The sequence below is a fragment of the Selaginella moellendorffii genome, unplaced genomic scaffold, assembly GCF_000143415.4.
Source record: "Selaginella moellendorffii unplaced genomic scaffold, v1.0 SELMOscaffold_31, whole genome shotgun sequence".
Lineage (NCBI taxonomy): Eukaryota > Viridiplantae > Streptophyta > Lycopodiopsida > Selaginellales > Selaginellaceae > Selaginella > Selaginella moellendorffii.
In genome coordinates this window covers 320,133-382,632 of record NW_003314292.1, presented here as the reverse complement: position 1 = coordinate 382,632, position 62,500 = coordinate 320,133, and the positions used below count along the sequence as shown (strand labels likewise).

Sequence of the window (62,500 nt, the reverse complement as noted above, 5' to 3'; positions counted from 1 at the left end):
TAGAAAAGTGGAACAACCATTGTGTGACATCAACTCAAAACTTTATCCAACTCAATTGCTTTAGCCCCAAAAAGTCAATAGCATTATACAAATTACATACTAAGATTTAATCCAACCAAAGTCAACTCTAACCCCTTCACTAGTTTGTACTAACTTATGAAAACAGAATGGTTTTTGTTAACATATTAACCATTGGAAAAGTTTAAGAAAATTTATGGAAATTTTTCATTCTAGAGAAAGAATGACTCCCAATTTAGGAATACAAACTTTCAAGACTCAACCAATTTCTTCCTACTAACAACTTCACATAGGTTTCACTTCAACAAATTCTTATAACCCAATAGTATGCCTAAATATTGAACATCTTGCCTATATTTTTTAATCTAACACTAACATCTGTAAAATGCAAAATGAACATTTAAGATTTGATTATGAAGACTATATCTTTACATATCTAAATTGCACTAACACTCTTCTTTAATCACCTTCAAAATATAATATAAAGCCAAAACACTAATAAAAAAATGACATGAAAAATTAAGGTTTAAGGAAAATTCTTCTTCACTTGAAACTACAATGCTACTTTCACTAACACAAATGTTAGCAATGTCAATACCTTAACTTCATACCTTCTCCATCCAACAATCTCCTTCAAGTGCTAACGGTGTAGTGCACGTGGTTTTTACCCTTTATCCTATGGTGATTTACCATAGGATAACACCACAAAGCGGAACCTAAACCCTCTTTGTGCCACGTGATAAATGCCACATATCACATGCCACGTGTCCAAAGGACAGTGGTGTGGAACCTGAGTTTCAAGGCCTTAAGCCATTGAACAATGGAATGGTACCAAACTCCCAAGTATGGAGCCAAGGAGTGACGAAACCGAACCACAGAGCAACTCCCGAGCATACGCTTTGGGCTTTCACCCCAAGCTTCCCTTAGTATCAGGAGTTAGTCTCCTGAACAAGTTCGAAACTTACTAAATATGGAATAGCGCTAGAATGCAAATTTGGACACGGGACAAACACCATTATGTTCAGGCCAATCTCTACATTCTGTAGATATCCCAAATAAGCAAATCTAGACACATTCCATAAATAGCATTTAGGATCGAAATGAGACTAACACGAAGGGCATGATAGCGAGGGTGTTTGGCAGACATGGTAAGCTATCATATAGCAATATTGAGGGACTAGTCTCAATATGCGAGGGTTCTTGTCACTAGCAAGTGTAAGATAAAACGAGACGGGAACTCTTTACCAGGCTAAGTATGCTTAGCTAATAACACGTAGGAATTCCGTCCTTATGTTCATCCGATCTAAGTACACTCGAAATGCCCAATTAACTCCACTAGCACATGAGGGACTAATAAAGGGTCTAGCAATACCGACTTCCTGCTGTCGTGGCAGTAAGGAAGGAGTGTCCGTAAGGACTAACCGATAGGTAACTTTCAATACCCGAAGTCACATTCACAACAAACAGTTTAACTAACAAGCTATAGAAAGTGAATGGTATAACCATTACTAACACCTTAATGGGAAGCCCCTTAAAAACTAAAGTATCAACATAAAATTAGCATATCATAGATCATTATTAAGAATTTAGTCAAAACTACTTCAATGCTACTACTTGCAAGTAGAATAATTTCATTATCAACCACTTTAGGGTTGATTATCATTTAACCAAGCAACTTCATAAACATATTACTCATTATCAGATGGATATAGTATAAGTATCACAATGGTTTGGTCATCAATCAAACAACACCATGAGCAAGCCCACATTATTACTTCAAAAGATTACGTGAGTATTAAATACTAACTCTATTTGACAAAATGCAATATAAATGCCACACCCCACTAATAGAGATTTACAACAGCAAACATCACCAACTATGTTCACAATATGGATAAGCTTATACCACTCTTTATTCGACCAAACTCAAAACTAATCCAACACCAGGCTACTCAAGGAGCAATAGCAAGGTTTTTTGGAAAAGAATTAAGCATTGTAACCCAAGTCTTCAATACCAAGTTTAAATAAAATAATTTAGTATTTCACTGCTATCCAAAGAGTATGGACCAAAGCATTCATGGCACCAACACCAGTATGGGGAGACACTGAAATTGAGGTATGGTTCATCATGTCCCCGAAGCTCAACACAGCCTATCCCTATCAAGTGGTGTGAGGGGACACACTTGTGGTAGTGGGGGGCTCACAAAACATGCCAACTATCATAGATGATGAGATTAAAGGACAAATCCAAGTCCTGCAACAAGAACCAAAGAAGGTTGATGTGATGGAGTTAGAACTCATGCTTGAGGGGGAAGGATGTTTGGTATGGTGGAGTAAGGACCTAGATTGGGACCGTGCCACCTGGAGACAGGGAAACATGTGCTTTTTCTCCTACAACATTAAGGAATCCTACAATACACTCATGACCACACATGAGGAGACATCCCAAAGCTATGGACAAATTGGATTGACCAAGGTGTGAATGCAAAGCAAGTGGTCAAGAACACACTAGAATCTTTGAAGCTCTCGATCTAGGAGAAGGTGAAGATCACCTCCTAGCTAGTGGCCAACAATGGCCTACCAATAGAAAGTCGATTCCAAAAGGACACTAGCCGATGGCATCAAATCCTCAAGGCAATCAAGGAGTTGGGAGTCATAGAGAACCTAAAGGTCTACAAAAGGGATGTTCTCCACTAGTTTGAAGGTGCGAGAGGTCCAATGGCAGAAGCAGCCTAGAGACGCATCTAGTGTCAAGGACTCCAAGACTGGGGTACCCGAGTGCATTGGGACCTAGAAGGGGTGGAACAAAGCACCTTAGTCTAGGAGAGTCTAGGACATGGTTGTTAGGATATGGAGGGCAATAAGTGTTCAAGCAATCTGGGAGGATTGTAATTGCCTCCACTTCGATGGACACTCAATGAGAGTATCAGCTGTAGTAGCAAACTAGTGGTGGCTCTCCTTAGTGGCAGTGCAGCTTCACTATGTCATCCTAAGAGACAAGGAGCAGCCAATGGGAGTAGCTCATTGGTGCAACACCAAACTTCCATGCTTTGGCATGGAGAGTAGTGGAGTAATTCACTGGAAGTGAGACCACTAAATTGGATCTTGAAATCTGCTTGAGCAAAGGATATTGTCCTAGATACAACATGCCGATGGAAACCATGGCCTCCATGCTACAAGGGTAGATGTGGGGCAAGTCACATGAGAGTTACATTAGATACTAAGCTCAAGCATATATGTTTAATTGAAACTCACTTGAAATTAACAATGTAGACTAAGGTCATGGAGTCTAGAGTATTTGATAGATTCTTTCAAGTATAAAGATATTAGATAAAGCTTATATAATTCAGAGTCATGTAAGTTCCTTAAAGAATGCTACGGCAAAAGCATCCATGACGCTCTCTTCACTAGCACAAATGGTGTTGAATAATTAGATAGTATTATTGTTGTGACATGTAGGTTTGTTTTTTCTTACTATAAAACCTATCTTGTTCTTGATGAGCGGCTTCTAATGATTTCATTCTATTCAGTTGGGAGCTTTTTAATCTCCTAAATAGTGTTGCCTGGTTCTTTGATCATCCAATTTTACCCAAAGTGGATAGTCTCAACAGCAGTGAAGCAAGTTTATTAAAAGCATCGCAAGGTGATCAAGAACCTGATCCATAGTGCAAATTATGCCCACTTTACAGCAACATATATCTTAACTATAAAAAGTTTCTTTTAACTCGAGTCTAGAAAATTTGTGTGAGATATTTACTTTGTTTGAATGGCACTAAGCCTTATTGCAACATGTTATATCAAATGCACTTGTAAGATTCTCCTAATGAATTATTAGGTAAGTTAAATTTTTTTCCTCAACATTTTCTTGTTGCAAAAAATTTAGATAGAAAAAGCTTTTTGATGCCTTTTTAAATTAATTGTCAAAGTCTATTTTTTGTTTTTCTTAAGAAAACCTATAGGAATAGTGAATAGACCTAGAATATGCTTAGATATTCTATGATATTCTACCATCTAGCGGTTGTTATTCATTTATATTAATCTTGTATTTATAATTTATCAACATCTCCATAATTTATAAACTTTCCTAAACAGTTCCTAGTATATTCTAGTTTATTCTACCATATAATGATTGATATTCAAAAATATTATTCTTGTGCTTCTAAATTATAAACATGTTTATAATTTAAACTTTCAATTGATCAATTGGATTAATAAATAGGAATAATACTACCATTAAGCAAATCAAGTGTTGGTACATACAATGCCCAGTAAATTATTATTAAAACAACTCATTAGAATTTTTTTTAAGATAGAGTAACTATATTATCATCTTGTGGCTTTATTCTCCATCATGGATCCTTTTAAGGTATAAATAATTTCTTCTCTTTAAAAAAAGAAAAATAAATTTTCTTTTTTTAGATTGAGAATTCAAGCTTTAAAAAGAGATGGAGATGAAGAAGGAGGTAGTCAAGTCGAGAAAGAAGAAGGAAAAAATTGTGATAATTATTTTCAATTTGAAGCTATAAGCAATATAATCATATTCATTGTCACTTTAGTGCATAAAACTTTTGAATCCCAATATAGTGCTCTATAGGGTCAGAGAAGGGTGGAGAGAGGGGAGTTACTTTCAAGACTATTGTTCAAAGAAATATATAATAAAAACATCAAGTAGAATTTGTCACATCCTAAAACTTTTATTACAAAAGCACAAATAAGAAAAACTTTCAAGCCTGCTAATTTTTATAATATTGTCGTCAAATTTATAATCACGAGCAATGCATGAAAGAAAAATGCTAAAGAACAAAATAAATTGTAATATTAAAGGTCTTCTTTACTCCTTCATTAATAAAAACTGAAAAGGTGGGAAGTATTGTATGTTTGTTTACACTTCAAACTAAAAAAATGAGTTTTAAAGATTTATGAGAAAGATTATGTATATAGAGTGTTAGTGCTCTATTGTATGAAGATTTGGGTATATTTTTTATTTGAAATAAACAATATAGAGATTTATGAGTGATCTGTAGCAAGTTGATCAGATCATGGAATCTTGATGTTGAACTACTTTGGAGACCTTAATATTTGATGGATTGTTTCAAGTGTAGAAATATTGAAAATTTTTGTGTGATTCATAGTCATGCAAATTCCTCCAAAAATGCTATAGCAAAGGCATCCATAATGCTCTCTTTGTTGGTGGATGATTCAAGAAATAGGACATAGGAAATTAAGAAGCTTTTGACTAAATAAAATGAAATTGTTATAAGTTGCTCGTTAAAACAAAATAGGCTTTCTAGTAAATAAATAAATAAAAATATACATGTCACAATAACCACTTAGTGATTCAACAATATTTACTGTTGATGAAGAGCGTTTGGTTCTGGGTCACCACCATGGAGAAGAGCAACGTGCCAAACCACATCTCACGAACAACTTTGTTTCCTCGACTTGAGCCTGAGAGCAAAGGGTCCATGGCTTTTCACCCCTGGTTTGCGACCACTTTCTCGAGCAAAAGCCGCATGGGAGGAACCTGTTCCATGACAGAAACGTAAAGTCCGCTACAGTGAGATCAAAGAACTTTGTCAGTGCTGGGAATCGCCATACTCCACTTTGAAAGCTATCACTTTCACAAGAGTGGTACCTGTAAGTCAGTGTCCTATACAGCAAAGTTAGGACGGATACAACCATGAGTACAATTCCAAATCCCCAGGACCAGCAGACGTTGTCTTGGATGTAAACCAGGACCGTGACTGCAACGAGATGAATTCCCCAGAAGCACCAGTTGAAGAACGAGGCCTTCTTCTTTATCTCAGAGGAATCGTGCTCATCTGACAGTCTCTTCCTCGATAAAGTTTACTTTGCAAACCAGCTTCTCGCAATAAAACCTGCTTTAATCAGTCCCTCTACCTAGAAGTGTGTGAAGATTGAAGAAAGGTGGCACTTTTCTCCCGGCAAAGACGAACAATAGCTTGGACGTCCCTTGATTCCTTCCTTCCCTTGATTTTCTCCAGTGTGATCCCGCTCAACTCTATCCTCTATAACAGTTAACTTTCCTGACAATGTTTGATACCATCTAGTGTACCGAAGGCAGCAGTGGCCGCTGTAAGCTTTCCTCTAGAGTCCACTTTTAAACGTATTGGGAATACCGAGAACCTATGCGTTTCTTGTACGCTTTGAAATCGAGGGCCTCTTCATGAACTGAAGCAGATTGCAACTCCATCCCTGCAAACAGCAAGCTTCATGATCAAATAAAGCATTTGATATTTTTTTCTCGCACCTTCCAAAGTTCGTTGTCAGCAAGCCGTCTTGAGAATTCGGGCTTTTGTAGTCAGCACTTTTCCAGTAAAGCTTTCTTCTAATTACCATCATTTCCCAAGTTGAACATGAGCTAGGAGGAAGTGAAGGCAATTTAGCATCTTAGTCGTTGACATCCTGCTTCCCTGTTCAACTTTAGCACTACCTCCGGGCTTTCATCTATTCCTGGTTTCGAACGTGATTTCCAGACGCTTCTGAATTTCCGCACTTATCTGCAAAACATTCCGTTACACAATCGATGCCAGTCTAGTTCGGTGGACCTGTGTAATTAGCAGTCTCGTGTAATAGCTCGAGTGTCTCCTTGTTCAACGATCTGTCAGTGCGATGAAAAACAAAGGTAAGGTTCTACTATCGAGATCAGCTATGGCATTGGTAAGAGCCGAATCAAGGGAATTGACAACTTCTGTTATCTGCGTCAGGGCCATCAAGGTACAGGGACAATCTGTAATTGAATCTATCCGATATGCATGGGAGGGCCGCCATGGGATAGACTGTCAAGCTAGTTTGCACTGTTCAGAGATCATACCAATTGTAACCTGTCCCAAAACAGAAGTTATGCTATTAACTTCTTCTGCTGCCTTTGAGTGCAAAAATGAAGATCGCGTGCAAACAAGTGCGCGAGAACTTACATGACAGCTAATGTCGGTTATTAGAAAGAGTTCAAGGGAATCGTGAGCAGCCAGCCATTGCTGTGGATGATCTTGGTTCAAAACGTACAGCAGCAATTGAGAGAGGAATTCCTTCAGTAGCGCCTCATCCGACGGCCACAACTATGATTTCTCTCAAGTTGCGTGAAAAGGTTAGGTCGCAGACATGGACGCTTGGCCGAACAATTGGGACAAGAGACAGGAATCAGATATGCTAGTTTCCTCGTATTTCCAGGCTTTGTATGCTCCTCACGCCATGACGTATGTGACAAGACAAGACTGTTCCCGTCTAGCTTTAGATTGGTGGACCATCAAATGCCGTGCTAGTAAATACAACACGAGGTTCTAATGCCGATGCTTCTCTCACGGATGCGCAAAAGGCAGCGCACCGGCAGATGAGTAGCGATGGACCGCAGTCAATGCAAGCTGATGACTACTGAATATGAATCTTTGATTTAGATTAACGAATGTTTATTCTTAAACCCTAGAGGAAGGTGGCAACAACACTTCATTGTCTTTGTACTTGAACCAGATCGCCAGTGGCACGAAAACTCCAATGTTGGCAACGTTGAGCGCTGCGAGCAGCCAGTAGAAGAAGTTTAGATGCCCCTGGTTGAGGTTGTGCTGGATCCAAGGATGCGAGGGACCTGTGACGCGGTTGACAACCGTGATGAGAATGCTGCTCAAGAAGCTCCCGCCCGCGAGGGTGGTCAGCTGGAGCGCGGCCCCCAAGCTACGCATCGCTGCCGGAGCTTGATCGTAGAAAAACTCGATCTGGCCGCTGTAAGTGAACACCTCCGCCAGTCCCAGGAGAATGTACTGCGGTAGAAGCCAGAAGATCGTCATTGGCAGCGGCTTGCTGTGTGGAAACACCCTCGCGACTTTGAGCCTCTTCGTCTCGACCAGACCCCCCGCCAGCATCGAGGCCACCGTGATGAACATCCCGATTCCCATCCGCTGGAGCATGGTGATGCCTCTCGGGTGCCCCGTGATCTTCCGGACCGAAGGGACGAAGAGGCGATCGTAGAGCGGCATGGAGAAGAGGACAGTCAGGTTTGTGAAGAGCAGCATCGAGGCTGGCGGGATCTTAAACTTGCCGTGGATGCTGTTCTCCAGGGTGCTCCCTTGCTTGACGAAGAGCGTTGGGTTCTGGGCCACCGCCGTGGAGAAGAGCAGCGTGCCAAACCACATTGGTAGAATCCTCACGAACACCTTTGTTTCCTCGACTTGAGCCTGGGAGCAAAGGTCCCATGGCTTTTTGGCATCGCCTGGCTTGCGACCACTTTCTCGAGCAAAAGCCGCCCGGTCGAGGAACCTGTTCCATGATAAACAAAGACAGAAACGTCAAGTCCGCTACAGTAAGATCGAAGAACTTTAGCTTACGATATCGGCTTTGTTGCTTTGTCAGTGGGAATCGCCATATGCCACTTCGAGATTGCCGAGGCTATCACTTTCACTATAGTTGTGAGGGGACTACCGTGCGGCTTCTGATACCTGTAATTCGGTGTCCCATACAGCAAAGTTAGGACAGATATGACCATGAGTACCGTCGGAATTCCAAATCCCCAGGACCACCCGACGTTGTCTTGGATGTAAACCAGGACCGTGACTGCAACGAGCTGGCCGGCGTGAATTCCCCAGAACCACCAGTTGAAGAACGAGGCCTTCTTCTTTATCTCGGAGGAATCTTTCTCATCAAACTGGTCCGCTCCAAACGACGAAACGCACGGCTTCATGCAACCCGAGCCAACCGCAACCAGATAGAGGGCAACGAAGAAGAATGCGCGCTGCTGCTTGGAGGCTGGATTGCAGGTTTCATTCCGAGACGCTGGTTGGCAAGGTAATGGGCGAAGGGACTTTAGCGAGGAAGAGACCGTGAGTAGAATCAGGCCCTGCGGAAAAAAAGTACATAAGCAATCGTCTGAAGAACGCAGAGAAAGTGAAACAAATCTGCTTACCAAAATGTATACTGCAGCCATGGTGAGAATAGTCCGATAGCGCCCCCAGAATGCGTCTGCTAGAAATGCTCCCAACAAAGTCACCATGTAGATGGTCCCAACCCAGTTGTTGATGTTGGTAGCCGCTTCAGCCGTGTTTTCGTGAAGAACACTAGTCATGTAAGTCACCAGGTTCGCCAGGATTGCAAAGAAGGCTATCCTGTCGAATATTTCATTGGCTGCAAGAAAAAATCAAGTAAGCTAAGTGAAGATTTCAAAGGTATTGGGAATACCGAGAACGTAGCAACACCCCTTCCATCCACCGGTGCTTTTCTTGTCGGCAAGTCGTCCCTTGAAATCGAGGGCCTCGTCGTGAGAAGCAGATTGCAATTCCATCCCTGCAAACAGCAAGCTACATGATTCAAATGAAACATTTCATAGTTTTAAGTCTCACCTCCTCCAAAGTTTGTTACCAACAGCTTCGAGTGGAAATTCGGTGTGCATGTCTACGGGCTTTTGTAGTCAGCACTTTTCCAGTAAAGGAGGTTGTCCAGTCGTTTTTGAAGTCCTTCTCTTCGTTTCTGTCTTCAATCTTGCGTACGGGGCAGATAACTCATCGAAGGGTCGAAATCTGTGGCGGATAACGATATATTCCAGGTTCCTTGATCTTTTTTAAAGTTTGTGGCGTCCTGCTAGGCAGTGTGAGCTTTTGTTTAAATCTTCTGATTCCCCCGCATCATTTTCCAAGTTGAAGAGGAGGTGGGCGGAAGTGGAGGAATCTAACTCATGCACCTCTACCACAGAGTCCCTCTCTTACTTCATCTGATGAAGTTATCTTACCAACACCCTCGTCGTCGTCATCTTGGAACCTGTTTTCAAAGCGCGTCCCATGTTTACTTTTAGCACTAGCACGGGAACCACATTCTATTTTTTCATCTTTTGTGACTGTACCCACTGGTAAAGACAATGATGGTGGATTTCGCGTTGTGGCCTGAAAGCAAACATGTGTCTTCGTTAGAAAACTCCCACATGATTGTCATCCATACCTCCAACATGCGCGCTTCTAAATCTCCGCAATTATCCGCAGAAACATTCTTAAAGGTCGTACTTACCATGAAGCATCATGTTCCGAACTTGCCTGGACGTGTTACACCCTCGATTAATGCCAGTCTGAGTGCCAGTATGCTTTGGCAGCCACACCTGTTGCATTCGCGATGCGTGAGCATCATTTTACAGAAAAGAAATGTTTGAAAATGAAACTAATAAGGACCTGTGTTTGCAGCGATCTCCTGCAATAGCTAGAGCATGTCTGTGCACTGGTTGTCTCCTTATTCAACGACCTGACAGTGCAATGAAAAACAATGGTAAGTTTCCACTATCGAAGTCCAACCATTACCTGGTCAGAGCCGAATCCAACGAATTGACAACATCTGTTGTTGTCTGCGTCGAGAACTCACATGAAAGTGGCTTACTAAGTATGCTCAGCAACTGTCGAAATGCTGGTTGTTACAAAGAGACGACAAACACCAAAAGAAAGGACCCAAACCTTGGAAATATTCAGGACAGAAAAAGGAGCCTCGTTTTCCAGCGCCAAAATGTGGACCAGCTGAGACATCTTGCGAACAGCATTCGTCACGGCTTCAAGATATAACGACGGGCCAGCGATGAACCTGTGACCACCCGCGCGTCAGCACAAAAGAGTAGACGATACTAAAGAACCTTGACGAACTCCATGCAAAGACAGACACAAAATGAGCTTGCAGATGCATTTGACTAGCGAGTTGACGACGAACCTAGCTATAGCATCCACTTCTCTGCAGAATCAAGCACCGGTAAAAGAGATTACTGGTTTAACGCTTCCCCGCTAGAAAATGCATAAAGCTTTCCCTCGACATGCACGAGTCCTATGTCAGGATCTCCGTGAAGAAGGAGGCCTCTGTGCTTGGCTAATGCAACCGGACAATAGCCAGAAAGCTGCAAGGCTCCCCCACCTTGCAATGCATTCTCCACATCCTCGTCTCTCAAAACACCACATCTTAAATCTTGTTGTGTGCCCGCTTTGCTTAAGCTTTGCATGCAAGAAACAAAAAATCAGTTTCAAACAAAGCCAACCACACAGGACTTACATCACGTCGTTCTCGTGCCAGTCGACTGTGTAGACTTCGGGAGGCAGAAAAGTGGTGTAGTTCACGAGGGTGTTCAGTCTTGACAAACCCGTCGAAGAGCATATGTTTGCTATGCCAGATGGCGTGGGCGTGAAGAGAGGCTGAGAAGCTAGTGAAAGTAACGGAATGGAGGCCCTGGCATACGCTCGAAGAACTCTTAGCTCCTCACCAACAGACTTGACTATTGTTCCTACAGCTTGGAATTGGGGGTACACCTGCGATGAATACTTCATAAGTTAGGACATGAAGGAGAAGAAAAATACAGACCAGTTCATTCGCGACACAGCTCCTGCATTCGATGGTTTCATACAAGTTTCTGAGGTGCTCGCAACACTTGTCATCATACTCCCTGACGATACCAAATCTCTCCGTGAGAACATTTTGGAGGCCTTCCAGCAGCGCAAATGCTTGCAAGTAATAAGCAAGCTCGTCCCGTAGTCTCTGAAGCAAGACGTGACGCATTCCAAGTGGCTCGAGGTGCAGTCTGATTGCCTCCGCACACCTCTGAGCTTTCTCGTTGGTCTTTTGCAGACAATCCATCACCGTTTCACCCAAACTCTTCATCTCATCCTTGTAGTGTCCAAACGGAAGCTCAAATCCTTGACCACCTCTGCCCAGCGACCTTCACACGAGTTCCCAGTTTGAGCTTTGGAGCCAAGGAAACTATCCACCATGCAACGTACTTGTTGAACACACGAATGCCTGTTACCGCGGCAGCCATCTCTTCAACTTGTGTTGCTTTCTCGGCCTTTGGATGATCAATCCAAGAGATGCACGTCGCCTGTGGAAAGATACTCTCGAGAGCCGCTCGAATCTCGGTTATACTGGCGACTGTCATCTTCTCCTCGACTTCCTTGCTAAAGTGAAGGACGTATCTCAGCACCCGCGAATGTAAATCCTCCACGATCTGGAATGTTCTTTGCAAGTCGTTTATCTGAATGGACGTCCAAATTGAGAAACTTGTTGGCAACGCTATGAATACGTTGGACCTGAACTTCCGCGACGCATTTCGCCATGTCCTTGAGCACTGCCTTCCTCTGGTCAGCATCCATTTTCGATCCCTTCAACTCCAGATCCATGGCGGCTTGTGCAGAAATCTGATCGCTACAGAAAAGGTATTTCAAAACCAAGGACATAATTGCTTCGAATGTACCTGAAGTCTAATTGTCTCTTGAGCAGGACAATCCTCTCGTAAAAGCCTCTGAACACAGCCGTCAAGAAAATCTTTTGAAGAGTCTTCCGCAACTCCAGGGCTGCAAACGCAGACAGAGATCATGTAAAACTGGTAAAACTGGTAGCACAGAAAAACTTTTAAGTTACCTGGACATCTCTGGATTAAGCAAAGAGCCCGCTCGAAGTTGAAAATAAGCCATAGCGTCGAAGAAAGGCGGCACTTCTTTTGCCAGTCTCACACTTTTCTCCCGACAAAGACGAACAATAGCTTGGACGTCGCTTGATTCCTTCCTGTATCTTTCTTCCTCTCCAGCGTGACCCCGCTCATCTCTAGCCTCTATAACTTTCCTGACAATATTGGATACCATGTAGTGTACCAAAGGCGCTGTGGCTGCTGCAAGCTCCTCGTCGCACCCCTCTAGAGCCAACTTATCGAAACTAGAAGTAAGAACCTCATGTTCCAAGTGATCGTGATCGTGATTAGCATCTTCGTTTCCTGCCACCACTTCCTCAAAAACTTTCGAAACCATGCTATGAACTTCACCGCCAGCCTCTACTGCTCGCAAGATCTCCGCCAAATCCCTTCTATCGCCCTCCATCTCTCCCAAAATTCTGGATCCCATCACTTGGACCTCACTGGCAGCCACTATCCTCTCCAAAATCCCCGACAACATGGAATGAACCAATCCCTCCATGGCCGATTTCTGCGGCCCATTCGCAACAAAGAAATGCACGGCACCAGTATCGACATCCACCGCGACGCTGTCGCTATGCGCAACGCGCTGGAACACCGCCGCGATCATGGCGCGCACGGCCTCCTCCCCATCAAACACACCTCGATCCGCAAGGCGCTCGTAAACCCTAGAATCGCCAGCGGCCGCCACATCCCCGGCAGCCCTCATGACTCCCTGGATCACCCACGCTATCATCTGCCGCACTGCCTCCTGCTGCTCGCGATCCATCGCGCTCTCGCGAACCCTAAACCCTAGCCCCAGAAGGCGCGAAGCCATAAAAGGCGCCAATTTTAAAATTTAAAATTTTAAAGTTGAAGAGCCCTAATTCTTTCTAATGGAGGATGTCCAAAGCCAAGCTCTAGCGATTCCTGCGAGAGAGAAGAAACGAGTGAGAGTGAATGCCGCGCCCTACGCAGAAGCGCTCCAGCGATTTGGCAACGAGAAATCTCTCCTGCAAGGGAAGAGGTTCCACGCCTTGATCGCCCAACGCCACCACGACCGAGACACTTACATCGGCAATCTCCTCGTCCAAATGTATGGCAAGTGCGGCAGCATGGAAGACGCGGAGCTCGCATTCCACCGCATCGCCAAGCCCAACATCTTCTCCTTCAACCTCTTGATCGCCGCGTACCTCCAAAACGATTGCAGCGCCAGAGCTCTCGCCACTTTCGATCGGATGATCTCCTCCAGCAGCGTCGCCCCGGACGCTTACACTTTCTCCAACGCGGTCACCGCCTGCTCCAAGCTGGAAAATCTGTCCAGAGGTGAGGAACTCCACGAGAGAATCGCCTGCTCAAACCTGGAGAACACCACTGTCGTAGAGAATTCGCTCCTGGGTATGTACTCACGGTGCGGGAGCATCGATCGGGCTCGCCAACTTTTCGATCAGATGCGCTGCAAAGATCTCGTGTCCTGGAACACGATGCTCGCGGGATATGCCCAGAACGGGCATAGCAGCCAGGCTCTCGCGCTGTACAGCAAGATGTTAGAACAAGGCATCCAAGCTGACGATTTCACTTACTCGAGCGTTCTAAGCGCCTGCTCCAAGTGCGGTTCCTCGGATCTCCGCAGCCAAGCTACCGGGCTGCTCGAAAAATCCATGGCCTCCGCCAGTGTCGTTGTGAAAAATGCGGCTGTCCAGTTGCTTGGCAGATGCGAGGGCCTCTCCAGCGCGAGGAAAAAGTTCGAGGCGATGGGGGCCGAGCGGAATGACGTCTCCTGGAACTCGATGATCGCTGCGTTTGCTGAGCACGGAGATCTGGACCAGGCGATGGAGCTTTATCGCGAGATGGAGCTCGAAGGTGTCCAACCGAGTGAGGTGACCTTCATGAGCATCTTGCGAGCTTGCAGCCACTCTGGAGAGCTGGAGCAGGCCATCCGGAGCTTTGGCTGCATGCAGCACGACCATTGCCGGCTATTCCCTTTGCAGCAACAGTACCGCTGCGTTGTGGACGTTCTTGGACGAGCCGGATGGCTGGACCAGGCTGAGTATCTCATTTGCGGCACCGAGGAGCTCGAGCGGGATCCGGTTGCATGGCTGACACTTCTTGGAGCCTGCAGTGTCCATCGCGATGTAGATCGAGGAATTCAAGTCGCCAACAGGGTGGTGGAGCTGGATTCCAAGGGAGCTGCTGCTATTCCAGCTCTTGTGTTGCTGTCCAATATCTTTGCTGCTGCTGGAAGATGGGATGACGTTGCAAGCCTGAGAAGAGTCATTGATCAGAAAACTGGAAGACAAGAAAGAATCAAAAGAACTTGTTTACCTCGAGCCAAGTTCGCGTGACATCGTCCTGGATGCAAAAGGGAGAAGAAAAACGGACATGCCTGCCTTCTCAAGATGAAGACTTCAAATTCCTCTCCCTGTAGAGGTGAGACAGCAGCACATACGTTGCACTGGCCTGCGGCGAGGCTTTCAAAAGCTTCTCACCAAAGATCTCGGCTCGACCAAAATCTCCATGCAGCTTACAGTTCGTAAGCAGCAGCTTCCAAGCCGTTCCATCGGCATCAAACGGCATACTCTCGAGCAGCTCCTGAGCCTGGGAAGTATGTCCTGCTCGGCCCAAAAGATCAGCTACACAGACGAAATGCTCCATGGTTGGAACCATACCGAAGTCACCTTGAAGTGAAAGGTACTCCTCGAGTCCATCCTTGTACAGCCCTGCGTGGCCACATAAGCAGAGAACGCATATGTAGAGTATGTCGTCGGGCTCCACGCCTTCCATAACCATCCTGTGGAAAACCATCAAGCCCGCCTTTCCCTGTCCATTGTAGCCATAAGCTGCGACCATCGCCGTCCAAGCCATCACCTCTTTGTCCTCGAGTTTCTCAAACAGCTCCAAAGCAACTCCCAGCAGTCCACACTTCCCATACATGTTGATCAGCGCCGTCGCAACTTTAGCATTTGAATCCAAGCCGTGACTGATCGCTCTGGCGTGGAGACGCTTTCCTTGTTCCAGAATCGTGGAGTTTGCGCACACGTCGAGAACCACGAGAAAGGATATACAGTCTGGCTTGACATCCATTCTCCAAAACAGCTCCAGCGCTTCTCTGTCCTGTCCCTTGTGTGCGTATGCGGAGATGATCACATTCCAAGAGATCACGTCCTTTCTCGGCATGCTGTCGAACAACTCCCGAGCTTCGTGCAGTTCTCCGTTGATAGCGTAGCCAAGCACCATAGCTGTTCTCGACACCATGTCATGCTCGGGCATTCTGTCGAAAAGTGCCTTTGAATCCTTGGTATAGCCGTGTTGGGCATACGCTTCGAGCATGGTGGTGCAGGTTACTAAGTCGAGACTGGGCATTCTCTGAAACAGACCCTGTGCCTCGACAAGCTTCCCCTTCTTTGCATAAGCTCCGATCATAGCAGCCCACGAGATTCCATTCCTCTCCGGTATTCCATCGAACAAACTCCTTGCTTCTCTGCAATGATCCTTCTCTTGTGTCATCCCTGTTGAGTTATCTCGAAGTAGACTTCTTTCCGACCAGGAGAAAAGCCTGCTTTTCGAAAGTATATCACCACCTTCGAAAGGATTCTTGCTTTGCTGCGGCCCCCCGTCTTGAGCATACGCTGTGATCATTCCGTTCCAGGACTGGACATTCCACTGCGGCATCCTCTCGAAAACAGTCTTGGCTCTAACCAGGCTTCCGTTCTGCGCGCACGCAGTAAACATTGCGTTCCAGCACGCAGCGTCCCTCGAAGGCATTCTGTCGAACATTCCTTTCGCCACCTGAGGCTGCCAGCTCTGGGCATATGCCGTAAACATGCTCGTCCACGAAATGAAGTCCCACTCGGGCATCTTCTCAAACATCCGGCTGGCTTCCTGGAGCAGCCCACCCTTCGCATACCACCCAAACAGCGAAGTCCAAGTCACTGCATTCTTTTGCGGAGCTCCCTCAAACGCAAGCCGTGCCTCTCGCAGAAACCCATTCGTGGCATAAGCCTTGATCAGCAGATTCCACGAGAAAACGTTGGGCTCCTTGATGCCATCGAACACAGCCCTGGCGGCCTCCCAGTTTCCACAGCTCCCGTACATATCCACGAGCAAATTCCCGAGGAAAGTGTGTCCCTTGTATCCGGATCTGTCGATATGGTCGTGGACCCGTTTGCCTTGAAGGATCGACTTGGTCTGAGCGCATTGCCGCAGTAGAGAGGCGTAAGTGTCAATCGTAGCGGAGTCTCTGCCTAGAACAGCATCCAGATCCTGGAAAACATCACGGTAAGCAAGAGGAAGATTTCTTACTGCTCTAACAGCAAAACCAGCATGCATTAGCTAGTAATACATCCTCCAAGGCAGGGGCTTTAAGGTTCAGGGTTTCTGGCGATGGCTACCTTGAGTTTAGCAGAACTTGCGAGCGCCCTGCCACGGTGCAGCAAGAGGAGCCACCATCTTCTGCTACAAGTCTCTGGAAAGAACAATGCGAGGATAAATGCGTTAGGAGGTAGTGCTAGTAGCAGTGTAGTAGTGCACAGGAAGAGATACCGAATGCAGGTGGGTGTTGGAGACGATGATCTTTACAGTGTGGAGGATGTTATAGATGATCAAATCGAGTCTACTCTGGACATGCTGGACGAGGGAGCTGACAAGACTGCCGAGGAGCTACTGCTTGGATTTGGCTTACCTCCTCCTGCTTCTGCCGCTGCTCCCGTTGAAGCAGGCCCTGAAGCAGCGGATGGAGCAACTGAGGACAGGCTAGAGAGCGTTGTCGCGGCGGGAACGGTTGTGGAGTACAAGATCAACGAGGACGAGTTTCACAAAATCAGCCTCCACGAGTGTGATTTCTTCATTCGAAAGGTACCCGATCCTGACGACAACGTGTATGATTTCAGAGAAGTAAGTTTAAAGCTGGTGTTCGCTACCTTCGTTGGCTGAATGGATCTTTCAGATGTATGTCACGCCTCCGGATACTGACGTTTATTCAATCCCCAAGGTTATCGGGAAAATGCCGAAGCAGGTTCGTGAACCATGGTCTCTCGCTCACTGCGTGTCACAAACGTTACGTTTCTTTAAGCAGAATACGAGGTGCAACCTGGGAAAATGGAATGAAATAGTTCTTGTTCGAAGCAACGACAGAAACAATCCACGAGAGGCGATGGGCAGAAACGAGTTTCACGCTCTCAAAGTAAGCTCTGATGTTACCCCGTCCGAACTAACGTCTCCGTTTGTTTCTCAAGGAAGGTTTTCCTTATAAAGCACTATAGAAACCGGAGGATGGAGGCCCCAAACTTCGTCCTCAACTTTGAAAAGGTGTTTGTGCTGGACGGAGCGACGAAATCTATTAGAAAAGCCAAAGTCAAGGTACCGAACACAAGTTAAGTCCGGAATGAGCTACTTACCTGGTCTACAGATCGAAGTTCCTGGCGGTAAGGATCGAGATAGAAGCAAAGAGATTCTCACCATCAGAGACGGAGGAAAGACATTTACCATTATTCCACAGGTACGTAAGTTTTGTAGTGACCTGACCAAACAACTCGCACAAATCTTTCCTGCCAGGAAAAACGGAAATCACCCGACGAAGTTATCGCGGAATTCGAATGGAAGAGATCCCGGGAAGAGTTTGAAAAGTATCTGAGAACTTTCCGGGACTTTGAAACGTCAAACTGGTTTTGATATAACAGAGAGAGCTAGAAAACCAGCCTTAATCATGCATAGAATGCATAAGAAAACATTATACCCGAAAGAAAATGGAGAACACAACGAAAATGACAGACGAGGAAGAAAAACTACCTGTAGAGTTATTTTCTCGATTTCGTCTTTTTATTGACGGTGCCTTCCATCCTCCTCCCTGTGCAAAGATCAACGCAGTAGAGCTCCTCGGGCTGGCGGTTCTTTCCAAAGTTGACACTTTCGATGCTCTTTGACACGAGAACGTTCCGATTCTTCCCAAGCTCCACATTTTCGCTCATGTCGAAGTCGTACTCCGCGAGTCTCTTGCAGCCCGGATCAGTGACGTAACGGGGAGCAATTTCGGAACTCGAGCTGAAAAACTCCATGCACACCGATCTCTGATCCTCTGATCCGGGAAAAATTGCGAGTTACACTTTGAAACCGACAATTACCGTGGTTTTGAACTTGTAAAAGTTAAAACAGGACTTCCCAAGCGTTTACCTGCAAAATCACGTTGTTTTGAGGAAGGGAGCCCGTCTCTTTCTTGTAGAAGTCTCTCTTGTTCTCCTCTTGATCAATCTCCGATCGTCTCTGAAAATGTAGTCCAAAATCCAGGCCCACTATCATCTTAGATTGGGAAGAACAAATAGCGGCGCCGCTACCACCACCCATGACTGTCTGAGTGAGACCTTGTTTGACACCAAAAACCAAGAATATGAGCTGAATCTCATCAATAACGCAAAATGAATACCTTGATCATTCTTGAGAGAGAGAAAAATGTAGGCTCCTCTTCATCGGTCTCCAGATCGCGGGTTATGCAACCTGGGAAATTGGAATGAAATAGTTCTTGTTCGAAGCAACGACAGAAACAAACCACGAGGGCCGGTGGGTAGAAACGAGTTTCACGCTCTCAACGAGTAACTTCTGACGTTTACCTCGTAGCAACGAAATCTATAAGAAAAGCCAAAGTCAAGGTACCGAGCACAAGTTAAGCCCAGAGTGAGAGTTACTTACCTGGTCTACAGATCGGTAAAGATCGAAGAGGATAGACATTTACCATTATCCGTACCTCACCACCAGTTTTTATTGACCTGACTAAACAACTCGCACGGATTTTCCTGCCAGGAAAAACGAAAATCACCCGACGAAGTTATCGCGGAACGAGATCCCGATCCCAGGAAGAGTTTGAAAAGTGTTTGAGAACTTTCCGGGACTTCGAAACATCAAACTGGTTTTGATATAACAAGAGAAAGCTAGAAAACCAAAGGGACCACTCACATGAATGACTTGGAGAGCAATCTCTCGTAAACCAAGCTCTATACACAGCGCTGCGAAGAACTCATACCCAGTCGAGATGAGCATCGCTGTCGCCATCCATGGCCTGTAAGACAAAGGATGAGTAAGAAGAAAGAAAGAAAAAAGAAAGAAAGCTTTGAGCTGTTTTAGAACGACTTGTCCTACCAGCAACAAACGCCTTGTCTTTATCATCGGTGGACGATCCGCGAGAGAATTTTGGAGCGGCACTTTACCTCGATCGGCGCCATGGTTGAAGCTAAAGGCGTGGCTCACTCGATCCTGGCGATGCGCGCTCGCATCCCACGGGCGGGTGAAGAGCGCGATGCAAAAGACCAAGCCGATGACGCCGATCGCGAGAAATATCCGGTTCTTGCGAAGGAAATCCAGGAGCTGCCTCGATTTCTCGGGAATGTGGCAGATTCCCATGGCGATCGCCTGCACAGCAAGAAAGACGGATGAAAAACCTAGGTTCTTGGCGCGATTCCAAGATCGAGACGATGCTACCTTGAATCAACGAGCACGCCGAGAATTCCCACAAATCAAGAAGAATGCCGCAGGAAACAGGATGGATTTCGAGCAAACCTCGAGCGATCGGCGCCGAAATCCGGCCAGATTTCTAGAGGATCGGCACAGCGCAGCGCATCATTACACCCTAGCGCGCTGAAATTTCGAGGAGGAGCGTGCGTCACACAATCACCGCTTCCACATTCCAGTTGCCTGTATGATCACCCAACGAATATCCTCTTTGGCCGCCAGTCTCGTGTTCGAATATGGAGATCACACTACACCAAAAGAATATCCCCTTCACACCCAAAGGATATCCTCTTTCCAGTCTGGTGTTCGAACCTGTGGACTAGCATGAAAAAGAAAAACTACATCGCTCCTATGACGATTCAAGTTCGCCAATGCAAAAATCATCGATCATCTGGAAAACTCTCGTTACATGTTGCGGTCTGTGAGGAGAAAAAAAAACGGGATTTAAACCGCAGTAAGAGTGAAAAAAACCTTTTTTACCCGAAAAATCCTTCGGTGGAATGACCACCAGCGTTGTTTAGAATGCTATCGCCTCCCGGATGCTCCTCCACGTACGAAGTCACATCGTAAACCTGCGGTAAAAAAAAATTCTCCAGATTTTACCCTCTAGAATCTCCAATGCTACCTTGTTCTTGACAATGATCCAGCAATCGTCCCTGGATTTGTGCTTGCTCACTTCGGCGAGCGTGTAAGACTTGCGTCCCTTTAGAGCGATCGAAAAACTAAATAAGAAGCAAAATACAGCCAGAGCTCACCTTTGATCCATCTGCATTGCCCAGATTTGCGCTATTCGATCGCGATTTCGCTGGAGATGGAGATTCGATGAAAGAACAAAATTAAAAACACCCGAGAGAGAAATCGCAAACCTCTTCTTGACGACAGGTAGAAGAAGACGAGCGGAAGCAGCAAGATTAGCCCGAGAGCCGGAAGCATCCCGAACTCCATCCAAGAGCCCTAATTTTAGGGACATGAAGAGCCCTAATCTTTAATCCTTTTTTTGGATAAACCAATGCTTTTATAAGTACCACTTTTTTGGGAACCTTTTTCTTACTATAATCAGAGAAGAACTTAGGGTTCTTCACTCACAGTTGAAGGAAATGAAGCCGATTTGGAGAGGCCCAGCCGAGCAATTGCAAGCCAGCTGCTGCAGGTTCCGGAGATCCATTGAAGATGTCAGCGAGAGCGCCCTAAAACAGGTGTCGCGCACAAAGTTGACGGACATGCAAGTCTCCTTTACGTACAACATGTGTAGATATCTCCGCGACGCGTCAGCCTTCGTAAGATTGGCCAGGGGTGGGATGGGCGAAAAGGCCAGATACATAATCACTTTGATAGACTCCCTGGCCATGACCTTTGCCAGCGAAAACTATGGGAACCTCTTTACGTTTCCAGAGAGCTGCCAGGAGATCCTCCATGACGCGCGCAAAGTGAAGGATGCCAAGCTCAAGAAGACGATCGAGAGCTTCGCGAGGGGCGAGCAGCGAGAGGAGGATCAGGAGCCGCTGGTGCACAGCGCTGTTCTAGCCAACGTGTTTGGAGACATCGAAAGGGTTTGTGGTGGAAAGGGCGATCCCGAGGCCCAGGAAGGCGTCTACCGCCTGTCCATCGTTTACGCCTACCTGAAACTCATTGAGAAGCAGAGCCGGGAAGAGCCAAATTTTCTCACTGACTGGCAGATTTCTCGGTTGATGTCCAACAAACCGAGCACAAATTCAAGACCTCACAAACGATCTACCATCCAATCTGTAAGCTAGAAATTTCTAAGTGAATGTGTTTATGCAGAGTTTGAATTCCTTTATGACAAATTAGAAGTCTTTATTAAATACAGATGTTTAAGGGGGTGTAGTGGTAATTCTCATTTCATTGGAAGAAAGAATTCTGGGTTCGAATCCTAGCATCCCCAACTTAATCTTTTTTGGTTTAGGCTTTTGGTAACTAAATATGTTTTATAGGGTTTCCAAAAGGTTTAAAATCATGCGAAAGCGTTTTGGCGATGGACGGCCTTCCCGACGAGCTGCTCGTCCGAATCCTGTCCCTCCTCTTCTCCTCTCGCCACTTGTATTCGTGTTCTCTGGTGAGCAAGCGGTGGGCACATCTGGTAAGGCTCGTCACGCATTTCAGCCTGGAATCCACAAGCGCCGCCGCCGAGGAGCAAGGCCTCGTCCGCTGGTTTGGCAGCAGCAACACTGGTACCAACCTCCGATCCTTGTCTTTCAGCGCTGCGCCATCACCCAAGCGCTGCTGTTCGCTTGGCTGGCTAGAGGCGATTGGCAAAAATCTCCACTCGCTTTCCATCGGCAGCTATACGCGGTTTGTGGATGGTTTCTGGAGCAGCATCGCGGCCTGCCAGAAGCTCCGCTGCCTTCACATCGACGCCATGCTCGATCCTTTGCCAGCGGAGGCGGCGCCGCCCATCCTGCCCAATCTCCGCTTGTGCTTTCTTGAGGGAGGAGTGGATGTTTTCACCCTGCAGCAGCTCCTCGCGCACTGGAAATCTCTTGTTCATTTGAAGCTGAACAACGTCGTGGTGAAATCGCCCGGCACGCATCTGCTCGAGAGCCACAGCCTCGACTCCCTGTTCCTGAGGACCAGGAAGTCCGTCCATGTCAACTTTTCTATCGCCTTGGACATGCCCAAGCTCCGCTGTATGTTCTGCAATGCGGTGCCGCGCGTGGAGCTCCTCCCGTCTACGTGCAATGTGGAGTGGATCAAGCTGCATGGGGACGTGCGGGGCATCCAGGGCCTGCGCCTGTCCAAGCTCAAGATGCTCACCATCGGCAGCACCTTTGCTAGCTCTGCCCACCTCACGCAGAGGCTCGAGCCCATTGTGAGCAGGAAGTCCAGCCTCGGCGGAATCAGGGAGCTGCATCTGTTGCTGAGTCCGGCGGTCTTGCCCCACCCTCGCTCCGTCAACCTCGCCGCACTCCTGGAGCCATTCCACGGCCTCGAGGTGCTCGAAGTCGCTCGCAGGGCGATCAAGGTATTATGGAGGATGATTTCAGTGATAGTTCTCGATCTGATATATATATCCTATGCAGCTGTTGAGCCTGGAGGAGTGGAGTGACAGGCATGCACCGTTGCGCGTCCGCATTTTCTCGCCCTACTCAACCGAGGTGGACGTCGAGAGCGCGTGGAACAGCGACGAGGTTCAGTTTGTGTGGGGGCTCATGGGCAGCAGCAGCTGTGTGACGCTGCTCGAGATACAGAGCTTGGCGGGTTGTCGGGTTCCAGAAGAGCGTCGGCCTCGGATTCCTGGAGCAATCCAGGAGGTGGCGGATGCGTTCCCGGGGCGTGTCAAGCTGCATCCATTTCGCTACCAAGTCCCGCGGATGTGCGGCCAGCTGTGGCACCTGATCAAAGCTGGAGTCTATTCGGAAGCTCTGCACACTGAGAGCGACCACCCATGTAAATGTGTTGACGTCGTGACCATGTGTGCATGATCAATCCATTTTTCCTGTGCTTATTATTATTATGATAATCTTTGCTTTTGGTTATTACACCACAAAACCCTAGCGCCCAGAGTCGATTGGAAAGCGTCGTAAAAGTTGGTAAATCCATAACAATAACATATCTTTGTTTTAAAGAACAAAATTATTGAGCTTCACATGATCATTAGAATATGATGGTAACGATATGGACAAATTAAAAATATAGTTGCTGTTGCATTGTAGCAATACTTGGTTTGTTTATATATTTTAATATTTTAATTGTAATATATCATTATATTCTAAATGTAAAATTTCAACATTTATTTTTTATTTATTTATTTATTTATTTTTAACTTTACAAGCAAAGCCCTAATATTAGTTCCATATGGGAGAGCTGGACGTTGCTCTCGAGGCAGCCATAGCAGCCTACGAGCGTGGCGATCGAGAGGGCCAGGGGCCATTTCTTGTCGCCCGGAACGTACCCTGGCAATCTTACGATGCATGGATGTGTGGCCTCGAGTGCTGCTGGCGCCTGGAATTCAAGGCCGGGGATGTGTGGATGCACGGGGATCCTTCCATCGTTCACGAGACAATCTCAAACTGGTTCAACACTATGATCATCACCCAGATCCAGTGCATCCCCGAGGTTGAGTGCGCCATCGACGTGATCTCCGCCGCCAGGGCCTCCCGCCTGGCGACGATTCGAGGCGACAAAGAGCCGGACCAGTGCTACTTCTCCTCCTCAGTCCTCGAGCCACAGCGAGCGGTGATCGAGGTGGCGTACAAGAACGAGGGGCTGGAGGCGCTCAAGAGCTCGGTGGATCTGTGGGAAGCCAGTGGCTCGCTGCTGGCGATTGGTGTCAAGATCACCCGGGAGCTCGATCTCACGTTTGTAGCCAAGGAGCGTGGCGCAGCGGCGACGACGGAGCTAAAGTTTGGGCCTGAGTTTCTGGATGAGAGTAACCAGGAAGCGTTTGTGATGGAGTTTCCATTGTCGTGCTTTACTGGGGATGTGGAGGGCGATCACCGTATCAGGTTTGATCTCTTTGGGCTGCAAAAGTATGTGATTAAGATGATCGAGTACGAGACAGTAGCCAAGGAAATGACAGTACCTGTAAAAAAAGAGTGAAACGCTGAGAAGTTCTTCTACTCCAATGTTGCCTTTCTCAAATTTAGTAAGAGATCTTTTGTTTCAGTTGCGGTGATCTGGAAATGAAACGATCATACATCAGTGACAATATACGCCCGTAGAAAGCTCACCTTGAGGAACTTAGAAACAAAACGAGCAGCAGCTACGCCACTGTGCTCAGGCATCACCGAGCCTGAAAAACTAGACATAAAAACGTTCGTCAGTCAGTGGAGAGGATTTGTGAAAGTTGCTACTTACTAAAGTTGTATATTCGCTTTTATGTACGTTAGTCCTTCCTCCTGGCTCGTTTCTTCAAAAACTCTGGAACTTCAGTCACCTTGTTCCAGCTCTTACCCCTCTCCCAATCGAAGATATCGTCTTCCACCGTCTTGTATCTCAGAGAGTCCAAGCTTTCAGCGCCACCTTCTTCACTGCTCTGATCCTGGAACCCCGTCGCGATCACGGTCACACGGATCTTTCCCTTGAAGCTCTCGTCGATCACAGCGCCAAAGATCACATTGGCATTGGGATGAGCGATGCTGTAAATCCTGTCCGCCACCACGTTCACTTCGTGGAGAGTCAAGTCGGGCCCCCCTGTGACGTTGTAGACGATTCCCATCGGCCTGTTCATCGAGCACTGGAGAAGCGGAGACATGATCGCCGCTCGGGAGACTGCCTCGGCACGATCCTTTCCGTGGCCCCCAACGCCGATGCCCAGCATCGCACTGCCAGCGTTCGACATGATCGCCTTCACGTCCGCAAAATCTACGTTGACGAGCCCGGGAACTGTGATGATGTCCGAGATGCCTTGCACACCTTGCCGGAGGATGTCGTCCGCGAGACTGAAAGCTTCCACGATGGAAGTGTTGGCACTCACCGTCTCGAGCAGCTTGTCATTTGGAACCACCACCAGAGTGTCGGACGCGTTCTTCATGGCCTCCATCCCGAGACGGGCTCCGGCTGCTCGCTTCTTCCCCTCGAAAGTGAACGGTTGTGTCACGATTCCAACCGTGAGTGCTCCCATTGCTTTGGCCAAGCGAGCAACAACTGGTCCTGCCAAAGTTAACAACGTTAGTGTCTAAGCGATGGATGGTCAAACAATCTCTAGCTCAATGCGAAGAACACTCACGAAACAATCTCTAGCTCAATGCGAAGAACTCTCACAAAACAATCTCTAGCTCAATACGAAGGACTCTCACGAGAGATAAACTCCAGAACAAACAAAGAAGAATGACTAACCTGCGCCGGAGCCAGTGCCTCCACCCATACCAGCAGCAATGAAGATAAGATCTGCGCCTTCGAGAGCCATTGAGAGCTCGGCCAGTGATTCCGTCGCTGCTTCCTCGCCAACTTCGATCTTCCCCCCAGAGCCTCTTCCAAATGTTGTCTCCTTCCCAATCTGGAGCTTGTTTGGAGCGATGCAGCGCCGCAAAGCCTGAGAATCCGTGTTGACAGCCCAAAACTCTACGTTTGGAAGCCTGGAATTCACCATCTGGCTCACCGCATTGCATCCGCCTCCACCGACGCCAATGACCTTGATCACAGCCTTCCCGGCCATGCTCGAAGCTCTGACCGTGGCGATCGACGTGACCGCATCGAGGAAATCCCTCCCGTCCACCCCAACATTCGATCCACTCCCACCCGCATTCCAGGAGTTTACGTGGATCACCGAAGAAGCAGACGCGAAGATCGACCGAAATTTCTGGCGCCGGAAAAATGAAAGGCTGGAGAAGCGGCAGCGACGAGAGGAAATCTTCGTCGATTCGCAGCTGCGCAGCAAGGAGATAGAAGATGCGAGCGCCCCTAGCTCCATCGCTCTCGACACTACATTTGCGAGCCCTAAAATCTCTCTAAAACCCTAAATTTTCGGATTAGCCCTAATCCTTTATGTACCATTTATTTATTTTTATTCAGATTATTTGTGGATTTTTTATTGTGAGCCAATGCAAAATTTAGCCCGTTTTTCGTATGCTCCTCTCAAAAGTGTTGGATTCGTTTCTGTGGTTGTCGTTATGCAGTTAGCACGATTTATATTGTTTTTATTCAACTTACAATAAACAATTATTGTAATTTTAAACACGGCTAAAATTAAATAAATGGACAAAACTTCGATAGCCTCTGAGTGAGAGGAGAAGGGCTTGAGGCGCGCGCCATGGATCCCGAATCTCAGCGGAGCTATGCGGAGCTCCCATCAGGGGAGGAGGCGGAGGAGATTCATTCGAATCCCACGGCGGTGGCGGAGAATTCCAGGAACAGACGCATTGATCTAGTCCTGACGCTGGTGGGGATTTGCTGCGTCGCCGCTGGAACTTTTTTCTGGATCTCACTTCCTTCGAGCAACACCGAGAATTTCTTACGGATTGCTCCGGAAGGGGGTTTCTTGGCCAGCGAGAGAACGGCATTCCATTTCCAACCGCGGAACAACTGGATGAACGGTAAGCTTTTACAAAAGATTTCCATGAAACCTCTCTGATCTATCATCTTTTGCTGGACAATTTTCCCTGATCTATCTTCCTCTGCTGGACATTCTTCCCTCACCAGATCCAAACGGTAAGATCTCAAGATCTTTCTCAAAAACTCTACTGACATCAATGAATTCTATGGCTATACCAGGTCCTCTCTTCCACAAAGGCTACTACCACTTGTTCTACCAGTACAATCCATATGGGGTAGAGTGGGGAAACATCTCCTGGGGCCATGCTGTGTCCACTGATCTCCTCCACTGGCAACATATGGATCTGGCAATGCAGCCAGACAAGTGGTATGATGCAGATGGAGTGTGGTCTGGCTCTGCAACAATCCTCCCCAATGGTCAAGTGATCATGCTCTACACTGGCTCCACAAATGCCTCTGTTCAGGTCCAAAATCTCGCTCTTCCGCTCAACACCTCAGATCCACTCCTGAGAGAATGGATCAAAATCCCAGAGAATCCCATCCTGGTGCCACCACCAGGGATTGCTCCTAAAGACTTCAGGGATCCAACAACAGCATGGCTGGAGGCTGATGGGTTGTGGAGAATTGCAATTGGTGCCAAAAAGGGCAGGGCTGGACTGGCTCTCATCTACAAAACCTTTGATTTCCTGCACTGGGAGCTGGAGGAGGAGTATCTACACACTGTTCAAGGCACAGGGATGTGGGAGTGCATTGATTTCTATCCAGTCTCAACTGCCACCAGCAATGGGTTGGACACATCCAAAGTTCAGACCAATGAGCTCACTAAGCACATTCTCAAGGCCAGCCTGGATGATGACAAGCATGACTACTATGCAATTGGGCTGTATTCTGAGAGCTCTCATACTTGGATCCCTGATGCCCTTGACAATGATGTTGGGCTGGGGCTAAGGTATGATTATGGTAAGTATTATGCCTCTAAGACCTTTTTTGATTCTAAGCACCAAAAGAGAATCTTGTGGGGATGGGCTAATGAATCAGACAGTCTGCAAGATGATATCAGGAAGGGGTGGTCTTCGGTGCAGGTAAAATGCCATTTTATTGTTTGTTTTTCCACTTGGGCTCACATACTTGTCTTTGCATGAAAAGACACTGCCCAGGATCTTGTATCTTGACAACTTGACTGGCACCAACTTGATCCAATGGCCAATTGAGGAGGTAGAGGCCCTCAGGCATGACAAAGTGAGCAGATCAAATGTGCTTCTCAAAGGTGGTGATGTGGTGGAAGTTGATGCAGCTCAAGGGGCACAGGTATAGATGCCTTTTTTCTTCACCAATGAAAAATCAATAGATGCCAATCTCTCTCACCACCTTTATTGTTCACTTGTGCAGCTTGACATTGAGGTGGGATTTGAGTATCCAGATGCAAGCAAGCTGGACGCACTTCCAGAGAGTGAGATTTACGATTGCAGCCAAGGTGGGGCAACTCACAGAGGTGTTTATGGCCCTTTTGGCCTCCTTGTTCTTGCTGAAGACAAGTTGCAAGAGATGACAGCAGTCTACTTCTACATGACACTAAAACGAGATGGAAGTTGGGAAACAAGGGTTTGCAGCGACCAAAGCAGGCAAGCTTCTTCTTGCTAAAGTTTTCGATCCACGTCTCTAATCCCCACGTTTCCAGATCATCTCTAGAACCCGGAATTGACACAACCGTGTACGGAACGCTCTTCCACAGGCTCCCAACGGAGGATTCGCTCTCGTTGCGTGTCATAGTAAGCATTGGATCGTGCGCGGAGCTTGCTCTAATCCTTTCTTGGGTGTTGCGCGATGCAACTTGTGTAGGTGGATCACTCCATCGTGGAGACTTTCGTGCAAGGGGGACGCGCTTGTATCACGTCTCGCGTCTATCCAACGCTTGCTACTGGTGACAAGGCTCGCCTCTTCATGTTTAACAATGGAACGCAACCGGTTTTCGTGAAGAACTTGGATGCGTGGAAGATGAGATCGACCACGCTGAGTGTCTTGCCCGTCACTGAATGGAGGCTCGCTGCTCGACAAAGTTGAATCATTCTTTCAAGTTTATAAGAGGTAGAAATTCTCGAGAAGTATATATGTACCTTGGATAGAGAGAGGGAGGGTCTCACTTGGCAACGGGAATGGCAACTTTTCGCTCTTTCTCCCATGCAACCTGGCCCATCATCGTCAGCAAAGAGCGAGCGTCCCGTTCGTCCAGAGCCTCCCGCTCGAAAGGTATTCTTATTTCCATGATACGTGGTGGAGATCTTGTTAGAACTCTCATGTCGAAACCGAGTCGATCCACCCAAGTGAGGCTCGCTTGTTCGACCTGAATTCATACAAATAATCAATATACGAAAAGCTTTCAGCGTTTGAGATTTTACCTCTGCTTCCAGATGAGCATACACTCTACAAAATCGGAGAATGTCTTCCCAGTTTTTCTTGTTCATGTCTTCCACGATCCTTGGAGCATAATCCTTCAAAGGGTCGGAAGCAGCACCGGTGTAGTCTACTCCAGAGACCCAAACTTCTTCCTTGTTTATCGAAGATAAGCCAGTCAGCTCATTCCAAAACAGGGTGTTGCATACCTCGCTTAAATCCTGACATTGGAAAACTTCCTCCACGTTCATCGTGAACAAATCGTGCTCTTCGGGACAGTCCTCCCCAAATCTACGCTCCCAAACTGTGTCGAGCTACATCTTGATGAAATAAGAAACAGAAGAAAAACACCGAGAAAACCAACCAACCTTTGATTTTTCTGCTCTCGAGATACGTCCTTTCAACGTGCATTGCGCTCGTCGACCATTTTGATCGAGCTGCCAAACAAGTGTCAGTCACAACCATCGAATTCTCGGCGCAAATTCTCATCACTCACCTGTGCATGGAGGCTACTCCTGCTATCATCACCCAAATTCTTCGCATGAAGAGTCGGTGGACGTAAGCAAAACACCGGGCATCCATTCACATCCAATGCAAATTGGACTGTGCTTCCAATCGGCCAGCCATCGCTCGACAATGTGGAGAGCGTCCCCTCGGAGCAAACCTCCATGAGCGTGCGAGCGGACTCCGCCGGCGATGGCCTCAGCTGCGCCGCGACGATCAAAGCCCTAATCCTTCTCTTAGGCGAGAATCCAACGCGCAGAGGCGAGAATTTGGCGCTGCTGGTCGTGGATCCCGCGAATGCTGCCCAGCTCGATGGTGCCAAGCTAGCGCCATTCGCCATTGCTGGACTGGAGCCCTAGAAATAGGTAAATGGAGAAGGCATGAGCTCACACTCTTTCAACCTCCTAGGGTTTCTTTTTTCTTCTTTTCTTTTGGAGGGGAGAATGCGGTCTCTTTGTGAGAGTGGCTGGGATCGGCAATGTGGGCGCTCGTGGTGCTCGCGTTCTTGCTGGGAATGGCGAGCGCGCAAATCGTCCCGGCGCTCTTCGCATTTGGCGACTCGCTCGTCGATTCCGGCAACAACAACATGCTGCCGACGATCGCGAGGGCAAATCATCCTCCCTATGGCTACAATTTCGACAATCACGCCGCAACTGGGCGGTTTTGCGATGGAAAGCTCATCCCCGACTTTCTAGGTTCGTAAGAAATCTTCGTTTTCATGGATTTCTCTTCCTCTCTTCACTTTCATGAATTTCTCTAACCTGTGTAGATTTTTTTTCACAGCTTCGCTCTTGGGACTTCCATTTCCACCCCCATATCTCAGCGCTGGTGACAACATCACTCAAGGTGTGAGTTTCGGATCCGCCAGCTCGGGGATTGGTCGATGGACGGGGCAAGTAAGTGAGTTCTATGATCAGCGTTGTCGTATTTCTTGGATGTCTATCCTCAAACTCAGCTTTCGCGAATTCTTTTTGCAGGGCTTTGTTCTATCGTTTGCAAACCAAGTGGATGGTTTTCGAGAAGTCCAGTCTAGATTGGTACGCAGGCTTGGACCAATGCGTGCCATGAGTCTCATCTCTCGCTCCATTTTCTACATTTGCACTGCCAACAACGATGTCAACAATTTCGTTCTTCGTTTCCGGACGGAGCTTCCTATAGACCTTCGTGACGGATTGCTGGTGGAATTTGCTCTCCAGCTCGAGGTACTTTTGATGATCCTCCGCGAGCTTCTAGTGATTTCTACCGTGTTTCTAGAGGCTGTACCGGTTGGGAGCTCGGAAGTTCGTGGTTGTGAACCTGAGTGCTGTGGGATGTATACCAATGAACCAACGTTTAGGACGTTGCGGTTCAGCTGGCATGAACGCGGCCTTGTCTTTCAACCTCGGCCTCGCGTCGGTCCTCGACAGCTTGAGAATTTCCATGAGAGGAGCTCGCATTGTCACAGCCAACATGGAAGGTCTGATGCTCCAAGTCAAGTCCAATCCTCACGCTTACGGTACGTCATTCATCCACTTAAAAATTGTGTGATCGCACTGTTTTCTTCTCGTTTCCATGGCAGTGCTTTTGTTTTAGTTCCAGTGTTTGCTTGCTCATTGATTGGATTACAGGAACTTAGGACAGCTTCAGTGGTTGGATTCAAACTTAGCATTTTCTTCCAGAATTTACCAACAAAGAGCTCAGTGATTCAGTGCTTTTGTTTGAGTGCCAGTGTTTGCTTGCTCATTGGCTTTTTTGGATTGCAATGCAGTAACTTAGCACAGCTCCAGTGGTGTGACTCAAACTTGGTTCTTTCTTCCAGGATTTAGCAACACTGTACAAGGATGCTGCCCGCTCAACCAGCCGTGGAGATGGTGCTTCGACGGTGGCGAATTTTGCGAGAAGCCATCCAACTTTATGTTCTGGGACATGGTCCATCCCTCGCAGGCCTTCAATAGCATCGCAGCACATCGATGGTGGAACGGTACGCTAGAGGATGTTTATCCCGTGAACATTCGTACGCTGGCCTCTATATGATCATGTGAAACCAGCTCATTGTTTTGTTTTGATTTTCCTATGATCAGCAAGAACGGTACGGTATAAGAAGTTTACCGGTACGCGAATCAAACAATGCTATTGTCGCTTTAGAGCAAAAAACAATTGTCACAAAGAACACGTCCATCCATCACAGTGCGACACGTGGCACCCAATGCTGGCTCATTTCTTTTGAAGCGCAATATCTCTCATTGCCTTCGATCTTTCTGGAATTTAGGGATTGATTTGGGAGGGATGGAGGCGCGGGAAGAGTGAAGGCGCCTGCGATGGCGCTGCATTCTCTGTCCGGCGCAATGCCGATGGCGGTCAGGCCGATCTCCGACACGAGAGTTTGCATCGCGGCGCAGTCGAGGTTTGTGTGGAATCCGGCGCTGCGAGGTAGGGTTTCCAGCCAGAAGACCGGCCTCGTCGTTGTGCTTTGGCACCGCCAGGGAATGTGGAGGAATGAGCTCCGATCCTGCCAGTTACAATGTGCTACCAGGTATTTCTTCGGATTTTCTCAAAGCAGGGAGAGAATGAGCTCACATACTCTGGTTTTTGTTCTCCAGGAAAGGGAAGATGATTGTCAGGTGTCACGGTGGCAAGGTGAAACTCAGGCTTAGATTGGATCATCAAGTCAAGTTTGGGGAGCATCACGCTGTCATAGGCTCGGCCGATTTCATGGGGTCTTGGAAAAATCACGTGAGCATGACATGGACGGAGTCCGGTTGGGTGGCGGACATTGAGGCGAGTCCGGGCGATCGAGCTGAGTTTAAGTACGTCATTGTGGCCGGAGATGGAAGACTTACGTGGGAGGAAGGTCCCAACCGTGTGCTAGACGTTCCCAGCGGAGGGAGCGAAATAGTGTCTCAGTGGGAGAATCCTGATTTGGTGGTGACGACTAACGGTGCTTCTGCGGAAGCTCATGTCGAGGCGCCCGTGCATGAAAAGAAAGATAAAAAGGAGAAGGCCAAGGAAACCGTGACTGCTTCAAGCGATGGTGATATGTCTTTTTCGCAAGGATGGCAAGGCAAAAACGTTGCCTTCATGAAAGCTAACGAGCACACGAGCAGGCAAGGAGGGAAATGGGAAACCGCAGGTCTAGATGGTGCGGTGCTGCGCATCGTGGAAGGAGATAAAAAGTCTGGTAATTGGTGGCGAAAGGTACTCTTCTAAATGCAACAGATGCTCAGCTAATTCCGTGTTTTTTCTTTCTGTGCGGTGCAGTTGGAAGTTGTCCGGGAGCTTCTAACAGATGATCTAGGCAAGGCTGATCGACTGGACGCTCTTGTTTATTCTTCTACTTATCTTAAGGTAGACTGGATTCTAGGTAGAGAATATGGATGAGCTTCTAAGTTTCTTTGTGTTTCTGCAGTGGATAAGTACAGGTCAAATACAATGTTTTGAAGATGGTGGTCATTATCGACCCAAGAAACATGCCGAAATCTCGCGGATGATTTTTCGGGAGCTTGAAAGCATTTATTCGGACAAGACAACAACAACAACAACAGAGGTTTTATTTTACATAAGTTACTTCTCTTGGTTAACGTTCTGGTTTTTAGGAACGTGTTGTGATCAGAAATATCCATCCTTGCTTGCCATCATTTAAGGCTGAGTTCACAGCGGCCGTTCCTTTGACACGTATAAGGGATATTGCTCACAGAAATGATATCCCTCACGATCTAAAGGTATTTGTGAACATTCAACTTCGTTTTGACTAATGACGTGGTGTATTTGTAAAAGTAGCAAGAGATAAAGCATACAATCCAGAACAAACTGCACAGAAATGCTGGTCCGGAAGATTTGGTTGCGACAGAAGCATTATTAGCTCGTGTGACCAAGACACCGGGAGAGTACAGTGCGGCGTTTGTTGAGCAACTCAAGATCTTTCACGGTGAGCTCAAGGACTTCTTCAATGCTAGCAGGTACTAGTCGTTGCTTTAGTTATGCACATTTCAGGTATTAACATAGTGCCTTTTTAGTTTGACTGAACGTTTGGATGGGCTGCGTCCATCACTAGATGAGCAACAACTTTCCGTGATGGATAATTTCATGGAAAAGAAGAAGGTGCAAAGTTCATTCTCTGTTTTATTTTTTATATAAATTTTAATATCTCACGTACTCTTGCAGAAACTGGACGAAGTGGGGGATGGTGGAAATTCGGACATGCTAATCGGTGCCATGCATGCTTTGACGGGACTTCGGGCTGTTCTTTTGAAGGGCCTCGAAAGTGGACTAAGAAATGATGCGTCCGACGATGCTATTGCCATGCGGCAAAAGGTAAAGGCTGCAGATGAGTATTTGCGTATCAGTCAGCTTCTTGTTTTGTAGTGGCGTCTTTCCGAGATTGGCCTTGAGGACTACTTTTTCGTCGTGTTGAGCAGGTGAAAACGATGGTTTGATAAGATTTAGTGTACTGATGAACATTGCAAATCTCTCAGATTTCTAAATGCCATGGATAGCTCTGGTGGAGCAAAATCTTTGAGCGGAGAAATCCAATCTAAAAGTACTAGCAAATGGAAGCAACCGCTGGGTGGAGTTGTTCTGGGCATTCGACAGCTAGGTTTGTCTGGATGGCAGCAAGCTGAATGTCTTGCTATAGAGAATGAACTCATGACTTGGGAAAAGGATGGCATTTGCGGTAAAGGTATGTCAATAATTCTATATATGTTTTCTAATCTGAGCTGGTCTTTAGGGAGTGAGGAGGATATCAGGATGTGGGGTTTAAGATTAAAAGCCACATTAGATCGAACGCATCGGATGGCCGAAACATATTCAGACTTGCTCCTTAAACTGTATCCAAAGCGTGCACAGGTAAAAGATAGATGCTTCCTTTTAGATGAAGTCGTATACAATCTTACAGAACCTTGGAAATGCGTTGGGGATCCCCGAGAATTCGGTTCGGACGTACGCCGAAGCAGAAATCAGGGCCAGGTAGAAAACTCGTTTTTAGTATGAGGCGTTTTATTCTAGTTTTCCCCTTCAGTGTTGTTTTCCAGCTTTCGAAGCTATGTACGGTGCTCCTGAAGGCTATTCGTTTCGTTTTACATACCGAAGGTTGGGATGTTCTTATGCCCGGCATTGCGTGTGGAAAGCTTTTTGAGGTAAGACATCTCTGGCTTTTTAACGGCGCATTATTTTGATTTGTGAATTGTTGCAGGTCCAGAAAATTGTTCCTGGATCACTGCCTTCGTCAGCTGAGGGACCAGTTATACTTCTGGTGAAACAAGCTGACGGCGATGAGGAGGTAATACTAGTTTTGTCTCGAGTAAATGTTTTATGAGATGCGATAGCGCAGGTTCGCGCTGCTGGGCCCAACGTTGCCGGAGTAATACTTCAACATGAGCTCCCTCATTTGTCTCATCTCGGTGTGCGAGCTCGTCAGGTATGCTGCAGAATATGATCCAGACAGAGTCCTTACTCGGTGGTTCTGCAGGAGAAAGTTGTGTTTGTGACGTGCGACGACGACGATAAAATCAAGGAAATGCGGTCGTTGCTTGGTAAAAGTATCAAGTATGCCTATTGTTGTCACTTCTGCTACGTTCTAACGTCAGCTTTTTAGGCTGGAGTCTTCTTCTGTAGGTGTTCGTGTGTCGACTCAAGGAGCGGAGCAGGGAGCAAGCTCCACGGCCAGAGAAACAGAAAAGGGTGCCCATGATGAAGCCTCTGTTTCTGAAAGCAAGGTATAGTCTTCGCTTCTGTGTTACCACTGCTTGTTTCCCTGTCAATGGTGTAGTTGTACATGTTTTGTTGAGAGCGCTATGTGCCATGGTTGACAGTCTTGGATCAGAAGATTATGCTACAACCTGCTGATGTTGGGAAGGGAAAACATACGTTTGTAGGTGGTCAAAAGCTCGTCAGGAGTTATCCTTGATCTCAAGGATGCAGATTTGGCGACAGCAGGTGCAAAATCGAGCGCTTGCGGGAAACTAGCTACGCTGGCCGAGCTCTCTGCTGAAGGTAAGTATTTCAATTTTTGTGTGCAAGTTTTTAGTTTTTTGCCTTTGCAGAACAAAACAATGGCGTTTCATGCAAGTTTTTGGTACCACCGGGGCTAGTAATTCCTTTCGGATCAATGGAGGGGGCATTAGAAAGCAGTGGGAGTATGGATACGTTTCACGACTTGCTAGAGCAAACGGAAACAGCTCAGGTTGAGGAGGGTGAGCTCGATGGGATTTGCAACCAGCTACGCGAACTGGTATCGTCACAGAGATTGCCAAAGTCTGCGATGAGCAAAATTGCGGAAGGCTTCTCATCCGACGCACGACTTATCGTCAGGTCCAGCGCCAACGTAGAAGATCTAGCCGGCATGTCAGGGGCCGGGCTTTACGACTCCATCCCCAACGTGAAGCTATCAGAGCCCGAACACTTTTGCAAGGCAGTAGCAGGGGTGTGGGCTTCTCTATACACGAGAAGAGCGGTTCTTAGCAGGCGGGTTGCAAAGGTACCACAGAAGGCAGCATCAATGGCGGTTCTAGTTCAGGAACTTCTGGCTCCGGATCTAAGTTTTGTCCTGCATACGGTGGATCCGATCGATCGAAACGCTCAGATAGTCCAGGGGGAAATAGCGGCGGGCTTGGGAGAAACTCTGGCCTCTGGAACCAGAGGAACGCCGTGGAGGCTGTCGGCGAACAAGGTGGATGGCAGTGTCAAGCTGGTGGCATTTGCAAACTTTAGCGAGGAGTTCGTGGCGGGGAGAGATGGAGTCGCGGATGGCAAGGTTTCGAAGAGAGTGGTGGATTACAGCACCAAGAAGCTGTCGGTGGACTTGGAGTACTCGGTGGCGCTGGGACAGCGGCTTGCTGCTATAGGGACGTTTTTGGAGAAGAGTTTTGGATGCCCGCAAGATATAGAAGGGTGTGTGGTAGGGGAGGAGATTTACATTGTCCAAGCCAGACCACAGCCATAATGGAAGCTTAATGGTTTTGGGAACTTTATGTATGTGGGGAGTTCCATCTATGCAATCTATTCGTGGAGATTGTTCTAGGACCTGTGACCAAGTTGAGTGGCACGAAGAAGATCGATTGCGAGGTTGCACTATACCTGCTGGAGCTGGTGTTTCAAAAGCTTGCCAAATGTTAGGATATTACAGGCCAGTCATGTAGCACCTCTAGCAGGGGACTTGATCCAAGGCGCCCACGATTGTCATGGCGGGTGTCCAGCGGATCTCGTGGACGTCCAATGTGGAGAACCTGACCAGGGACGTCTCGGGGACGAACTTTTCGCAACGAGTGCGAGTCTGAGATGCCCACCAGACAGTGAACGTGAGATGTTGCAAGAAGAACATTGACAGGCACTGGATTTTTCCCAGTGCAGTATTTGAGATCAAGGCTCCACAGATCTGGGACAAGCATTTGTATGGTGATAAGAGTTCTCAGTTGGAAGCTGGATGATGTTATGGCTCATGTCCAGAAGCGTCAAGAGGAGCTGGCTAAGGAGTTTAGGATCTCAAATCTATGAGGTCTGAACGTGCTTCCATCAACGACTTTGTTTTCAGCCTGCTTCAAACAGCTCCGTTTAGTAGGCGGGAGTGAAAATGTCCACTCTGCAGCCAGAGCGAGAACACTCACACGAGGATACGCAATGTAGGCAGTAGGCATATCATTTAGCTGCATTATTTCTTTAACTATTAATTTATTCACTACTAACTATTAATTTATGCTACTTTCTACATATTGTTTTTGTTGACCACAATTTTATATTTGGTGATACTGAAGAATATAATACTAAATTACAATCATCTTGCAAGCTAAGATAAGTTGGTGAAATACAAATTGGTTGTGGGTTACAATATATATTTATAGACCATTCAACTTTACTAATATGTGAATACAACACTAAATTGCCATCATTTTGTAATGTCAAATAGCATGGAGTAATAGTTGTTTTTGTAGTTAAAGTTTGCCATAACTTATTTCTCCCTACATATAAAACTAAGTTACAGTTTAAATGTAAAATAAAATGACATTAGAATTTGGGGATGATAAATATTCATTTTTATATAAATTATGATGAGGCTTATGCTTAAAACCACTATAAAGAGTGCTTCTAAATATATCACAATCCTCAAATGTTTCTAAATTTTGGGTGTTGGTAATTTCTGGTTCATAAGAACCATCGCGACTATAATAAATTTGATACTTTTTTGTAGTTATTATTGCATAGCTTGCAGCTGCCTTTAAAATTTTAAAAGAGTTGTAAGCCAATAAATTTCTTAAGCTATCATAAATAGTATGCCCTTGTACCATCTTATTTGTGCTTCCATTTGATGCACAATTTGGAGATTTTCCAGCAAACCGTGATAATTTTATGACAACTATTCCTATAGATAAAGGTAATGTAATAGCATTTGACCAAGCTTCTGGATATACTCCATCTTGAGTAATACTTGAAATTATAGAATCAATAGCATTTAAAATAATTTGCATATCAGATGGACTTGTGCTTCCTTCATATCCAAATTCAAATTTTGTACATTCTATACTAAAACTAATTCCTAATAAAAGTGAAATATAAATAAAAGACATAAGAAAAATATTTCCCTTTATACTTAATATTATATTTAAGGTGTACACTATAATTAGTACTTTTATTCAATAGCTGTAGAAAATAACTATAAGTGAGTGTTATATAGCACTGTCATTATAAATTTAATTTAATATTGGAAAATTAAATGTTAGAAAATGGTAATAAGAAGAAACAAAACATTTAAATTAATAATTAATATTATTGTTATCTACAATATCTAAAAAGTTTATATATATATATAGACACACACATACACACACACACTTACTAACAAACAATTATCACAAAGCTAATTTGTATTTTAGCAAATGAATATTTTTACTTTAACTAGAAAATTAAAGCAATTCATGAGGGCTCTGTGAGGCCTTGAGCATTAATCATGCCTACATGCAGCTCCAAAGAACCAAGGCTTGGGCAGGACCTGTAGAAGCCTCAGGAAAGAAACATCACCGACACTAAGCTCTCTCTCTCTCATACATTCACAGAACACTTGAGGCCATTGGATTTTCCCGTCTGGCTGCAAGGACCATGAGAAATCTTATGGTGCGGGTGTCAGGGTGCTGCAATGCACTATAGCCCCAGATGCCACGTAAGGGAATCATTCACACGGCAAGAAAACAATACCAAAACTCTATGGTGACTCAGCCTTGCAGCTTAGTGATGATTTTCATGACAATTCTAACTTTTCGTGATGTATTAAATTGTCCATTTTCAAGTAAGGCCAAGGGCTGGTGACACAAAAGATGAAGTTTTTTCTTTGGTTGTCACACTGGAGTCAATGCCAAAAGAGCAGTCAAGGGATGCCTTGTTATAGATGGCCTAGTAGCGGCAAGTTCAATTGTTGCCCACCTTGTGAGTAGCACAAGCTCTCGCTATTGGATTAATTGCCATGCGCCTCAACATTAAAACTATTATAATATTTAGTCTTAACCATAAGAATTAGATGAAATATAATGTTGTCACTTGTGTTGTCTTATCAGTTTTTCAGGCTAGACTCTTTTTAGAAGGGAAGTCAATAGTTGTAGAAAATAAATAGAGAATATTATATAAATTTCCTTATAAATATATTTTAATATCAGAAAATGAAATGTTAGAAAATGGTAATAAGAATAAACAAGGCTACTTACCACTTTTAAGCCTACTTTTAATGAGTACACAAATTTGTTTTGAAATTCGATTAGGGCTGTAAGCAGTGAGGGCGAGCAGGGACCACAGCACAGGAGAGGCCACAGCAACCATGGCAGAGCACGAGAGGATGGGCAGCAGCGACCATGGTGGGCATGGGAGCATAGTGGCCAGGGCATCGGTGTGGACCATGGCACAGCACACAAGTGGGATTTAGGAGGGAGGCTCAAGTGGCAGCACAAATGGTGCTCCAAAGTCCTACGGCAGTAGCAGAGTCACGAAGCAGCAGCACCACCAAGCAATGGCACTAAGCAGTGGCAACAAGGCTAAACAACGTCGGCAAGTAGTAGCTGTACCAAGTGCCTTGACAAGTGGTAGTGCCTGATGGCAAAAGAGCTAGATATCAATTCTATGACATTGAAGTTCTTCCAAAGGATTTGCCCCACAGATTGACATGTATCTTGCAATGCCATGGATCAACATTAAGTGTGGGACATGAACCAAGTTGATCAAGAGGTATAGCAACTTCAAGCACAAGGGAAGAAGAGTTTACGAGTCTACAAGGTTTCTTGGTTGAGGACAGACAACTCAAATTCTTTGAAAGACTCCCTTGATGAAATTCACAGACGAGTTTTTTTGAGTCACTCAGCCTCTCAATGATGGGCTGGTCGAGCCAAAAGAGGGCCAAGCCAGGGCAAATGCCCGAGCGAGATTCATGCATGTAGAAGATGGAGGAGTAGAGAAAGTATGTAACAAAGTTCCAAGGCATTTGCACAATGTGGACTTGAAGACTGCACTCTGTTTGTCACAAATGTGGAGTCAAATTGATAGATTCGATTCAAGTAGGGGACATGAATGACAATGATCTATTGTCAAAAAAGACGAATAGTGGTAGTAGAAAGTTTATAAGAATTTGAGGACTAGGAGAAAGTTGCAGTCATGGAGTAGATGCCCAAGCTAGCACTAAGATTCCGGTATCTACAAGGATTCTTGTTTAAGCATTTTCCAGCAACAATAGCTTGGTTAAGGACCAATATAAGTCTCACAAGGTAGTATGTATACGATAATGTAATAGAGGTAGGAATGGAGTAGAAGTGCCCAATATGTGGATTAGTTGGGGGATGGAGTGGAAAGATGGATAGAAGAAGGAAGGTGGTAGAAACTTATAGCTAATTAGGAACTTAGTAGTCCCAAGTAGAGTTTAGATAAGGATATGGTCTAAGATGTCAAGATATTGAGTTGTGGGCTAAAGCATGGAAACAAAAGAATAGAAGTAGAAGCTTGTGGCCGGCTAGGGATGAGTTAGAGATTAAGTTGAGTATGAGTAAATGGCACAACCTTGAAAAGTTAAATGAGCCTCACATAGAGGGAGTATAATGCAATATAGCTATAAATTGCATTGTGACAAACACCCACAAAAGAAAAGGTTTCTTGCATGACAATATAGTAAACAATATAGTAAGTGCTCTTTGACAGGTCAAGTTTACTATGGAAGACTTATCTTCCAATAGCTATTTCATGCATTTTGTTTTCCCATGCAATTATGGATTTTTATTGCTACTTATGCTCAGCTTAGTCTAGCTTCTCAAAGACTGATGTAGAGTTTAAAAAAGGGAAATAAAGTTTTTTAGGCTTGAAGGTCTAACAACCTTACAAAGAAGGATAGTAGCTTTGAACCCAAAGAAATAATTGAAGATAGGAATATAGAAGTCTATTAAGGAGTTTAAGGAGTTGTTAGCTACTATACTTTAGTCACTTAATTATATTGTTGACCATTTGGAAAAGTTTCACTCACAACCTTTATCAGTTTTTATTCTGGCTTGAGTTACTCATTAATACCCCAAAGGTGGTTTCATATGCACATTCTCTTCACACTTGGTTTAAGCGTTTCATGTGTCTAAATCCCACTTTAAACACCCAAAAGTACCACAGACATACAAACCTTTCATGCTAAAGTCATGTTTATTCTTATTATTTTATTAATAGTCTAAAACTATTTATACTATTGCCCTGTCTCTCCAATACTAAACCATCCTATCCATGAGTGATCATCTTATAATCACTCTTTAGCATCCTTAAGACTAAAATATGGGGGAACACAAGCCCCTAATATCCCTTCTTTGATTTCCATTAAATCTCTTTTCATCCTTAGTAGTGTTTGCCAACACCACCACTAAATTAAAGCCCAAAAACATTTTATTAAGTCCCACTAACCTCTAAGAATTCCTCATCATATAACCATACCTTTGGTTATTAAATAAAAGGACCACTCATCTTCCTTTGCACTATTAGGGGTTTTGGGACAACATTTCAAATTATTACCTAACACAAGCTTTATAGGTATTCTTCCCACTTTTCACTACTAGGGTGCCGTAGCCATATGGCTATAGTGAGGTTTTGATAAGCCATGCAAAATATTTAAGTAAATAGTGTCATCTATTGAATTGAGAGCATCGATATAATAGCTAAAGCCAACTTTTAAACACTTTACCAAGTCACCCCACTTACCCATCCATATTCACTCTAGCTTATATCATTACTTACCACATAGATATAGCCATCCTTGGTCACATTAATTCCCTTGGAGTCTTCCCCTCTACTATCCACACCCCCCCCCCCCCCCCCCCCCTTGCCTTGCCTTAGGGTTTAAGAAACAATTACTTTAGGTTTCATGCCTTAGACTTGGTCTTGAACTTGGTTTTGGTTTTAGTCTCAGTCTCGAGCTTGTACTTAGTCTTGGATTTGATAGTTTCATGTATTATGACACTTCTTATATGTTGATCATTTTTTTATCCTTTTCTAGAGACTCTCTTATTGATTAGTTTGTGTTTGTTCCTCAAGTGCTTTTTTAGAAGTTCCACTGTTACTCTTGACTTTTTGAGTTGGAACTTTTAGTCCAAACATATTACACATATTTCTACTTTAATCATTGCTACATAGCACACTTTCAGTTTTATTTTGAGACTTAAGGATTTGTGTCTTATAAGAATAATATAATGCAATATAATACTAGTAGGGATGTTTGAGGATCAATAGATTACAGCATGGTTTTTACCTCTAGATATGAAAGAAAAGATGAAGAATAAAGTGAATAAAGATCTATATTATGATAAGATAACCACAAAGTAGAATTTAACTATAGACTCTTTAGTTCAAAATTCCTAGAAGGTCATCATTACAATGTTATTTAAGCTCAAGAATGTTTAATTGCAAAAATCTTAAGACCTTTAATTGATAAGGGGTGCACTTTTATTCATAAACCATCTTGGTTACTTACAATCCACTATGCTCCTACCAATCCTACTTTCTTAACAACTTACCCTTTGAGTTTTAATGGGAGCAAACTGGACCACAAGATGTGAGTCTCAATATGTGGTGCAATTCCACTTATTAACAAATAAAGTCAACCCCTTATGTTTATCCCAATAGGAGCATACTCCACTAGCTAATTTAGTATAGAGCTCATTGGATGCAAAACAAAAATAAACACGCCCAATACACCCAATAGAAAATCAAACAAAGCTTCAAATTAATTGGCTATACTTATTCCCCCCCCCCCCCCCCTCCCTTGCCTCACTAATATTAGCTTTTGGTAATGTCTTTGTCAATGCATATTCTAGCCTAGATTATTACTAAGAAAACAACTTCAAAAAAAGTTTATGGTAGTCACAAGTTTATAAAAAGTTATATGCCCCTACTTGCAAGTGATACAAAAAAAAAAGAAAAAAGCCCTAACCTTTATAAGTACACAAACCAAACACATTAGTAATGTTTAGATAGACTACTACAAATATGTAGTGAATCATGCCATTTTGAATGAAAATTAAGAACATCAAGAGAAAAACAGATGATATGACCAATCTACATTAGCTACCACATGATTAAAGATTTCACCATAAACACTAAGTGCTAAAGCCAATCTACCCATATTAGCCCAAACTTCAAGATAAACAATATTAAAGTCATAGATAAAAATATCTTAAAGGCATTGAATTACCCAATAGCATGCCCTAGTATAGTCCATAGCACCCTCATAGCTGCCACAACCACCACAACATGCCATAGCCACCATAGTAGCACCCAACAATGAAACTAATTGTTAGAACCTAAGAAAGAATTATCACGTTGACATGGAGCACATCACTACCTAGCCACCCTTAGCCCTTTACACCATTACTCATGGTTGTGGGCACACTCCACTTCCACTATGTCCAAAAACCTTTGGATTAGTTATGAACTATGAGGTCCAAGTGTATAGCTACGATGCTATATATTAATATTAGCATAATGGGATTTTGGTAGCCGTTGGATTGGTTTCAATCTAGACCACTCGTTCCTGTATATAAGTTAGGGTTTTTTGGGTTAATTGATATGCACATTTTTTGTATTCCCTTTCCATATTCCATGCACTCACAGAACTAATTTGTTTAAATTAAAGTGATTAAATTTAACTTTGTCATACTTTAAGCCACATGGATTAATATTACTCCTATGATTATAACAATCTTTTCCCCCAACCAAAGTCCTTGTCCGTGAGGATTGCTTGGTGATCAATTACACTTCATAGGGCTCTAGCTTTATCCCTTTTTCCTTAGCCTAAAACATCCAAGAGGAATCTACTTGTGACTCGTCCTTGTTAGAACACCTTTCAACTAACTAATTTATAAAATTGGGTGTACTTTTACTCCACTTGGGAACTTCACTCAATAAGCCACTTTACCAATACATTCCAAAACTTCATAAGGACCTGAGTATTTAAAAAACAATTTATCACTTCTCCCATCTCTTAAAAACATGATGGTTACATGCGATACTAAAAATACCACTCATACATAAACCAACCTTAAACATTTTAAAAGTTCAATGCTTGTTAATATACCTCTTAGCTTTATCTTGAGCCACTTCTAAATTCCTTTTGCATATATTTGGAATTTCATCTATGGATAAACTTTTTGCCTTACCATCCATTTTAGATCCTTGAGATCCAAGTAAACTGAGCTCAAAATCTATTCTTAGATGATGGCTATACTGCACAAAGTAAGGTGTCATCTTAGTGCTGTTATGCTAGCTATTGTTATAAGCAAACTCCACAAGAAATAAAAATTTATCCCATTATCCTTGTTACCTATGAACAATGCATCTTAGCATGTCCTTAACCACCTAGTTGACTTGCTCAGTTTGTTCATTTATCTAAGGATGATCCCCACTATTTAGTTTGAGGCCAATCTTTATGAGCTTTGCAAAGCTTCTCTAAAATTCACTTATGAACTTTGAGTCTTTGTTGCTCACAATCTTTATTGGCAAACCAAATTGAGGAAAGACATGTTCAAGGTATACTATAGCCAAATCCACACTCTTTCCCACCTTCTTTAGAGGAATTAACCTTACAAACTTGGTCCATAATGACCCAAACTTGTTTATTTTGCCTTTATGTTCTTGACAAATGTGTGAAAAAATCTATGGATATGCTCATCCATCTATCCTCTAGGATAAGCAATAGCACCAAAAGCCCTATTAGCTTTTCCTTTGGCACTTTTACTTGCTGACAATTTTTGCATATCTCGTAATATTTGAGAATGTTATTTTTCATGTTCTTCCAAAAGAACTTGCACTTGATCAACTCGTAAGTCTTCCTCCCTACAAAATGACCAACCTCCGGTCATGATAATAATAGAGGATATGGTTAATTAGCTCATCAAGTTGGGGAAGATATACCCAACTATTTTACAAGAGCAAGCCATTTTGGCATGAGAAAGATAGCTCCAAATGCACACTAAGCTTTTGTACTTTAGCATCTTGCTGCTGAACTTGCTTAACCATACTACTAAATTCTATCATAGCCTGTTAAAGCATGACAAATCCTTTCACAAAAATAGAGTACACATAAGACAAGGCATTAACCACTACATTTGCACATCTAGCTTCTGCTTGATGGGAAATTCACTAAACTCCATGAGTTTGATCATCCATTATACTTAGCCTGAGTTTCCTTCTGGGTGAATAAGAACACTAACAGCTTATGGTTTGTGAACACCATAAACATGACACCAAATAATGCAGCCACATATGTAGCATATTAACAATTGCCAAAAGCTCTTGTTCATACATAGAGTATTGCTGCTCTATTGGGTTTAACGTTCTACTCTCATATGCAATAGGATGATCATCTTGCATGAGGTCACCGCACACAACATAGCCATTTACATCGAAAACCACTATATATATTTTACTTGGATCTGCAATATATAAAATTGGAGCATGAGCCAAAGCATCCTTTAAAGCTTGAAAGCTTTATTCTTGCAATATCTCCCATTCAAAATGAGTGTTTTGACTAAGCAATTGAGTCAAAGGAATACTAATATCAGTATAGTGCTCAATAAATTTGCAATAATAGCTAACCATTTCCAAGAAACTCTTCAACTCAACAACATTTGTTGGAGTTGGCCATTCTTCCATGATAGCAACCTTTTGTGGATCAGTCTTAACTCTGTAAGTAGAGACAATATAGCCTAAATACTTGCATTTAGATTGCACAAGCTTGCATTTATTCCTCTTAGCATAAAGCTTATGCTTGTGTAAAAATTTCAACACTTTGCACAAATCCTGTCTATGTTCAATCATATTCTTATTAAAGGTAAGAATGTCAAGAAAAATCTCCACAAAGTCATGAAAATTACCTATAAAGTCATGTAAATTACCCAAATATGTGAGTCATAAGCCTTATAAAGTTGTTGGTGCATTCATAAGTTAGAATGGAATTACCATTAATTCAAAATGCCCAAAACTCATAGAGAAAACTGACTTTACAATATCTGTACCATTTGGTAAAAACCATGTCTTCCCCGAAACGGTCATCAATAGATCATCTTTATGCTTGGTTCTAGCATAATTTTGTGCTCAACTCCATGCAAAGGTGGCAAGGCACATGGTAACTCAGTTGGGAACATGTCCTTGAACTTCTTAAGTTCCTCCACCACCATTGATTCTCCACACAAAAACTTTGACGTATCCAACTCTTGGATCTTTATTGCACACAATGCTCTTCAAAGACATTCCCGACATCAACTTAGTCAAGTTTGGAACATTGCTTCTAAACTAAGTATCATGTATGCCACCATACTCAAGCTTTATATGTCGAAGGCTCCACTTGATCTCGAGATCAACATATAGTGCTAAGGATCATGTCCACATGATATAAATTCACAAGAAAGAAATCTTCCATCATGGTGATTTTGCCAACTTTCACTAATATGTCACACACTACACCATCCCACTGCTAGTTCTTGGTGGTAGCTCTAGAAATTTCATAAGGAATCACTTTAGTCATTGGCAACTTGTACTCCTTAATCACCTTTGCTGGGACAAAATTGTCAAAACTGTCACTATCTAGTAAAATGTGCATTAGACAATCTCCTAGCAATCCCTCAACTTGAATCATATGGGATTCTAAAGCCAAGTCTATAGGATCATCACTCCAAATCCCATTAAGTGCATGGGCAATCAAAGAGATATAATTCTTGTCCTTACGTTGCACTTCTTGGACCTTCTTCCTTCTTAAAGCTTTAGTACTTGTGTTTGAATGCTTGTTTTTGGTTTTAATAGAGGATAATCTGCCTTCCAATGGCCTTCCTCACCATATTTATAGCGATGGTTATGCATTTTCTTGGTAATTAGAGGCTTCTTGCTATTGTCTTGACCATCATTGCTACTATCACCTTCCATACAAAATTTCAAATGCCCTGAGTAAGGCTTTTTCTGCCTATACTCATATTCTTGCCCTTATTTGCAAAATAATGATAAACAAATAGAGACAAGAACAAAGAGAAAAGATAAAAAGAAGAAGAATGAGAAAAAAATAAAAGAGAACTCAAACTCAAATCCCAATGGCGTGAGTAAGGATAAGTATGTGTCATTCTCTCAACTCTATTTTGCACAAACAGTTATAGGCGTGAGAAAATATGGTTAATTCAATGCAAATGCATATAATAGTGAATGGGAGTTGTTTTTCAGCACATCTAAATATTATTTGTATACTATATGATTTTATAACTGTTTCTAACTACTTCTCACTTATCTATAACAAATATTGCCTAGGTGGGGTCTTTTTTCTTTGAATGCCTAAGTTTAAGTGTAACTCCATTTCGCCTAAGTTTAGATGTAACTCCATTTTTCCTAAGTTTCCTTTTTTTCCTTTGTCTGAGAAGATACACAGGATAAAACATTTACCTCTTCACCACTCCCCCATGATAAAGCTATTATTTGTCCTTAGGTAGTTGGATTCTCCAAATCCTACTCTAGGTTGTTGAGCTTGGTCTTTATAATGACAAGCTCAATGCTTCGGTGTAGATTGTTGAGTTCCTGACATATAATTTAATTTTCTTAGTCAAGCATTGTGATGCGCTGGTCTTGGCAGTTGATGCATTCTGCATCAGTGGATGTGGAAGCTAGGATTGCACTCTTGAGTTTTTGAATTATATGGTGTTGATGATTCTACTTGCCCATGACTCCATCCACTTTCTTGGTAATTGTTTTGAGATAGCTCAAGACTTGCACACTATATTTTACTTTTTCTTCATCTTCTACCGGTTACATTGGCTTGTTGACTAGCTGCTTGCCTCCTCCCTTGATATGTTGAGCAAGCTCCTTCATAAAGCTTTAGACTGCTAACTTGCTTGATTGACTCGCAGCCTTGTGAGCAAAGGCACAGCTAGCCTTGACCTTATAGTGCTGCTGCCGCATCTGCTACTGCTATGGATCCCTCATCTCACTAGACTGATTGGTCGAGGGTGTGTCACTGTTAGATACATAGGTGGATTGGAGAAGATTAAGTTTGTACTCTTCCAATTCACCTAGACCCTCTTTTGTAGCCTCATCCTCTTTGTCCTGTTGAGTTTCTTAGCCGTGATCTTCTTGGCCTAAACTCGCCTCATTAGTTGTATTTACAGATAATGGTTTTACAACATCTATAGGCATATTGTGTATTAGAACTTGTGGCCTAAGTTGTGGAATTGCTTCCACAACTTCAATGTCCATCATTTGTCTAGTGTTGTCCATTTGTGTACTCATCATTTCCCTAGAAAGATTTGTATTGGCATCAGGGTTGTCTTTATAGACATAGATGAGTCACGACTTTGTTTCTGATCCGAGTATGGTGTTTTATCACCGTACTTGTTACATCTAGCTTTTCTGCAGCATACTCAGCCACTAGATTTATGAAGAATGAACTTTAGAGGTCTCACAGCTTGGATTTTCAGATCTAGATAGAGTTTCTTTTTGAGGGGAGAATTTTCCTCACTTGAATCTGTATTATCGGGATTTTTCTCCACATCCATATCCCTTGCTATCTCCCTCAAAGGAGATACTAGAGGTGGTGGCTCAATGGAAAGGTGAGGTGTGGTAGCATAATGAGTAAGAAGGATCACATGCCTAATCAATATGTCCTCCCTAACTACACATATAGACGAGGAGGCAATTTCACCTATTTAAAGCTCGACTATCATGCTAGGTTTAAAGTGTTGTATACCATCATTGATGGGAGGACGATTGTGCAAAATATAAGCATCAAGATAGCTTGCCTATTGGAAGCTATCGAGACTAAATGGCAAATAAATATAGCTCATTTCACCTATAATGGATTTGTGGCCAAAATGAAGAATGTTGCTTTTACCTCCATTTTCGCACTTAATCTACCAATCCTTCTATTGTGTAGACTAGTTATTCCATGTGAAGCAACTAGTCATCCACCCGTACTACAATCCCACGGTGGATACCTTCATTCGTGGATACTCCACACAAGAGGAAGGACGTACGCATAGATGCTCAATACGTACGATTTCAAATTTAGTGGTAAGAATATACCTTGCTTAAGGGTATATTATATTTTTAAGTAGCCACTAATCAATGGGAATTGCCCATCTTCACTTGCCTTCCCTTGCCTACTTATAAAGCAACATTCTTCATTTTGGCCACAAATCCATTATAGGTGAAATGAGCTATGTTCATTGCTATTCAGTCTCAATAACTTTCAATAGGCAAGCTATCTTGATGCTTATATTTTGCACAATTGTCCTCCCATCAATAATGGCATACAACACTTTAAGCCTAGTATGATAGTCGGGCTTTAAGTAGGTGAAATTGCCTCCTCGTCCATATGTGTAGTTAGGGAAAACATATTGATCAGGCATGTGATCCTTTTTACTCATTATGATTATTTCACCTTTGTTATCTAGGTGAAAAATCTGAGCAAACTAGGTGAGTCCAAAGGGATGGACTTGTCCGTGAAAAAGAAATGCATGTTCTGATAGGTACCACTTCTACATGAGCTCGATCCCTTGCTCAATTGATATTTCTCCTTCAAGTAGCTTTGTATAGGCGAAAAAACCCAAAAGCATTAATCCAAAACTTGTCATAGGGAGAAAGCACAAGCTCCTTAGATAGCTTTAGTTGGCCATAATCAAGTTCCTTGTCGCTAGACGAGATTTTCTCCACATACTCATCTTGCCTAGGCATTTTTTGCAATTCGTAAAGATTTGTAGGTAAAACACTCGGCATTAGGCAACTGGGAGATGTAATGCAATGCCAATGAAGGTGCCCAAGAGAGATTTTGCATCGACAGTGCTTCAAGAGTGGAGTTGATGGCTTATGGCGATGGCATAAGGACAAGATTACTCCACTCAATCAAGGGTGCGCTTGACCCAGTAGGCGGTAGTAATAGCATTTGCTCTTACACAACTTTAGGTGGCATTTGAGTTGCTATACATTATTTCATAAATAAGTTTAGAGTGTCAGCACATCTTGGTGAAAGCGTAGGCATGGAATGAGTGATAGAGAAAGAATGAGAGAGAAAAAAAAGCTCCCTAGCTACCTCCAAATTACCTAAATCACTTTGACTTACTACGTTAGCCCTAAGTTTTTTTCTTTTGCTTTTATATGCAAACGTATTGTAGAATTTTTTTTCCTTGTGGCAATTTTTACTCATTGTGGTTTTTTACTCATTACTCAATCTTTGTGGTTTGTTGGTAGGGCAAGAAAAATATAGACATTACTCTTAGAGTGTTTGCCCCTTTTTTTCTTTCCTCTAAATTTTACATTGTCTAGAGAAAATTTCTATAAGCTATACTAGCAAGATTTTGAGAAAAAGCCTACTCCAGAAAAAGAAATATTTATCCAATGTATCCCTTGATTTCTTTCCTTGAAACTTCCCTATCAAAGAAAGCATTCAAATATATGAAGGTTTCTTTAACGTAAAGATGAATCTTTCCTAGAGGACATATTTTCCCTTTGTTTTACATGAATAAATCCTTGTCTGAGCTTATTATGAAAGATTACTCCTTCTATCTAATTCCATTGATCTAGCTCTATAAAGAGATATAGAAATAAAATCATAAGTGATCTTAATATCCCTTCTATCTATTTTAAAAGTCAATTTTTCATGATCCCATAATTGAAAAACAAGTTTGCCTTCTTATGATCCTATAAAGTTTAATGTAGCTTTGTAAAATTTTTCTAGACCCATATTTTTCATCCAGTTGGCCACCTTATTTGTGGACTTAGGTATGAATCTTTGTAAGGGCTTCATCCAAAATCTTATCTATAGTTTTGGACTATAAGATATAGACAATATTTATGTTTATATCTTTATGGTACTTCCTTAAACAGTTTAAATTTACTATTGCAGTATCATTTCTATTTAAGGTGTGCACCTCAGTCATTCTTGGAGTTGATATCTTAAACAAAATAAATGGACTATTCCATTATCTTTCAAATTTATTTCCAAGAGCATTTATTTTGCTTTGATGCCAAAGGACCTTATCCCTTGGTTTAAGTTTGTAAAAGGTTTTCAATTGTTTATCATGTTTAGCTTTTCTACTTTTTGAATTGTATGTAGAGTCTAGATTGCTTTAGGCTTAAACTCATCTAAGTTTTTTATTTTGGCAAGTCTTTATTTAAGAGCTTCTTTTTCATCTAAGCTATTTTTAATTACAATACGTAAAGAGGGAATTATAAATTTCATAAGCATTAAAGCCTTTTAGCCATAGATAAGACAAAATGGTGTTATGCCTGTAGATACTTTATATGCAATCTTATAAGCTCACAAAGTATCTAGGATTTTCTTATCCTAGTCTTTTTTATTATCCTTTACAATCTTTTCCAAGATAATTTTAAGCACTTTGTTAGTAGATTCATTTTGACCATTCCCTTATAGATAATATGGCGTGAACTTTTTGTGTTTAAAGATAAATTCTTGTATAAAAATTTTATTATTTCATTGATGAAATAGGTACCTTTATTTGTGACGATCTCTTTAGGCAAACCAAATCTTATAATGATGTTTTCATAAAGGAATTTGACAGTGTTAGTAGCTGAGCTCTATTTTATAAGCATAGTTTCTACTCATTTAGTCACATAATTAATGGCGAATAAAATGTATTTGTTTCTTTTACTGTTTGTCAGTATAGGACCCATAAAATTCAATCCTTATTTATGAAATACTTCATATGGATAGGTAGGATTTAGTTCATGGATTTGATTTTTATGTGGTAGTTTATACCTCTGGCAAATATCATAATGTGCATTCAGTGCGGAAATGGAGGTAGGGGTTGTTAGTCAATAGTCAATGAGGACATTGACATCTTTGAAGGGGGGGTGAGTGTAGTGCATGTAATCATGGGATGAGATTTGAATATACTGTCATTATGGATCCTTAAAACCTTGGGGGATAAATGGGGATAAAATAGCCACTAAAGGCTCTCTCATCAAGCAATTGCCCTTTTTCCAGTTGGTTTAAGGGGAGAGAGATAAAATGCGTTACATTGCTTATTCACACATCTTCTTAGTGTTCCATCAATGCTTAATTTATATAGGTGCTCCCTCACGATACAATAAGGTTATATCCTCAAGACAAACAACTTTTTTTTCTCTTGCGAGTTATAGAAGAGTGGAACGGTGCTTATAGAAAGATAGATTCGTATATCTTCTAACTAAATGGTAAACACAAAAATTGCAAATAAGTGAGCATTTGGGAGTTTGTCTACCTTAGTATTATGTAACTCTCCTATAGTGATGTGGCTTAGGCTATCGGTCTATTCATAGAATTTCTAGGTTTATATACTATTTCAAGATTATATTCTTATAATAGTAAAAACCATTTAGTTAGTCTAACATATATGCATGGCTTATTGATGAAATATAAAAGAGCTTTATGGTCAGTAAAGATAATTACTTTTGCATCCAAAAGATAATACCTAAATTTTTGTAAGGTGTAAATTATGCCTAAGGCTTCTTTTTTAGTCATTGTATAGTTATGCTCAATAGGATTTAAGCGTTTGTTGGTATAGTAGATAGGATAATTTTTTTGATCACTTTGTGTCTAGGATAATATTGCACTTAAGGCAATATAAAAAATATCCACTTGTAGGTGAAAATCCTTTGTCTAGTTTGATTGAATAAGTATATGTGCCTCTTTAAAGCATTGTTTAAGCCTTAAAAATGCTTCTTGACAATTTTCATTCTATATAAATGGAATATTTTTCTTTAAAAGATCAATAAGTGGCTTGGCAATCTTTGCATAAACTTTTATGAATCACTTATGATAGCCCACTTTGCCTAGAAAGCAATAAAGACTTTTTAAGTCATATGGTAAAGATATTGTCTCAATTACTTGAGTTTTGTCTTTGTGTATAAGAATGTCTTTTGTGCATATAATATGATATAGAAGTATGCTAGAATTTACAAAAAAAAATGCATTTCTCTGAATTAGAGAAATGTTATATTCTCTATATTTTTAAAAGCATTTTTACAAAAAAATTAAATATTCTATTTGAGAGCTGAAGACATTTATGAAAAATCTCATAAAATCAGTGAGATATTCTCTGAAAGTGTCTATAACAACTCTTTGAAATATAAATAGAGCATTGCATAGGCTAAAAAACATTTTGCAATAGGCATAAGCTCTTTATAGACTTATAAAAGTCATTTTGTATTAATTTTCATGTGCTATTTTCACTTAGTTATAATCAAAGAATTCATCTAAAAATGAATACATCTCAAAACTTGCTATTGAATCCAGAATTTCATTTATAAAAGGAATAGGGAACATATCCATTTTTGAATCTTTGTGAATCTTTTATTTATATTGTAATGGCTGAAGTATTTTATGATAGAAAGTTTTCTATTTTCTAAAATTTGAGTATATGTCCTTATTTTGATTTCCCTATTTTTGCATTGCCAGGTACTGGAAATTCCTTTTCTAATGCTTCTTTATCCACTTTTTTGTCTTTCACAATTGTTTTTTCTCAATTTTTCTTGTTTTCTCCTTTCACTTCAAATTTTTTTTTCTTCAAAGGGAGTAGAGGGGACAGATAAGAGTTTGACCCTAATGATAGAGTGAGGATGAGTAAATCAATAGTGAAGCAAGGATGAATGACATGGATTGGGAGTGAGGACGAGCATAATGAGTCCGAATGGAACATCCAATCCTAACACAGTGAGGCCGAACATAGATGGCAAAGTAAGGACGAGTGCAACAAGTTTAAACGGAGTTGATACTTCAAAACTTCTTTTTCTTTCAAGAAGGGGATAAAGAGGATGTGGAGGATAAATGAAGTGAATCCAATTTCTTATATATAATACTAGACAAAGATGAAGAGGTAAGTTTTACTTATGGTCGTAAGTTTGAGTTAATAGTGGTCTCGAAGGATTATTAGCAGGTAGACTTAAACGTGGGAAGTATTATTTGTTGCAATGGCATCTCATGGATTACAATCCTTTTTAAAGTTTCTTGCTTTGGTTCAAAATTATGACTTCAAGGTTAGTTTAAGCATTTTATAGTTGCACACAAAGTTGCAATTAGTTCATTCAGATTCCATACTCACTTGATGCTTATACCATGGCTTTGGGTTTTGTTCCAATCATGGTTGTTAGCAACTTTATTGATAGTTTTATGAGAGCTTCAAATTCTTGTGCTAGTTTATAATTGCATAGCGAAAGCTCTGAATATTCCACCTGACTTATTGCCATCAACTTTTTCATTTTCCAGAGGGGAGGATAGTGTAAAATTATAAATATATGTCTATATATATATTGTCAAGACCCCCAACAAGATCAAGACTAGAAAATGTAGAAGATAAAGAGAAAAGCTAGTGGAAACGAAGAAAAAGCCTTAGACTGGCATTGATTCAAATTATGGAGAAATGGAACAAGGCTAACCTATATATACTATAGGTTAATGAAGCTCTACTACTCTTGGATCAAGGACGGCCTAAATATAGCTGAGGTTGAGGAGGCGCCATGTCATCATCAGGAATGTGGCTCGAGACTTAGGAATCGTACAGGAAATCAAAGAGTCGGGAATAGGGAAGTGTCTCGAGAGTTAAGAATAGGGAAGTATCTCGAGAATCAGGAATGTGGTCTATAGGTCAGAAATCTAGTGAGATTCAAGAATGTGGTATGAATTGGGGGATTCCTGACAGCACCCCCTCCTCAAGAACAAGTGGAACGAGGATGTGAATGAGAACGAAGAGGAGGATGAGATGGGCAGCGAGGGACAGGAGATGGAGAAAAAGAATGAAGATTGGGACGAGAAAAATAGCGGCGGTGAAAGTCCTGAACAAGGTCAGGAGAATGAATCAGGTTGTCTGCAGGTTCCTAAGTGCGTTCCTTAGGTCCATAACCCTTCCAATCTACCAGATAGTAGAGTTTAGACTGTGAGATCTTGGAATCAAGGATGTCCTGAACCTCATACTCACACCCATCCTTGAGTTGCACTGGTGGAGGCGGAGGAATGACCCGATTTGGAATAGGACTAGGAATATAAGGCTCAAAGAGAGAGGAGTGAAAAACGGGGTGAATTTGATATGAGGAGGGAAGTGTAAGGCGATAAGTGGCAGGATTAATGATGGCAGTGATAGGGAAAGGACCGAGGCATTTGAAATCGAGTTTGGGACATAGTCTGGTGGTGGAGATATTTCGCCTGAGGAGCCAGATTTTATTCCCAATATTGTAAGGGGGACAATCCTGACGATGGATATTGGCAAATGTTTTATGAGATTCCTGAGCACGATGGAGGTGGAAGGAGATGGAATTGTGGATTTCCTGGAGGTTGGAGACAAATGCCTCAAAGTGGGGATTTGAACGAAAGGATTCGAATAGAGAAGGAAGTGAGAGATTGAATTGGGGATTTCGGCTAGAGTTTGCAAAGAAGGGGGAAACTTAAAGGGAGGAGTGAACAGAATTGTTATAGGAGAACTCAGCAAGGGGAAGGATATCAAACCAGTCATCCTGATGATAGTTGATGAAGCACCTTAGGAATTGTTCCAACCTCTGAATTTTTCACTCGGATTGTCCATCAGTTTGAGGATGATACACCGAAGAAAGGTTGGCCTTCACTCCAAACAGCTGCAAGAACCATTGCCAGAAATGAGAGATGAACTAAGGTCCCCAATCCGAAACCACATCAGCAAGAATCCCATGAGGTCGGAAAATTTCCCTGAATACTAGTTTTGCCATGTCCTCGCTCGAAAACTCCTTGGTACACGGCAGGAAGTGTGCCATCTTTGTGAAGCGATCCACCACGACTAAAATGCTGTTGAAGCCTCCAGAACTCGGAAGATCACTCAAGAAATCCATGGAGATGGATTCCCAAGGACCTAAAGGGACCGAGAGGGAATGAAGCAAACTTGAAGGAAAGTGGCAAGGTACTTTATTCTAGGCGCAAGTGTCACAAGAGGTAACAAAAGCTTTGATGTAGTCATCCATGTGAGGCCACCAAAAGTCTTGTGCAACTAGCTCATAGGTTTTTGCAATGCTGAAGTGACTAGCAGTCGGGCTATCGTGGCACGCCATCAAGACCAGCCTTCGAGCATCACCTTTAGGAATGTAAAGCTGCTCCCCACGGTACAACAAGCCATCTAAGAACTCGAACTCATCAAATTGCTGGCAGTCGGGAGTCACTGGGTGTCCAGCCTGAAGATGGGGGAAAATGTCGCTGGCGAGGTCGTCGGATTGGAGATCATTTCTGATTGCATCCATCAAGGAGGAGTCCTAAGGGGCTAGGGAAATTGCCATAACTTGAAGCTGATCAGGACCGAGGATAACCTGATCCTATTGATCGAAGGCAGGATTACCAAGCCTGAGACTGAGATAGGAGTGCCTTGAAAGAGCATCAAGAAGGCTTTGAAGCTTTCCAGGTCTGTATTTGATAACAAAGTCAAACCAACTCAGGAATTGTGTCCACTTTGCCTAACAACAGCTCAAAACTCGGGAAGTGGCAAAGTATTCCAGATTTTTGTGATCCGTCCAGACCGTTGTTTGATGGCTTGCCCCCTCCAAGAAACGACGCCATTCTCCAAAGGAACCTATGATGGCAAGGAGCTCCTTGTCATGGATTTCATAATTGATCTCCGCAGGCTGGAATTTTTGAGAATGGAAAGCAACCGGATGAAATTCCTGATCCACTCTGAGTTGAGATAGCACAACACCGATGGCAAAGTCGGAGGCATCAGCCTCGATAAAGAAAAGTTGTGAGGGATCAGTGTCGATCAAGACGGGAGCAAAACTAAAGGCCACCTTGAGTGTGTTGAAGGCCTGCTGGGCAGCAACAGACCAAGAGAAGGGAACATCCTTGCGAGTGAGATGCATGAGAGGAAGGACAATGTCAGAGTAGCAATCAATGAATTTGCGGTAGAAGTTGGGGAAGCCAAGAAAAACCTAAACGTCCGACATTGATCGTGGAGGCTCCCATTTGAGAATAGTCTTGACTTTGGTAGGATCCATCATGATACCCTCAGGAGTGACAATGTACTCAAGGAACTCCACAGACTCCTGATCGAAGGAACATTTCTCAAGCTTCACGTATAGGTCGTGTTCCCACAACTTCGCCAGCACCTTGCGCACATGCTCGTCGTGCTCCTCTTGAGTTTTTGAGTAGATGAGGATGTCATCGAGGTAGACGATCACCATCTGATCAAGAAACTCCTGAAAGACGTTGTTCGCCATGTGTTGGAAAACTGCTGGAGCATTTGTCAAGCCAAATGGCATGATAGTGTACTCGAAGTGGCCATAGTGGGTTCAGAATGCAGTCTTCCATTCATCGCCAAGCTGGATCCGGATCAGGTTGTATGCTCCATGGAGGTCGATTTTGGTAAAGAAGCGGGCACCGCCGAGGCATTCCAATAAGTCTGAGATCAGAGGCAGCGAATAACGGTTCCGAACAGTCACCTTGTTCAAACCTCGGTAGTCAATGACTAGCCACAATCTCCCATCCTTCTTCTTGACAAAGAAGACAGGTGCTTCAGCCGGGGACTGCGAATGCTGAATGTACCCCGAGGCAAGGTTCTCATCCACGTAGTCTTTAAGGGCCTTAAGCTCGGACGGGGATAACCCGTAGATAGGCCCCCACGGAGGTGATGCTCCTTCCTATAAATCAATGGGACAGTCATAAGGCCAATGAATAGGCAGTACACTAGCTTTTTTCTTGTCAAATATATCCCCAAAATCATGATACTTCTCAGGATGACTGACAGAAGAAACATGCAAAGCAAAAAGGAAAATAGGTTCTTCATGAAGGAGTTCTTTCATAGTGATTGTGGAGATAAGAGGAGGTGTACGACTAAATGGAATGATGAGACGAGGATACTGTCTAATGTAAGATGGAAGAGAGGGAAAAGAAAATGGTGGAAACTTCATAAAGTCAGGAACAGAACCCCGATTTGAGTTTAGGGAACTTTTCTTGATTCAGACTCGATGAACAATAGGGGAAGCTGTGGGAGATGGTGACATGGGAGAGATGAGCTGTAATTCCTTCCAACAGATCTGAGGCTGGTGTACTTGAAACCAAGGAAGGCCGAGCACCACAGAGGAGGACTTACTGTTAATGATGTTGAAGGTGATATCGGTGACGGTGGACCCAATGTGTACTCGAATGGGCAACATTTCCCTAAGTCCAGAAGATGGAGACACAAAATGCCCGCTGATGCCTTCAACCCTCAAATCCCGTATGATAGGAGAAAGAGGAACGTAATGTCGGGCAGCAAAGTCCATGTCCATGAAGCAGGAAGTTGCACTCGAGTCTAGTAGTGCCAGAGCCTTGAGTCCTGATTGTTCGGTGAAAGAAAGAAGATATAGGATGCGAAAGTTGGGGGAATTGGTGGTGGCTTTGATGAAAGGTGGTGAGGAGCTTGATAAAGAAGAAAAGTGACTTTTATTCGGGGAGTCCAAACAGACCGCTCCTACTCTGTTTGGACAGGGTCGTTTCTCGACTGCAATAGAGGTGGACCTTGAGGCAGAGTGAACTCGAGCAGTTGGGGAGGGTTCTTGGGACACATAGCTGCTTTGTGATTAGGATCAGCACAGCAGAGGCAAAGATTATGAGATATTTGACGTTGCTTCTCAGTAGAACTCAACTTCCCTCTGATGAGTCAGGGAGTACCAGAAATATTCATCGGGCCCGGAGTAGTAGGTTCAGGAGTATGCCCCGAAGACTCAAGCTAGGATTCCTGAGTCTGGGACAGGAAAACAGAGGCGCGGTGATTTTCCTGACGACGTTCAAAGAGACTATTGTCGCATCAAACAGCTTTGTTGATGGCGTCCGATAGGTCCGTGGGATCCTCCATGGTGAGCAACAAATCCTTGACACCATTGTTGAGGCTAAAACGAAATTAATCAATCAAGGCCCGCTCATCCTATTGAGTGTCCAAGGCAAGGAGTTGGAACTCTGCAGCATAGATCGAGGCAGGACGAGACCCCTAAGAGAGACGTCTCATCTTTGTGGTGGCAGCTCGAACCCGATCCGTCTCGCCAAAACATGCTTCGAGCTTCTCTTTGAACAATTGAAGATCCATTAGCTCTGGAACCACGACCCCTTTCATGCTCTTCTCCAAGAGAAGAGAAAACCATGACAAAGCTGCACCTTCGAGCAACGTCCCGATTGCACCGATTTGAGACTCAGGAGTGGGGAACTGCCGATGTTGAAGTGCAAAGATCAACTCCATCTGGTTCAAGAATTCGCGAAGCTCCGAATGCTTGCCTAAAAATTTCACCAGGAAACTCACCTTCGGTTCAGGAACTTTGCTAGATCCTTGAGCCGAAAGTGAAGCAAGCTCCTACTGCATGCGAAGAAGGGTTGCCTTCAGCTCGGTATTCTCAGATTGGATTTTTGCAAGGACTTTGGCAAAGAAATCAGGATGGCTTGGAGACTCCATTGGCAAAGAAGAAAGAAAAAGGGGGGAAAAGGCAAAGGCAGTCAAACAATCAAAAAGAGTTAAAGCAAAAAGGAAAACACAATCTGAATCAAACTGTCAAGACCCCCAACAAGATCAAGACTAGAAAATATAGAAGACAAAGAGAAAAGCTAGTGGAAATGAAGAAAATGCCTTAGACTGGTGTTGATTCAGATTGTGGAGAAATGGAACAAGGCTAACCTATATATACTATAGGTTGATGAAGCTCCACCACTCTTGGATCAAAATAATAACTCAGGTCGAGGAGGCACCACATCATCATCAGGAATGTGGCTCGAGACTCAAGAATCATATAGGAAATCAAAGAGTCAGGAATAGGGAAGTGTCTCGAGAGTCAAGAATAGGGAAGTATCTTGAGAATCAGGAATATGGTCTGTAGGTTAGGAATCTAGCGAGATTCAGGAATGTGGTATGAATTGGGGAATTCCTAACATATATGTATTACCCTGGCTAGGTAAAACACTAATTATAGTATTATACCATATAGACCATCCATTTGGGATTGAATTTGATCCATCCATTCTTGTATATAAGTAAGGGTCTAAACCGAATTAATATACTTATTTCTATATCATGAGCACTCATAGTTCTAATTTATGTTATATAGTAAGTATATGTAGTAGTCAAATATAATTTCATATATAGTAATTTTTATATAAATTTCTTTTATTTAAATTGTAATATAGTTTATGATATATGGTATTTAACCCATTCAAATCCTTCTTTTAAATTTTTTTTTTTAATTTATTCAAAATAATATAAAATAATTGTATATAGTTTTAAATTAGGGTTTCTTATGTAAATTGGGAGATTAGTTCTTTTAGATTATACATTTACAATTTGTGTAGTTTGACCTATCTTTTGTAAGTTACTTAGCATGATATCTAAAATATTTATAAGTTAAATTTATTATTGAGTTTATTTGGTAATATACTTATTATTCAATTTTCTTAAGATGGTTTAATTTTATATCTCTTACTTTTGTGGTTTCTATATGAACCTAATTTGGAAAACATTGGTGTTCTAACTTAAAACTTGTTAACTGCTATTTTTGTGACTTGCTTTGGATTGATTTATTGGGTTTTGAGATATTAGTTATTTAAGCAACTCTAGTTTTTTAGAATTGTTGATTAGGATTTATTCAAATTTTCTTCTACTATAGTTAGTATATAAAGAATGTTTGTTGGCCCTTATAGCATTCATGTTATATGTGTTGATTATTGCTAAGGTTAGTTGTGATAGCATAAGAGATATAAATAAACTATATTAATATATACTTTTTATTATCATTTAAAAGAAATAGTATAGTTTAGTAGATATAATATTATTTATAATAGTTGTTATATAGTTTAAAAGATGATATTTCTAAAACTACTTTATAGTTTAATTCTATATTATATAGTTTTGAAAAAGATTTCAACACTTAGAAATTTTCTTGTCTTGTTAGGGTTCAATTCCTCTATAGAAGTGTGATACTAAGCAAGCCACACCCAAAGAACACTTAACCCTAAGTATCCCAAAACCCTTAATTGATTGGAAAAAAGGGTGAACTCCTATTCATAGGCCCTTTCCCTTTTTGTTTAAACCCTATGGATCGTATTGTGAGACACAAAATCCCTAGGCCCCAAAGTAGAGCCGGAAGGGTGCCACGTGGTAGTGGCTGAAGCGAAAGCCAAATGAGCATAACACGTTTGGACTAAAAGCTCCGACTTGATAGGTCGAGAGCGGGAGTGGAACTCCCAACAAAGTGCTCGAGGAATGAGCACGAAGGGAGCAATAAACGAGGCTCTAAAAAGGAACCCAAAAAGGACTAACACACGACACATGGAAGAGTCCGAGATGGAGTCCGAGATGGACCCGAGGTGGAGTCCGAGATGGAGTCCAAGAAGGACCCGAGATGGAGTCCAAGATAAACCCGAGATGGAGTCCAAGATGGACCCGAGATGGAGTCCAAGATGGAGTCCGAGATGGATCTGAGATGGAGTCCGAGATGGACCCGAGATGGAGTCCGAGATGGACCCGAGATGGAGTCTAAGATGGAGTCCGAGATGGACCCGAGATGGAGTCCGAGATGGACCGAGACAGAGTCTGAGATGGACCTGAGATGGAGTCCGAGATGGACCGAGACAGAGTCCAAGAAGGACCTGAGATGGAGTCCGAGGTCGAGACTGAGACCGAGACCGAGACCGGGACCGAGACTGAGACCGAGGCCAAGGCCGAGACTGAGACCGAGGCCAAGGCCGAGACTGAGACCAAGCCCAAGCCCAAACTCGAGCCCGAGTCCGAGTCCGAGTCCGAGTCCGAGTCTGAGTCCGAGTTCGAGTCTGAGAGGGTGAAAGCCTAAAGCGTTCGTCTCCTAGACCCTGGGGGGTTTGGTGAGCTCCAAAAGTATAGTAAGGGGGAGGACTGCAATGGAGCCAATTTGACCAGGAAAGGCCAGTTTGGCCCAGGAAGGCCAGACCCAGTGTTGGGTGATGAACTGACCACTGGGAAGTCCAAGACTAGAGTGAATACGGACCAACAAGTGGGGTAGCTTGGTGAAGTGTTCAAAAGCCAGCTTTAGTTCCCCCAGGAGATCGACTGGCCAATGCTCCCAATCCAAGTGTGGGTGGCACTACCTACTTGGATACCTGGTGTGGCTCAATGGAACCTCGCTCTAAGCCCATGGCTAGAGCACCTAAAGGCGGAAGGTGGGGAGAGTACCCACGGGGCTTGCGTAGGGCCACGGTGTTCCGAAATGTTGTCCTAAAGTCCCAAATGGGGGAAAGGAGGAGGAGCAGTCCTCTAGTGTAGTGACTACGGATACGGTCACATGGTGAGGAAGTCCCAGAGGACA

The 62,500-nt window shown here is 43.4% G+C and overlaps 11 protein-coding genes across 13 annotated transcripts; 5 read left to right on the top strand and 6 right to left on the bottom strand.

The window, feature by feature from the left end:
- Positions 1 to 7,408: 7,408 nt before the first annotated feature.
- LOC9649382 (protein NRT1/ PTR FAMILY 8.1) lies at positions 7,409 to 11,668 on the bottom strand. The gene is made up of 12 exons (XM_002976453.2): positions 11,344 to 11,668; positions 11,038 to 11,291; positions 10,705 to 10,979; positions 10,458 to 10,581; positions 10,308 to 10,399; positions 10,182 to 10,251; positions 9,958 to 10,111; positions 9,366 to 9,902; positions 9,205 to 9,309; positions 8,933 to 9,150; positions 8,358 to 8,866; positions 7,409 to 8,289 (listed from the first exon to the last, which is right to left on the bottom strand). The coding sequence occupies exons 9-12, from the start codon at positions 9,305 to 9,307 to the stop codon at positions 7,452 to 7,454; spliced, it is 1,668 nt and encodes a 555-aa protein (XP_002976499.1). The 5' UTR covers positions 9,308 to 9,309; positions 9,366 to 9,902; positions 9,958 to 10,111; positions 10,182 to 10,251; positions 10,308 to 10,399; positions 10,458 to 10,581; positions 10,705 to 10,979; positions 11,038 to 11,291; positions 11,344 to 11,668; the 3' UTR covers positions 7,409 to 7,451.
- Positions 11,669 to 11,970: 302 nt separating this feature from the next.
- Positions 11,971 to 13,211, bottom strand: LOC112348601. The gene is made up of 4 exons (XM_024681436.1): positions 12,397 to 13,211; positions 12,230 to 12,329; positions 12,066 to 12,180; positions 11,971 to 12,010 (listed from the first exon to the last, which is right to left on the bottom strand). Exons 1-3 carry the CDS (start codon positions 13,209 to 13,211, stop codon positions 12,118 to 12,120), a joined length of 978 nt encoding a protein of 325 aa, XP_024537204.1. The 3' UTR covers positions 11,971 to 12,010; positions 12,066 to 12,117.
- A 106-nt stretch (positions 13,212 to 13,317) lies between these two features.
- Positions 13,318 to 14,766, top strand: LOC9649035 (pentatricopeptide repeat-containing protein At1g74630). The gene is made up of 2 exons (XM_002976598.2): positions 13,318 to 13,800; positions 13,927 to 14,766. The coding sequence occupies exons 1-2, from the start codon at positions 13,318 to 13,320 to the stop codon at positions 14,764 to 14,766; spliced, it is 1,323 nt and encodes a 440-aa protein (XP_002976644.2).
- LOC9649381 (pentatricopeptide repeat-containing protein At4g02750) lies at positions 14,576 to 17,138 on the bottom strand. Its single transcript, XM_024681540.1, has 4 exons — positions 17,103 to 17,138; positions 16,813 to 16,886; positions 14,747 to 16,684; positions 14,576 to 14,685 (listed from the first exon to the last, which is right to left on the bottom strand). The coding sequence occupies exon 3, from the start codon at positions 16,514 to 16,516 to the stop codon at positions 14,816 to 14,818; it is 1,701 nt and encodes a 566-aa protein (XP_024537308.1). The 5' UTR covers positions 16,517 to 16,684; positions 16,813 to 16,886; positions 17,103 to 17,138; the 3' UTR covers positions 14,576 to 14,685; positions 14,747 to 14,815.
- On the top strand, positions 16,747 to 18,262 carry LOC9649034. Of its 2 annotated transcripts, XM_002976597.2 has the most exons (6): positions 16,747 to 17,314; positions 17,367 to 17,435; positions 17,496 to 17,603; positions 17,660 to 17,779; positions 17,829 to 17,918; positions 17,975 to 18,262. In XM_002976597.2, the coding sequence occupies exons 1-6, from the start codon at positions 16,805 to 16,807 to the stop codon at positions 18,089 to 18,091; spliced, it is 1,014 nt and encodes a 337-aa protein (XP_002976643.2). In that variant the 5' UTR covers positions 16,747 to 16,804; the 3' UTR covers positions 18,092 to 18,262. The 2 variants fall into 2 exon arrangements, with proteins under 2 accessions (XP_002976643.2, XP_024537309.1); XM_024681541.1 differs by having other exon boundaries at positions 17,829 to 18,262.
- A 236-nt stretch (positions 18,263 to 18,498) lies between these two features.
- LOC9649380 (cytochrome B5-like protein) lies at positions 18,499 to 20,901 on the bottom strand. The gene is made up of 10 exons (XM_002976451.2): positions 20,785 to 20,901; positions 20,674 to 20,723; positions 20,544 to 20,621; positions 20,399 to 20,490; positions 19,889 to 20,337; positions 19,550 to 19,819; positions 19,103 to 19,469; positions 18,963 to 19,039; positions 18,840 to 18,910; positions 18,499 to 18,777 (listed from the first exon to the last, which is right to left on the bottom strand). The coding sequence occupies exons 1-5, from the start codon at positions 20,861 to 20,863 to the stop codon at positions 20,268 to 20,270; spliced, it is 369 nt and encodes a 122-aa protein (XP_002976497.2). The 5' UTR covers positions 20,864 to 20,901; the 3' UTR covers positions 18,499 to 18,777; positions 18,840 to 18,910; positions 18,963 to 19,039; positions 19,103 to 19,469; positions 19,550 to 19,819; positions 19,889 to 20,267.
- Positions 20,902 to 23,904: 3,003 nt separating this feature from the next.
- Positions 23,905 to 26,316, bottom strand: LOC9649378 (cell division protein FtsZ). The gene is made up of 5 exons (XM_002976450.2): positions 25,715 to 26,316; positions 24,734 to 25,528; positions 24,607 to 24,676; positions 24,459 to 24,552; positions 23,905 to 24,397 (listed from the first exon to the last, which is right to left on the bottom strand). Exons 1-2 carry the CDS (start codon positions 26,286 to 26,288, stop codon positions 24,762 to 24,764), a joined length of 1,341 nt encoding a protein of 446 aa, XP_002976496.2. The 5' UTR covers positions 26,289 to 26,316; the 3' UTR covers positions 23,905 to 24,397; positions 24,459 to 24,552; positions 24,607 to 24,676; positions 24,734 to 24,761.
- Positions 26,317 to 26,523: 207 nt separating this feature from the next.
- On the top strand, positions 26,524 to 29,048 carry LOC9649032 (acid beta-fructofuranosidase). The gene is made up of 7 exons (XM_024681496.1): positions 26,524 to 26,910; positions 27,017 to 27,025; positions 27,089 to 27,951; positions 28,016 to 28,177; positions 28,259 to 28,491; positions 28,548 to 28,638; positions 28,709 to 29,048. Exons 1-7 carry the CDS (start codon positions 26,628 to 26,630, stop codon positions 28,928 to 28,930), a joined length of 1,863 nt encoding a protein of 620 aa, XP_024537264.1. The 5' UTR covers positions 26,524 to 26,627; the 3' UTR covers positions 28,931 to 29,048.
- LOC9649377 (glutamyl-tRNA reductase-binding protein, chloroplastic) lies at positions 28,924 to 30,171 on the bottom strand. The gene is made up of 5 exons (XM_002976449.2): positions 29,757 to 30,171; positions 29,629 to 29,697; positions 29,470 to 29,574; positions 29,266 to 29,415; positions 28,924 to 29,210 (listed from the first exon to the last, which is right to left on the bottom strand). The coding sequence occupies exons 1-5, from the start codon at positions 30,102 to 30,104 to the stop codon at positions 29,007 to 29,009; spliced, it is 876 nt and encodes a 291-aa protein (XP_002976495.1). The 5' UTR covers positions 30,105 to 30,171; the 3' UTR covers positions 28,924 to 29,006.
- A 12-nt stretch (positions 30,172 to 30,183) lies between these two features.
- On the top strand, positions 30,184 to 31,871 carry LOC9649376 (GDSL esterase/lipase At1g71691). The gene is made up of 5 exons (XM_002976593.2): positions 30,184 to 30,459; positions 30,548 to 30,660; positions 30,742 to 30,966; positions 31,019 to 31,259; positions 31,563 to 31,871. Exons 1-5 carry the CDS (start codon positions 30,243 to 30,245, stop codon positions 31,775 to 31,777), a joined length of 1,011 nt encoding a protein of 336 aa, XP_002976639.1. The 5' UTR covers positions 30,184 to 30,242; the 3' UTR covers positions 31,778 to 31,871.
- Positions 31,872 to 31,989: 118 nt separating this feature from the next.
- LOC9649031 (phosphoglucan, water dikinase, chloroplastic) lies at positions 31,990 to 36,763 on the top strand. 2 transcript variants are annotated; one of them, XM_002976592.2, is made up of 19 exons: positions 31,991 to 32,276; positions 32,344 to 32,938; positions 33,002 to 33,088; positions 33,150 to 33,287; positions 33,337 to 33,462; positions 33,521 to 33,699; positions 33,757 to 33,841; positions 33,905 to 34,054; positions 34,106 to 34,158; positions 34,216 to 34,421; positions 34,470 to 34,588; positions 34,638 to 34,708; positions 34,761 to 34,878; positions 34,935 to 35,021; positions 35,073 to 35,159; positions 35,211 to 35,287; positions 35,337 to 35,457; positions 35,617 to 35,734; positions 35,785 to 36,763. In XM_002976592.2, the coding sequence occupies exons 1-19, from the start codon at positions 32,062 to 32,064 to the stop codon at positions 36,681 to 36,683; spliced, it is 3,531 nt and encodes a 1,176-aa protein (XP_002976638.2). In that variant the 5' UTR covers positions 31,991 to 32,061; the 3' UTR covers positions 36,684 to 36,763. The 2 variants fall into 2 exon arrangements, with proteins under 2 accessions (XP_024537262.1, XP_002976638.2); XM_024681494.1 differs by having other exon boundaries at positions 31,990 to 32,276; positions 34,216 to 34,588.
- The last annotated feature ends 25,737 nt before the right edge of the window (positions 36,764 to 62,500 follow it).

Bases quoted from the DNA above. Each gene is read 5' to 3' on its own strand.
- LOC9649376 (XM_002976593.2), top strand. From the start codon at position 30,243: ATGTGGGCGCTCGTGGTGCTCGCGTTCTTGCTGGGAATGGCGAGCGCG. The intron at 30,967-31,018 runs GTACTTTTGATG...CCGTGTTTCTAG, and splicing joins AATTTGCTCTCCAGCTCGAG to AGGCTGTACCGGTTGGGAGC. The intron at 31,260-31,562 runs GTACGTCATTCA...TCTTTCTTCCAG, and splicing joins GTCCAATCCTCACGCTTACG to GATTTAGCAACACTGTACAA.
- LOC9649031 (XM_024681494.1), top strand. From the start codon at position 32,062: ATGGCGCTGCATTCTCTGTCCGGCGCAATGCCGATGGCGGTCAGGCCG. The intron at 32,939-33,001 runs GTACTCTTCTAA...TGTGCGGTGCAG, and splicing joins CTGGTAATTGGTGGCGAAAG to TTGGAAGTTGTCCGGGAGCT. The intron at 35,022-35,072 runs GTAATACTAGTT...GCGATAGCGCAG, and splicing joins AAGCTGACGGCGATGAGGAG to GTTCGCGCTGCTGGGCCCAA.
- LOC9649032 (XM_024681496.1), top strand. From the start codon at position 26,628: ATGGATCCCGAATCTCAGCGGAGCTATGCGGAGCTCCCATCAGGGGAG. The intron at 28,178-28,258 runs GTATAGATGCCT...TCACTTGTGCAG, and splicing joins ATGCAGCTCAAGGGGCACAG to CTTGACATTGAGGTGGGATT. The intron at 28,492-28,547 runs GCAAGCTTCTTC...CCACGTTTCCAG, and splicing joins GTTTGCAGCGACCAAAGCAG to ATCATCTCTAGAACCCGGAA.
- LOC9649380 (XM_002976451.2), bottom strand. From the start codon at position 20,863: ATGGAGTTCGGGATGCTTCCGGCTCTCGGGCTAATCTTGCTGCTTCCG. The intron at 20,622-20,673 runs GTGAGCTCTGGC...ATCGCTCTAAAG, and splicing joins GCAATGCAGATGGATCAAAG to GGACGCAAGTCTTACACGCT. The intron at 20,338-20,398 runs GTAAAAAAGGTT...TTCTCCTCACAG, and splicing joins TCCACCGAAGGATTTTTCGG to ACCGCAACATGTAACGAGAG.
- LOC9649382 (XM_002976453.2), bottom strand. From the start codon at position 9,307: ATGGAATTGCAATCTGCTTCTCACGACGAGGCCCTCGATTTCAAGGGA. The intron at 9,151-9,204 runs GTATTCCCAATA...TTTTTCTTGCAG, and splicing joins GGGGTGTTGCTACGTTCTCG to CCAATGAAATATTCGACAGG. The intron at 8,290-8,357 runs GTAAGCTAAAGT...ATCATGGAACAG, and splicing joins AAAGCAACAAAGCCGATATC to GTTCCTCGACCGGGCGGCTT.
- LOC112348601 (XM_024681436.1), bottom strand. From the start codon at position 13,211: ATGGATCGCGAGCAGCAGGAGGCAGTGCGGCAGATGATAGCGTGGGTG. The intron at 12,330-12,396 runs GTAACTTAAAAG...CTGCGTTTGCAG, and splicing joins CTTAATCCAGAGATGTCCAG to CCCTGGAGTTGCGGAAGACT. The intron at 12,181-12,229 runs GTACATTCGAAG...CCTTTTCTGTAG, and splicing joins AAGAGACAATTAGACTTCAG to CGATCAGATTTCTGCACAAG.
- LOC9649377 (XM_002976449.2), bottom strand. From the start codon at position 30,104: ATGGCGAATGGCGCTAGCTTGGCACCATCGAGCTGGGCAGCATTCGCG. The intron at 29,698-29,756 runs GTGAGTGATGAG...CTTGTTTGGCAG, and splicing joins GGAGTAGCCTCCATGCACAG to CTCGATCAAAATGGTCGACG. The intron at 29,211-29,265 runs GTAAAATCTCAA...GTATGAATTCAG, and splicing joins ATGCTCATCTGGAAGCAGAG to GTCGAACAAGCGAGCCTCAC.
- LOC9649035 (XM_002976598.2), top strand. From the start codon at position 13,318: ATGGAGGATGTCCAAAGCCAAGCTCTAGCGATTCCTGCGAGAGAGAAG. The intron at 13,801-13,926 runs GTAGAGAATTCG...GGATATGCCCAG, and splicing joins ACCTGGAGAACACCACTGTC to AACGGGCATAGCAGCCAGGC.
- LOC9649034 (XM_024681541.1), top strand. From the start codon at position 16,805: ATGGCTACCTTGAGTTTAGCAGAACTTGCGAGCGCCCTGCCACGGTGC. The intron at 17,436-17,495 runs GTTCGTGAACCA...TTCTTTAAGCAG, and splicing joins TCGGGAAAATGCCGAAGCAG to AATACGAGGTGCAACCTGGG. The intron at 17,780-17,828 runs GTACCGAACACA...CCTGGTCTACAG, and splicing joins TTAGAAAAGCCAAAGTCAAG to ATCGAAGTTCCTGGCGGTAA.
- LOC9649378 (XM_002976450.2), bottom strand. From the start codon at position 26,288: ATGGAGCTAGGGGCGCTCGCATCTTCTATCTCCTTGCTGCGCAGCTGC. The intron at 25,529-25,714 runs GTTAGTCATTCT...TAACTTTGGCAG, and splicing joins AGGCACTGGCTCCGGCGCAG to GACCAGTTGTTGCTCGCTTG.
- LOC9649381 (XM_024681540.1), bottom strand. From the start codon at position 16,516: ATGTACGGGAGCTGTGGAAACTGGGAGGCCGCCAGGGCTGTGTTCGAT.